Below are 57545 nucleotides of genomic sequence, written 5' to 3' on the forward strand. Positions count from 1 at the left end.
GGTGCAGCTTTTTAAAATTTAAGACTGAAGTTGGGCCATGGATACTCCCATGACCTCTCCCTGCTGCTCCAGTAATGCTCAAATACAAAGCAGTGGTCAGACTTTACTGTTTCCTCATGAATAGTGGTGGACTTGAGCAAAACTGATCAGGTGAGCCAGTAACTGACTGCTTTCCTACAGTATCCACCACAATCGGTTTATCCAGTTGCTTAGAACAATCGTCAGTTCCTCTTTCAGATGCCGTGCTGTTGTAACGCTAACACGAGACCCCAAAGGCCAGGTTACTACACAAACAAGAAGCAACCAAGGGTGATGGGGATAAAGTTTCTTTCTTCCTCAGAAGTCAGGAACAGCAGTACTGCAGAGCTGGCAAACAACTGAACTCTGACAGAGTTCACTGGAGCTCTGGCATTTGCTCCTTTCTCCAGCTCACATCAAGAACAGATGTCATCTCCCCCAGCTCTCGGGATGCCAAGTCGCTGCCTGGAACTAGCAACACAGAGGTGCTCCACAACCACTGCAGAGCACAGCAGGCCACAGCACCTCATGGTTGAGAAAACAGCTCCAAGCGAGCAGCAGAGAGCCAAGTACAGTCTTTTTCCGAAGGCTGCTCTGCAGAGTATGGAGTCAAGTGAAGAATCTGGCTTCCCCCAAGTACAGAGTGGAAAACACGAAATCAAAAACAGGCAGAGAAACTGCTTTGGAGTGTTGAAACTACGACCCCATGCAGGTCTCGGGGCACTTCCCCACCATCTGCTCACCGTGTCGAGATACTGGGGAAGTGCTAGGAACTCTGCTGGCCACCCTGTTAAGTTGCCTTTCCAACAACGTCACGTGAACCTCCAGATCTTGACCCAAAAATGTAACAAGCCATGTCCTTAGCCTGAACACAGCCTCTAGCACCCACTGATTTGCACGTACATAGGAACAGAGCAAACAGTAGATGGAAGTTGGGAGCTGCCACCCACACCTCTGGAGGTTACACCCTGCAAGCTAATGTTTCCAAACTGAACCACAGGGATTGCCCCCGCCACCGGGTCTGGTCCATGGGAACCTCCTTTCCTGCCCAGGAGGTGTCAGTGTTTGCTGGAGTACAATGTTTCTTCCTCAGTGTCCGTTTCATCCTGGAATTCATTGCTCAGGAGGGACTTCTTTGAGCTGGTGGACATCATGCGGATTTCATCCTCGTAATCATCGTGGTGCTGCCGGAGGCGATGGAAGCCATCTTTGTGTCTGTTGGACTTAATGGAGCAGACACACCAGATGATACAGGCGGTGAGGACCAGAGCAGACATACTTGCACCTGCCAGAGAGAAGACATTAAAGTTAATGCCATGTTCCCCCACTTCAGAGGCTCCAAGGCTTGCCACCATCTCTCTTCCCTTATACAGTCACAACCACTTTCCTCACTTCACTGTGACCCTGCTCCTTCCTCCTGGGCCACAGAAGACTTGCCATGCAAGAGGGCAGCTCCCAGAGCAGGACTGCATCAGCTACACTTTCTGTGCTTGTAATCTAGGATAGCACCTCTGAGCTCCTCTGCAGACCACTGGGTATAAACTCCAGCCTCCCCAAGAGCTGCTACCTTGACAAAAAAAAAAACCCCAGCAAAAAATACCTCTTAATGCTTACCCGGTGCCACATCACTCAAAGAAACTCCAGGGAAGAAGCAAGATCTCCCAGCTCTCAGGTCTATGCACAAACAGTCTCTCCCCATTCCAGGCACCTCAAAGTCCATTCTGGACCCTTCAGACCCCTGCAACGCTCTCCACTCCCTCCCTCCCTCCCATCCGCCAGCCTAGGATCACCAGACCCAAGGGCTGTTGGACCAGTTTGCAAGTACAAGCACGTGTATGAAAGGGAAAGCAGGAGATGGCTTAAGCCTGCAGGCTGCTTTTCCAGTTCAGTGAAGAGAAGGGTCATTGTCAGCATGAACTGGTACAGAAAGCAAAGCTCAAAGCTTTAATTAGAAGTATCACTTTACCTGCAACAGTTACGACCAGCTCCCGCGGCAGCCCAAATATCCTGTTTTCCGTGTCAAATACGATTAACACGGAGCTGGGTGCATCATGACGTACGAAGACCTGCAGAAAGACAAGAGAGCTCAGACTGTCTCAAAGCTTATGCCTCTCCTAAGTGTCCAAACCAAAGAGGTACTTGCTCACCAGGGCAGGACCAGCTGGATGCCACAGACAAGTGCAATGGAAAGAAAAGCTACTGCTCAAAACAACCCTGCTCTGCCGGGAAATTCTTTTCCATCCATTATACCAAGGCAGAAAACAGCCACGCTGGGCACATCAGCGGCAGCTAAACACAGCCAACGAGGCAGAGCCCAAAAAGGGGACGCTTTTATGTAACAGGGAGTGGGGGGAAGATCTCCAATACAGACATTCACATACCTTGACGTGTTTCTGCTGGTACCCGTCGGCTATTGCATTGATGTTATGCAAACCTGGAGCCAACAGCACGTGGAAATAACCACCTTCTTTAGTATAGACCCTCAAACCCTCGTTAAGAACAATGGTAGCTTTAGAAATTGCCTTGCCACTCTTGTCTTGGACAAATCCATGGACTCCCTTATGAACCTGCAATAAAGCATTTCAAACACTTCACGTTCAGATCCAAGCACATGGCACATTTTAACTAAAACAGGATCTGATTTCCCCCTCAAAACACAGCCTATTCTCCACCCCTGACCCCCATAATAAATAAAAAGTGTACAATACTGCAAGGACTGCTCAGCCCACCACGAGGCCAAAGAGCACAGATGTTTAACTCTCATGTCAACACATTTCCTGGTCACTCACTGCCTCTGGTCAATCCATTCCTCATGCAATCTTAATTATGACTGTCTGTAATTGCACAGCACCAATAAAAACACAAAGACTCTTCATACTGCTCTCTGTCTCCCCCTCCCCAGCCAGCACACTACCTTCACTCCTTGCCAGGATTTCCTCCCACAGACTGCGGCTCACCTCCACAAGCATGCTAAGGAGAGATTTCCTGTGGTCTGCCCACAGGCCAGGAAGCTGTCCTGCGCTCGGGAAGTAGCAGCAGCTGGTATAAACAGTGATCTCGGGACAATGACCAAACATAACGCTGAAATCCTGCAAAAACCCAAACCACAGTTAGAACAAAAGAGGTGGTATTTAAAAAGCTTTGCAAAGTGCAGCTGGAGGTGGGGAAGTTTTGCCGAGACATGGGAACAAATATGCTTTTTAATGCTTGTTTAGCAGAGACAGAAAGCCTTGTGTCGTGATGAGGTACCTTCATACTTCCCAAGTGACTGTGCCATTCAGAGCCACGGATCACACCACCAGGAATATTCTCATCTGTGAGAGCGAGAACACAGTTGTCAGACAGACCTGCTCCTAGCAGAGTCTAGCGCGAGCTGACACGGGAGTTGAAGGATTCAAGCAAACATACCTGACTTATTTGGACAGCCTGGCTGGCCCAAATGCATCAGCGGATGGTTGTTTGCATACAGAGATGCCAAGTGCTTTAGTGTTTCTTTGTTCTCCACTACAAAGAGAAAAGCGAGACTTTGAGAGTGCAACTCCAATTCAGTGGAGGGGCAGAGTCCCATTCTAACATCATGATCCTGTATTAAAGTGACACACGTTGTTTCAGGAGCGTTCCAGATTTCCTCTAACACTGAGGGGTGGTATCAAAAGCAGCCTTTATTCTTGGGCAGAGGTCAGAATTCAGAGGTCGGGAATGGAAATGGCAGATGTTCTGATCCCCAGCTGAATCCTGCGAGGCTTTACAGCTTTACTTAACAGAATGTCAACTCCAGATACAAAGTGCTGGACACACAAAAGGAGGCTACAGAACACCACCAGTGCAAAAAGCTCTTACACCCTGCGGTCGCATGAACTTCCGCAGAGGCAGCCCGAGGGTAACCGTGCGTGCAGGGCCCTGGAGGAGTCAGTCATACCTGTCTGCACTGGCTTATCGTACGGGTAGGTGACAAGCAGAGATCCTCCATCCAGCGCAACAGAGAGGCTGAAATCCTGCTTCAATATCAAGTTCTCCATGATGGCTTTGGTCTCAGGCTCTCGTGTCCCTGAGTACCGGGAGTAATTGCCTGTAAATCAGAACAACAAGTAGAAAAGGGAACTGGCAACAGTTTCCTCTGCTATTTGAGAGGCCAGCAGAAGTACATTCTTTGTTTATGTCTGAAATTAAATCTGCTGCCTGTATTAAAAGGTATTTGTCAGATCTCCACAGATGCACCTGACAGATCAAGCAAAGCACCTAGTCCACACTACCCATGAGGGGAATTAATCTGCAAAGCTAAACAAATGTGACACACCGCTATTTCCCCAAGCTATTTACTTTTCTGATACAGAGGGTATTTCACGTGTATTTGCTGTCCTCAATGTCACTGAACTGACATTTTCTTAAGAAAGCATTTGGGATGATCTCAGCCAAACAGAAAACTTTGTCCCCAGGAACGGTGGGCATAGCACTTACACAGTGCTGCAAATACAGCAGGCAGCTACATGGAAACCAGAAAAGGATGAAAAAAGGAGACCATTTCCAGGGTATTTTTCAGAAATGAGGAGTTGAAAAAAATCAACTAACAGCAAAGATACATTAGGTGTTGTCTGACCCCCGGCCTATTCCTAAAGAACCCTGCTTTGTCTTATCCTTGCAAATAAGGGACTGCAAAGTACCATCTGTAAGGGGGATCCAAGTTTGGAAGCTGCCAGCAGCTGCGCTGCCTGGGCTCCAGGGCAGGAGTGCTGCTCTCTTTACAGGTACACCCTGCAACCAACCAACTACACCCAACCCCAGAGCAGCTAGCAGGAGACTGCTACAGCAGCCCGCATTTCTACAGGGACACTACACATCGCTTGGCTTTAGTTTGCTTTACTTGTGAAGTCTGTGTCCAGATCTCTGCCATGAGCATTAGTCTGGCCTATCTTCGACGTGCAGCCTCTCTCCTGCGCTATCTCACGTCCGTCTGGATTCAGGGAAGGCACAATCACAATCCGCGTTCGGTCAATCAGCTGAACAAAAGGAGAAAGAGTACAGAAAGTGCAATTAGTGGAGTTCATTCTCCATACGTCTCATTTGCCTGGATCTCATCCTAGGAACTGCTGCTTATAATGGTACCAGCAGTCAGAGGTTCCCCCCGGCCCCGTGGATTTCACAGCGCCTCCCCATTATGTGTCAGATTACTGCAACCCACAGGCCACTGTTAACAAGACAAGTCTTTCCCAGCGAGCCCTGTCTTCTCAGGATATAACTGGCGGGCTCCAAGATGCTCCGTCGCATTGGCTTCTCACCTTTGTAACAGCAGCGTTCTTCTTGTAGTTCATGCAAAGAAATTCTGCCAGCGCCAGGAGCAGCTCTGTGCCAACGGGAGCGTTTCCGTGAATACCAGCAACAAAGCGGATCTTTGGCTCCTCAGGCTCAGACTGGTTGGGCTTGTTGGAGATTTCGAGGGACCAGATCTGACGGAACTCGACGCTCTGACCCAAACTGTCAAGAGATGAGAAACCAGAGCGTCAGCTCAGAAACAGAGCCGCACCCCTAGCCGGGCCTTGCGGAGAAATCCCAGTGTGGAAAGGAACTACTGCAAGGAGGAGGCTGCGAAGACCAATGACGCACAAAACACAGCCACATCGTGAGAGATTCGCAGCAGCACTGAACCAAACTCACTCTGAATATCAGTTTGAACACAAACATCTGTGTGAGAACATATCCAGGTCCAGGCGTACAGGACACCCAGTGTTCCATCTCTCTCTCTATGGCCTGTAACATCACCATAGATGACGGTGATCAATGCCTCTCTGCTTCCAGCGTTGCTTTGTTTTTTTTTTTTGAGGGGGGTGGGGGAGGTGGGCGGTTCAGGCTTTGGTTCTGGTTGGTTTTTTTTTTCCTTCAGAGCAGGATACATCTGGACATCAAACTCATTTATAAAGCACCGGGCGCAGAGGACAAAGACAGGCCTATTTCCAGTAACGCAGAAGTTGTTGCTACAGTCATGCCATTAAGTTAGCAGAGCGAATGCAAGCAAAGCAGGGAACACAATCGGGGCTGATGCAATGGGACGGACAATAGAGGCTACAGATCAGAAAAGCAGCCTTGGCACCAGCGGGGACAGCACATGAGCACGTTGTGCCTGGTAACAACAAGCAACCGAGGTCCTGGGACAAAGAGATTTGTGCTTTCTAAAGCTGACAGAGGGTAAGCGCTACAGGTCACAAAGGAAAGCAGAGGACTGCAGACAGCTGGTCTCCTGCAGGAGGGCAGAGGCCTTGGCTCAGGGCAGGCTAACTCAAACGTGTCTTGCACTATTGAATCGACATCTGAAGGCAGACAATGAAAAAAGGACATTTGAGATTTCCAAGTCAAATTTGATCACTTCTGCCGGGGACTTTTAACAGAGTGGATGTCAGAAAGGATTTGGGAAACAGAGCATGGAACAGACATTTGCAGAAGCCTGCGATATCAATGCTGGGAATATTGCAGCCCCAGGAACCCCTGGGGAACTGACAGCACCCCAGGTTTAAGGCAGTAAAACGATGTCTCAGGAAAAAGCACACAGATGCACCTGCGAGTCCCTGCAGCCAGCGCCCTTACACGTGGGGCTCCCGTGAACCACAGGGAAGGGGAGGGCACGAGCTCCCCATCTCTGCACGGCTCGTCATTTCACTGCTGCCCCACCACAGGCTGCTGCTCAGGGAGGAGCTGAGCACTGCTGCTTTGAGTTTTCACCTGGTGAGATTTGTGATGCGTGGGTAGTTCAGATAGAGGCCTCGGAGGAACTCGGAGAGGTCTTTGTAAGGGCGGTATCGGTAAGGAGAGACATCCCCCGAGGAGGTAAGCAGGAGGCGCTCCAGGCCATTCTCAGCAGAGAGGTCTTTGATTAGGGTCTCAAACTCCTTCTCGTTGGGGTCACTGGTGTCTGGGGTGTTCAAGACCGGCATCCTCCCCTCCTCCACTTTGATGTCTGTCCGTGAAAGAGTGAAGTTGACTTGCACCCCACCTTTGCTGCCAACTTCCACTGTCTTAGTGACTGGATCGTACCTACCCAGGGAAGAGAAGGCAAAAGGAAACGTCAGGGGTTCAAGGCCTCACACAAGTCACCCCACTTCCTGACTAAGACACTCACGTGGGACTGCTACTGCTCCCCAGCCAAAAGGGAGAAGCATAAAAACAAAAGAGCAAGAACATTTCAAAGGGACATGGGAATGGCAGGAGGACAGGGAGCAGCTCAGGGCCCAACACAGCGCTGAGCCACTTTTGGCTCAGGTGTTGCAGGGTGACGTGGCAGACTGGCAGGACAACAAGTCAGGCTGCTTTAACACAAAGGTTTTGGCAGTGGTTAAAGTGATGAAGTAATTTCTGCGGGCAGCTGCCTGCAAGAGAATTTCCCCTAAAGACACCAAGTTATCAACTCCTGCCCCAAAAAAAGAGAAGATTTGGATTGTACACCGGCACCAGATGAGTAGTCTTTGACATCAGGGTAGCATCACGTTGCTAACTTGGCACAGGCCAGAGGACAGAAGAAACACCCATGCCTACATCTGCTGTAGGCCAAGGCGATGAGACTACTCCTGACTGGGAGGTCAGTCATGCAGCTGTTTGCTCCCTGTGCCACGGCTCGCTCACCCTCGGGCAGATGCTGTGATTTTGTACGTCCCCTGGACCAAGAGGCGCCAGTAGTCTCCATCCCTGTAGGTGGTCACCGGGTGGTTGATGTTGGCAACGCTGATGGTGGCGTTGAGAATGCCCCTTCCGTCCGTAGCATCCAGCACAAATCCCCAGACGCCACGGTGAACCTGAGCACAGACCCGGAGCCCTGCTGAGTGCCAGCCCTCGCTCCGCCTCCCACCATCACTGACACCCAGAGCCCACCAGCTCCCAGCCCAAGAGGTTCAGCGTTCCCAGAGGAGCAATGTGTTCCAAAAGGGTTCATGTTAGACTCGCCAGCAGCTGGCATGGACAGAGATCACCTAATGAGTACAGTGAGCAATTGTTTGGCTCAGTGTGCCACCACAGCACTCTCTGCTCCACACCTTTGTTTGCACACCCCAGGTGCGCAGCACTACCACCAGCCCCGACTCAGACTGGAATGGCACATAAGGGCCACTCCAGGGAAAACCAAGGCAGTAGTAAATAAAAAGCCCACACCTGCGTCGCCTGGCTGCTGCTTCCATACAGATTTCTGGTATGTTGAGAAGGAGGGGAAAGGGGAAGTCAAGACATGTTCTGCTGGGGACAACTTCTGTGGAGCAAGTACCCAGTCTGGCCAGGAAGCAGCACTTGCGTCAGCCCAAAGATTAGCCTGGCACATCCAATGCAAAACCCAGAGGCAGCTCACACAAGTGTCTCACCTGTTTCATGAACTGGAGGAGAGAGCGGCGGTTCTGCTCCCAGTATTTTGGCAGCTCCTCAGCTTTTGGGTATTTCACACAGCCCAACTCAATGGTCACTTCAAAGCAGTTTGTATGTAAGTAATTCCAGTCTTGCATCCCACCTACAACAGGAATGTTAAAAAGTTTTGACAAGGTAATTGTACCACAGCTCAAAAAAAAAAACAAAAAACAAAAAACCAAAAACAACAAACAAACAGATAGTAGAGACAGATGAAGTACAAACTACAGCGTGCATTTTACAGCTGAAGAGAGAAGGCTTTTACACAGGGCAAGATTCAAGCTTCAAAGGGACGCCAAAATAACAGACAAACAACCACCCTTCTTGCAAATACCTTTCATGCTAATATACTGCTGTAAAATTTTATGAAACCATTTTGCTAATAGCCAGAAAAACTACACTATAAATTCCTTTCCTCAGGAACACCTTTATCTGGGTACATTATTTAAGATGTTGTAAAAGAAACCTGAGCCCCAGTGACCTGGGCTGGCCAAGGCAGAATTTGTGAGTGATCAGACTAAGTTCTTCGCGCTGCACATGCATCAACTTGAAGGTAGACAGTGCAAGAGACTTAGGGTCTGCTTTACCTGGAACGTTGTACCACTGAGCCCCGTTAGTGATGCCATGCGGGAAGTATTCCGTGGGGTACATATCCTTACAAGGGCTTCCCTGATACATCTTTGTATTTTCCTAAAAAACAAGATGCAACACGTGAAGCTGAGTCTCCGCACTCTACAGCCACTGGCACTTTTTCTAACATTAGTCACACGCTTGGAGTTACCAAACAGAGGTTCACGTAGGCAAGCATTTGTACGGCTACAGCGCAAACAGACTGCAGCACCCACACCCAATCCCAACCCACAGACATCTTGATCTTCTCCCGATTCAAGTTTTCAGCATATTCTTCCACCCTTCAGCGCACATGGCCCCTGTGCCCGCACCGAGCGCTCCTCCTACAGCGCCTGCAGACAGAACGTGCTGGGCATCCACCTGTGAAATGACAGCCTCCCACAAGACCCTTCTGCTGTGCCTGCAACACCAGATGCCCACAGTACCCATGCTCTCCTCTACCAGCCGCTCAGGACGCTCCCGACAGCATCAGCGGCTCACCCCGCAGGATGTGCCTGTTTTCCTGTTAGAGCTTTACCTTGGAGTAGGAAAGCGCCAGTTGTTGAAACACAGCATCGTCTGGGGATTTACTGTATATGGCTATTCCTTGTTCGTCATCGTCAAAGGGGTAATTAACCACCAGAGAACCTGCAGGGGAAACAAGCTTTGACTTGTACGTGCATGCTTTCCAAGCGACCCCTCAGCCTAATACGGGGAGTTTTTCTTTTTCTCCAAAGGGTGACAAGTCTTCCGTTTCTCAAGACCTGGCATTAAACAAAGCATTAAGCCCAGCGGCTAGAAGAGGCAACAAAAGCACAGGAACACACACAACCACACCCAGCTGGGAAGGTGAACCCAAGCCACCACACATCAAAGGTCTGGCTCTTACACGCAGGAGGGATGAGCACAACAATAATTGCTTTCACAGAGAACAAAAATCAAGGGGAAGAACTTCCTAGAATGTGCCTGGTGCCCTCGGCCCAACTGCTAGAGTTGTTCAGCTCTCTGGAGCTCTCCCTAAGCACGTTGCACTAACAGCACCACGCAACCCCAGGCACCGCTGCTGCTGGAGACCTGCCAGCTCCCTCGTACCCACACGCAGTACTGCTGCACTACGAAACTAAACGTGCTAGCACAAAGCAACCACCGGCAAGCTACCACAGCTACAAGCCAGCAGACAAACTGTCTAGGGAATAAGCTGTAATATAGAGACTTAATTTAGATCTCTCCAAAAAGATAATTAAATTACAGTAAATTTCATAGCTCCGCCACGCAATTCAAGGCGGGGAACTATCAGGATTGCATCTCGTTCCCTTCATTTTATAAATACTACGTAGCCTCCAACAGCCACAGCACTGTATCACATTCCCAGATCCAGCTGCTGAAGAGTCCATTCCCATCTCCCAACGGACAACGAGCTAGCTACCTCCCAACGCATGTGCTCCCTTCAGAGAAGTGGTTCTGATCCTCCCACCAGCCTCTTCAACTCCCTACAAATGTGCTTGGGGACAAGGTTTTCACCCTCTGTCTCCAGCTTCTGATCTATCTTCCAGCAGCAGGACCAACAGGTTTGGTTTACTCTGTGTAGGCCCTTTGGAAATGGCCTTTTCACAGCAATGCCGAGGGCAGAGAGCTCTCTGCGACAGCTCCTCGGTTCACGCCCAGAACACCATGGACACAGCCCTGCAAACTCTCATCCCTTGAACCTCAGGGCAAAGGAAGGAGCTCGGTTTGGCTGCAGTACCTCCATGCAGGTTCGCTGAGAGCACAAACGGGTAAGACTTTAACCAGGTCATGACAGCGAGAGTTTCTGGCTGCAGAGGGTCTGCCACGTGGAAGAACTGATCTGGGAAGTTCCGGTTCAGGTCGTAGTTGTTGCTGTTGTTTCTGCCAACAGTACCTCCTCTGTCTCCTGAAAATTAAAACACAAGTTCAAGCTTGTGCCCTACGCAAGTTCCCACTCCAGTGCAGAGGCTCCATCCTGTTACTACTAACAATTAATGGAAAAGAGCAAAGAGCACAACATTGCTGGCTTCCCACACCCCGGAGAGAGGGGACCCGCACACTCTCCTTCAGCGACAGGCCTGCTCTGCGCACAGAAGTGTCCCAGGGCCCTTGCAGCAGCTGTTTGCACAGGGTGCCAGTCAGACCACAGCCAGCAGAAAGGCAGTGAACCATGAACAATCCCAGCAGCCGGATGTCACGACCGCAAAAACCTCAGAGCTCACCTTCTCAAACCAGCTGGACAAGTTCTTTGTTAAACACAAGCAGAGCTCTGCTTCCAGAAAATCATTCTGGATTGGACATTCATTGGACAGACTTTGTTCTGCCAATCGCAAGAGCTCCGCAGTTTTAAGGACTTCCCTGAGGGATGTTTTTGCCAATTTCAACATCACGATAAAAGTTTCTATTATCCTTGGACAAGTGCTCTGCAGACAGACTGGCTCCTACGTCACATGTTACTTAGAGCATGGACTGAAGCACAGCAAGAGTGAGCTGCGCCAAAGGAATGTCTTTTTTTTTAAATAATCCTTGAGATGGCCACAAACCATGAGGGGACCCAAACAGGGGCAGCATATAGCACTGCTGAAGCATAAGAGCTCTCCCCAACAGCTTCAAACATCAGTCGACCGCCCACATTCTGCAGCGCGGGGTCCACCCACCCATCCCACAGCACGTACCACGTCCCTCCCTGTGCAGAGAGCACTTCTGCTCCAGCAAGGCCTCCAAATTTCCCAGAGAGGTACCACAAACCCAAAGGCTTGTTCTCAGAGCTAGAAACCCCACTACTGTTTCAGCGCAGACAGCAATACCTTCCTGGGACTTCTCATAGCCGTCGGGGTTCATGGACGGCATGATGTGGATCCGTGTGCTCTGGACCAAGTCAGTCACTTCAGGATCAGTGCCAAAGTTCTTGCAGAGGTACTCAATGAGGTTCAGGAGAAGCTCTCGCCCCACAACTTCATTCCCATGCATGTTACCGATGTACTTGAACTCCGGCTCACCTGCAGACACGCGGTCATGCCGAAGAGACATTTGCAACCAGCACATTAAAGCTTGGAGACCTCTCACCACCCCAAGCATTGCTCTTTCAGGCCTTTCTGCAGGTCTGGAGAGCTTTTACCTAAAATTTACCCTTCTGCTCCTACAACATGAAAAAGGATGAACATTGTTGCAGGGAAGCCCCTTGGTTCTTCTGTCCCCAGAGCCCCAAACCAGTGCAGATGTCCCCAGCAGTGCTCTAACTCACACTAGTGCCACACGCTTCACCTGGTCTTTTTAGAAAGGGTACTGCAAGCAGCAGCACAGTCTCTCTTCAGACAGGTGCCAGCTCTACGCTCCTTTTTGCTCTGCCCACAGAGTCTCCCAACACAAAGGGTCTGTCACTTGCATTCCTGTTTCACTAAAAAGGATTTCCCATGTTACCTGCTTCATGGATGCCAGGGTTGTCCGAGATCTCCATTACATAGAGCTCCCGCAGCTCCACCGACTTGCCCGCGGAGTAGAGCCGGGTGATGTTGGGGTACTCGTTGGCGTACCGCCGCAGAAAGATCTCCATGTCTGAGAAGTGATGGTGGCGGAAGTCCACGGGTTGGATGGGTTGATGGCCAGAGGTTGGGCTTGGGGCCTCTTCCTGCGCAGGGGTGGGGGTAACGGTAGAGACAGGAGCAGGCGTTGCTGTGAACTGCGTGACATTAGGAGCTGGTGGCATTACAGTGGGCTGCAAGGAAAAATCCACTTCCGTTGCAGCTCCCTCCTTCACCTCAATGTTCTCTGTGGTCACTGGTGCATAACTGTGAAAAAAAAAAAAACAGCTGGCTTCAGCAAGGAGGCTCTGCAGAACAGAGGCCAAACCCCCCTGCAGCCTTCTCCACCGCTCCCGTCTGCTCCTCCCAGCCTGAGCACACTGGGATGTTAACGGCTGCGTGAGAGATTCACTAGCGAACAGGACCCATCCCACTGCCACCAGACCCAGCCACGCTGCTGTCCTTGCTGCGTCACAGGGGCACGAATTCCTGTTTAGAGACTCACCGGAGAAGCAGCCACTTCACAGGGCAGCCTAGGGGCGAGCTACGCATTTACATCCAGACTTGGGACAATACAAACTCTTACTGGGGTGGCCTTACTCCACTTTCTCCCTTTGCCCGGAAAGTAAGATGCAGGTTGACACAAACAATCAAACAAAGGTGACAGAAATGCTGTGCACTCAACAGCACCCCGCTGTAGCGGGGCATGGAGTGAACAAACACAGCTGGAGCTCTAAGCTGACGTCCTTTACTCCTGCAGCTTCCAGCCAAGCCCCTTAAATACACAACAAGCTTTGGAGGAAGAAATCAAGTGAAGGAACATGAGCAGCTGGCAACGTGGATACAGGCTGCCACAGAGACATTACCCCATTACAACTGCAGTCACGTTGTAGGTCCCAGGCACAAGCAGCCGGTGGTAATCGCCAAATTTGCCTGCTGTGATGTTATGAGCAATACCAGCAACAGCAATGGTCGCGTTCTCCAGGCCAGCTCCAGTGACTCCATCCCTGACAAAGCCCTTCACACCAATGTGGACCTGAGGAAAACAAGGCAAGAGCCTGGCTGAAGACAGGCAACATCAGGGGAACCACGTCCTCACCCAGCCCTGCACTTCCCCAAACGCAGGCAAAGACACCCAAGGGCCCATGATCCAGACAGTGCTTGGCCAGATGGCAAGGACAGGAACTCCAGCATGCACTGGGAAGGCAGTAAGATCTCAGAACTGGCCCTCCCTAAAAAAAATCCTCTATTTCATCGACATGGGCACACAACAGTATGTACAGAGCAGGGTTACAGGCCATACTGGGGGACAAAATGCAGCTGCCTCCGTTTCCAGCCTCAACTCATACATGGAGACAGCCTGGCAGAGGAGTCTACAAGTCAAGGTCCCAGTGCTTTTGAATATCACTGGAGGCTCATGACACTGAGGCCAAACAGGTACTCTGCTTTACTTAGAGAGATCTGCACTGATCCCTCTGATGCTGCTCCTCACAAGGCCCCTCTCAGCGGAGCTCTGCGATCACGGAGGATGTGGGAATTGCGGCGGAACCACAGAGAAACACAGCAGATTTGTAGCCACCAACCTCTGCACAGCAACTGCAGCAGTTGTGTTACCACATGCAGCAAAGAAAGCCACAAGAGCAACGGAACACGGTGCTTTCAGCCCACTACAGCCACGTGGGTTTCACAGCTGCTGCCCTCGCGCCCCAGCCCAGCCCACTCTACCTTCTCAATGAAAGCAAGGAGGGACTCCCGGTTGTTCTCCCACTCCTGCTGAAGCTCGGAGGTCGGTGGGTATTTGCAGCAGGATAGCTCCAACGTGATCTCAAAGCAGTTGGCCCACACGTAGTTGTAATCCTGCATCCCACCTGAGAAAATGAGACAGAGACATGTCCTTGAAAGCAACGCACAGACATCTCTCCACAGGATGTAGAGTTTTTCCTGTCCTTCAGCTCCCCACGGCGTCTCACCACAATGCCACCCTAGCTCTGGAGTGAACACCCTAAGGAGAAAAGTCAGGTCGGATCATCGTGAGAGTCTGTGCTGGGGGAGACTGTGTTCTGTTTCTCCCAGTAACCAGCACACGAGGCCACCCAAATCAGCCACAGGCAGTTCAAAGATGCCAGTCCCTTCAGTTTCACTGCTCTGTCAGCCGAACTCAGCAGTGCAGCGCTTGGAAAATCACACAGGTTCGTTTCACTGTGAAGACATCTTCCAGACACTACCAATCCTGGGTGTCAGGGCAGGCACACCGGAGTTTGAACGCTACTGCTGCCGGGTCCTTTGCTAAGCGCTCCAAGCCACCTTCAGATTTGTGAGGTTTTCCTGCAAGAGCCATTACTCTACCCGAAATGAGTTTCAGGCCTCTGATACAAAAGAACACACCAGATTGTCAATGTGGGAAGCGGCAGCTCGAATCTGCAAGTTGAAAGTTTCAAAGATCACACAATTCTCCCCCAAAAAAGTTAGCAAAACTTGAGACAGGAGTGATGCTTCCCCTTCTCTACTTCCTCAGGCTGCTCTTCCCCTCCAGCTCCTCATCTGAAGGTCTCCATTTACTTCATATTTAGAGCAGCCCTAGCAGAAAGCCTGGCAGGGTCTGAACGGTGACAGCACGCAGTGAGCTGCAGCAAGTCACCTTCAGGAAACTCTCCTCTTGATCTGGGAGGGCAGTGATGCCTCCCTCTCTTCTGAGGACTCTTGTGACCCCACAACAGCCAAGTCCTGCAAGAGGAGAACAGGATGCAGACTTGTCCACCTGGAAAACTCCAACTGGGAAATTTGGTCTCATCCCTGAGATCTGCAGCCAAATCACCAGCCTCCTCCCACATTTCCTCTTTAAGGCAGCAGCCTCAACTAATTTAAGGATATTGCAGCACCTGGGGACAGCTTGCTCCTTTAGTGTTAAACCAGCCAAACCTCCATGAGCACCAGAAAACAGAAGTGCACAGAGCTTTTTCCCAGTGTTAAGCTCATGTTACTACTTTTGCCCTTCAGAGAAACCACAGGCACTGCAACGAATGAAAAAGGTCACCTTGTTCCAGCAAGTGTCCTGACTCCATTCGCTGGAGTTTACGTTCAACCTTCAGCAAGCAAACCTGTTTCTCAAACAGGAATGAATCACGTACCAGCAGGACTCGACGTCGACAGGTATCAACACTCACAATCTGGAGCTCAGAGTTCAGCCCACTGCTGAAGACTGCAAATGTTCAGCCCTCTAAGCACTCCTGGGAGTCTTCAGCAGCAAAAAGGACATTCCAAAACCACAACTCTGTGAAACAGGTTTCAGAGTCACCCTGACAAATCCCACCACATGACTGTAGCCAGACGTCTTGGCCACATGAGAGGATCGTTCCCACCACCACCAAATCAGGCAGTTGTGCCAGTATGGAAAACACACCACAGCAAGTTTTACATGTGCAGAAGACAGCCAGTGGCACGTGTCGTGGCAGCAGCCTGCAGCACCCCAGCAGGCAAGTCTGTAAGAAACCCATACTTCATGCTCCCATCCTTTGCTTTGCCCAAAGCGCTACGTTAGCGCTACGCTAACAAACCTCACTCGCTTTGTCTGAGCAGTTTCCTAAGCATTATTCACAAGCGAGGGACCCTCGGGATCCTGGCCAATTAACCAGCCAGAATGGATCAATACCACCATGCAAATGCACTACCTGGAATTTGCACAGCCTGTGTTAATGCACGGCCAGGAAAAGCCACCAGCAGCGCTTTATCAAGCAGAGGAGCCTTAGGAGAAATGTGACAGCTGTGAGCATTTACTGTCCCAAAAGGTCAGGGACTGCCGCTCTGAATTCTGTAGCCCCACTGCACTCGGGTAACGTAGAGATGGACCAACAGCATAAAGCAGGATTTAGAAGAGCAGGCCCCTGGGAAGATGTGTGAGACGGTACCAGACCAAAGATGTCCCAGTTCCTCTCAATTCTTCCGCGAGCCTGCTGCTAAGAGAACACAAAGTTTTTACGGTAACAGATCTAGTGTCATTCGCCACCAGGAAGAGAGCACCGCAGCTTGTGAGATCAAAACAGGAAAGAGACTTTTCTGTCCAGCACAAGGGGCCAAAAACTGTTTGAGGACTTTAAAACACTCAAACTCAGTTCAAGGGGTTAGAGGAACAAGGCCAGAAAATCTGATACGTCCTCAGTTTTATCCGGCTCCCGTTACCGGGCGCAGAAAAGTAACCCACAGCGGGCTGCTCTCTCGCCAGTAAACACCACGCAGAGCGAAACAATTTGCCAGCCTATAACCATCTGCTCATAGCAGGACGCTAATGCATTTGAAAACATCCATACGTAAACCAGAGCCATTACGAAGCATATTTAGTGCTTCATCTGCCATTCAAACAAATTTAGGACAGATGCTCACCCAGAAGAGAGCAGCGACAGACTAAATTAGAGCTTGCTGCATCAATTTCAGTAAAACTGTCTCTTTGAGAAAGTAGTCCATTGTATGCTTGAAAATTTGGATTGTGCCTGCTGCACATATTTGGCCTTCACGCGCCCCCGTGGTAGAGCAGGACAGTTATTTTTACAGCATATGGAATTACGTATTTTTCCACATACCATCTGCACAGCCTTTCCCGGCTACGCAGAAGAGCTGAGGGTGCAAAGAAAGACACAGCCTATGTCTCAGGGAGCAGAGCAGGAAAAGTACACCCAAGGCAGCGGACTGTCAGACTACTCTGCTGCTTCTACTCTGCCTGTTTGGGTAATATCTAGGGTAACTTGCTGGATTTATTCCAGCATTTTTCATCACAGAGTGTCATTTAGCCCACACCGCGCAAAGCTTCAGCCTCCCAGTGAAGCGTCATACCTATTTCACCAGCGACAAAAGCAAAAGCGAGCAGCTTACAGCCACAGCACGTCAGTCCCTGGCTGGCATCAGGCCACAAAAATGCTCAGGACAAACGTCTCCCCTGCTCTGTCCCGCTCCTCGAGCGCCAGGACTGCACTTCAGGAGGGGATCCCAGGCCTCCTGCAGCACAAGCGCTGCGGAGTTCACGCTGACAAGCGTGCCTTTGCTCCCTGCCAAGCTCCGCACCAGGCAGGCACGCGGGAGAATGCAGCTCTCTAGAGTCCAGCCCGGGGACCCAGATTCCAGAAATACACCACGTGCCAGGAGAAGCCTTCCAGGCCAGCCAGGAAGGACTCAGCTTTCAAACTGCACTGTGCAGAAACCTCTCTAATTCCAGCTCTCGCTGGAGCAGACATGAGGAGATGAGAGACCTGCAGCTAAGGCAAAGCAGAGAAATGGCCCTGTCTGCCCTGCAGAGAGAGCAGACGGCACAAAGCAAGCCAGAGATGTGATTAAATACGTGGCACAAGTTGCTCGCTCAGTGGACAGAACCAACTGTCTCATAGCAGGAGACCAGGCGAGGACCAACAGCACTGAACAGGCAGAGGAACGTTTTGGTCCGTTAATCTGAAATCATTAAACCTCAGAGGAGGTGAGGTCCCAGCCTCCGACTCCAGCAGCCGCACCACGCAGCCCAGGGCAGCACAGCCCTGCCGCCTTCCCGGCGCTCTCCCGAAGAGGAGGGCAGCTCCTGGGAGCAGCTCTGCCCCACCACAGCACAGCCCAGCAGTTCACCTCGGATGTGAAAAGAGGCATCGGACCCTCGGACCATCAAGCCAATGCTTTTGTCAAGAAAAAAGAAAAATCTGAGTAAGAATTTTATGAAAACACAAACACATCAGGGCAGCTAATTGTGCGCATCCCAGAAAGACGTGGCTGGAAACTTCTACCAGAGCTCACGCTGTGCAACGCTTTCCGCCGTGCCCAGGAAAGAGGCCACCACAGTGATGCCATGAGCACCCACTGTTCTCAGTACTCATTTTCACTGCTCTGAGCTTGATGCCAGTAAAAGCTGCTCGGAAGCTCGGTGCGGCTAGTAACCACAGTGAAAACAGCCCAGTCAGCACGCGCTAAATCCACTTTCAACCCAAGAGGCATCTTCCGATAGAGACCAGGAACGCCTCAAACACTTGGACACCAGAAAGTCAAACTAGCAAGCAAAATAACTTCCAGGAAGAGATTGCAAATAACAAGATCTTTGAAGGTTGCCCACAAAATATCCTGTTGAACTGAATTCAGTTTCTGAATTGGGCTCTTCATGAAAATAAAAACAAGCAGGTCCTTCCCACAGATAAGACTTAAACGGTTTCCTAACCGCTTTCCAAGCATCACCTGGACCACACACCAGCCCAGACTTGCCTGTATTTTCTTGATCTGAATCATCCACTTGGTTTTTAACCACCAGAGGTTAAAAAGGAAGGAAGGGTAAGAGCATGTAGAACAGAGATAGCCTCCAAAAAACGTCCCCGTCACAGACACGCTTATCTACAGCGGCTGGAATGCAGAAGCCAAATTCAGCCGTCTGGCGGAGAGCCATCTTCCTCTGCACACACTTGACCTTAACAATTACTGCAACGGTTTCTGCTCACCACCTCAGTTTGACACACATAAGAGGTTGTTTGCAAACTCAAATGAAAGTTAATGGGGTCTGGCACCAGCATAAACCTGAACTGGTAACTCTGGGACAATGAATCCCATAGCAGTTGACTTTCCGGCATGTTTGATTTCACATGATAAAATGTAGCAGGAGAATTTCCACCTGTTGAGACATTATGTTCTCATTTCTTTGTTTTTCCTGGCCTTAGCTCACCTGGAGCCTGCAGTCTCTCCTGGCACAACCTGATCCGCCGGCCACAAGCATGTGCCCCGCACCATTCACAGAACCATGTGCTCTGGTTCTCTCTAGAGCTCAGCCCAGCGAGCTCCCGCAGGGTACTGGGATTTCCCCAGCCTCGTTGTACCGCACATTTCAATTCTGCCGTCACTGGGAAAGGGCTCCCAGTCCGAGTACGAGCCTCAGCAGTCCTTGGCACAGAGCTGAGCGAGTCAGATGACTCAATACAGCCGCTGTGGTGGTTTTGCTGCTTCTGTCACGCACAGTGCACAATTGGCACCGCTTTACCTGCTCTTCAGCCACCACTAGAAATAAATGTTAACACCTAAAATCCCAAAGGGACACATTAACTTCACACAACATCAAAATACATGTGTACTGGCCTTTGTGGTATCTGTTAGCTCACCCATGCTCTTCCCTGGATCGCAGCTCCTGTGGGTTACACTTTAGGTGAACTCCTCAGCCTGGGAGGTGCTCCAAGAGCTGCCATCACCCTCGTGTACACCTTCAACAGCGACAAGAGACAAATCACCGCCTCAGGGAGAAACGGCACAGGTCTGCCAGCCTCAGCAATGCTCCACTCTGGGAGCCAGTGTCAGTGCACCCTCCCTGTAATCTCTGCCCATGAATCGCCTACGGGCACCAGTGCTGAACCCGAGACTGTGGCTTGTCACAGCAAGAGGGTTTGTTTCCGCAGAGGCTGGATGCTGGAGGATATAAACCACAGCGATGGCAGCACAGAGCGCGCAGGTCCTCAGTTCACACCTTGCCACTTCCTGTGAAATGAAAGTAGGTGAAACCTCTGCTCGCTGACACGGCAAAGGCAGCCCCAAAGGCTTGCGCACCAGTGCCACGGCCACCAGCCGGGTGTCTCACATCCTAACAGGAGGATGAAGAAGTTAACGCTGCAGCAAAAAAATGCTGCTCGCTGAGGGAACCCAAGCCCAAAGCTCTGGAACCACCCTCCCTTCAGAGCACATCCATCCCGCTTCACTGCAAGGGCAGAAAGCCTTAGAGCTGCAGCTACCAAACCTCCCGACCGAGATGTTTGCCGATACCGACTGCCACCAGAACAAGGCAGCACAGATCATCCAGGATATCCTGTTCCCTCGTAAGCAAATTCACCAGATTACACAAACCTTCCTCCCGCTGGACTTTTCACAGCAGTAGAGTGAACCTTGAGCCAGCAAACACCAGGGCTGGTGTGCTCAGCAGGGTGGAGGGAAGGAGACAGCTGCTAAAGAGGTAAAACCGCAGCTTTAACACGACACTTTATCTGACCAGTGAAATCCTGGGGAATGATTCAGCCACTGCTGAAATCAAGACTTCCTCTTCCAGCACAGAGGTGATGTCTTCAGGCCCATACTGGATCCCTCTCCCTCTTTCCCAAGCAAGGTGGATGCAGGGTTAAGACAGGACTCAGCTTGGAAGCCCATGTTTTGGAAAGACTGTTTTATCAGAATCTGTTAAGCTGTAAGCTCTGAAGGATAAACAATTCCCGATTCCACTGCTTGCTCAGCACTCCTGCCATCATCCCTCAGCCTCAGCGTGAGGGAAAGCAGAGCAGTCCAGGCGCAGCAAAGTAACGGAACTTCTTCAGAGGCAAGGTTTTGGTGTGTCCTCACCACAGAAGTTTCCACACTGTCTGGTGAGGTCATGGTTGTACAACATCCGCTGAGAGAGCACGGCAATCGCGCACCTTCTTCTAGTGACACAGCTAAGATTTCTCTTCCCGCCAGCCCACAGAGCCTTTTCCACGAGAGCAACTCATCACAGCAACTATCATTTAAATCTTATTTTCAGCAAAACTGACGCACGCAGAGCAGCCTACTGCGTGGCTGAGCCAGGCCAGCCACCTCCACACAAGCAGAGTGGCGGCATCGGGAGGCAATTTGCTCATATTCAGGTCACCTCCAAAGCAGCTGCCTGATGGAGAGAACAGGAGCAATCCTAGAAGCTCTACCAGACCAAATTTCGGATCCCTTCTAGATCCTGCTGCTCTGCCGGAGGAGAACAGGCCGTGCTGGTTGTCACCCTCTGCATAAGTCTAATAGCAGAGCAGCTCACAGAAGAGCTCCCTACCCCACTTCCAGCGGGAGCAGCTAGGCTAGCTCAGCTCAGACCATGCATTTTACATAGTCTTACAGCAGGCTATTCCATAATAATTTACAAAATTAAAATTTGGAGGTTTAAAAAACCTCATAGAACATTAGCATTGGTTTAATACCTTTAACAATAGCTTCCTCTTTCCTGTATCAATATTTAGTAACGGTCTGGACACCTAATGACAGTTCCTTTGGCAAATAGAATCACAGAATGGTTTGGGTTGGAAGGGACCTTCAAAGGTCATCCAGTCCATCCCCCCTGCAAGGAGCAGGGACATCCCCAACCAGATCAGGTTGCTCAGAGCCTCATCCAGCCTGGCCTGGAATGTTTCCAGGGATGGAGCTTCCACCACCTCTCTGGGCAACCTGTTCCAGTGTTCTACAAGTCGCATTGTAAAAAATTTTTTCCTAATATCCAATCTAAATCTACCTAAATGAAGCCTCCTGCATGCAGCATAACTCTCCAGCATCTAACAGGGTCAGGACGAACCCTCCAGTTTGCTGCGATTTCTTCCCTACAAACATCTCCCAAGCTGTGATTCATCAAGCACCTACTGGTGTGCCTGTGATGCCACTTCCCTGCATTTCAAGCTGCCAGAACACATTCAAAGTTAAAAATATTACTTCACCCATCATCCTCTCCTCTGGGATAACCACCACCGGTGTGGATGTCAGTTCTCAACGGCAGCAAGGAATTATTTCTGCAAGACTGCTCACTCTGTTAGGTGAGCTAGCAGAGTCAGACCCATTCACCAGCACAGCTTACCTTCTATGTCATACCACTGGGCGCCGTTTGTGATACCATCTTGGAAGGTCTCCTCCTCCTCGCCAGGGCAATTGGGTTTGCCAGTTCTCATTATGGGGTGATGTGACGCGTAAGCTTTTGCCAAATATTTGAACACTTCATCATCAGCCGATTTACTGTAGACTCCGGTGAGCTTATGCATGGGAGAGTCATCGTAGGGATAGCTTGCGACCACTGAGCCACCGTGGAGATTGCCAGAGAGCAGAAACCTGGGGTTGGGAAGGAGAAGAAAAAGAAGGAGTCATACTGGAACAATTTAAACAGGAAGCCAGCTACAGCCACCCAACCAGTTATTCTACTACCTTCCCACCAAAACTGTGTCCTCAGGAGCCTCCAAACTCTATTTGGGATCAATGAGGCAAATCACGCCCACGGCACGAGCTGCCCAGCAGTAACGCTACTTTGCAAGAGGAAGTGGTCAGACCATGCTCCACCAGCCCTGTGCATGGAGAACGCCTGTGGAGCTGCAGCTACACACCAAGGCTACGCTAACGGGTACGCACTTGTCTGACACTGAGTAGGCTACCGCTGGACAAAAAGATACGCTGTCCCAAGAGACTTATCCCCTCGGATCAAGGGCAGCCTCCAACACAGCAAACAGGATTGTCCGTGGGTCTGAACAGCGTCCAAGTGGGAGCACGGTGGGGAAGTCAGCCGATATTTGCGACAAACCAACTCTCAGGTCTGGTCTGTTCACTCCCCAGACTGACAACTGGCATTACTGGAGATGAAACAAGTTTCTTGCTTCAGCCCAAGACAGAGTCCTCAAACTCAGCAGTGCCCTGCGCATAAAGCGATGTACACAGCTCCTTGTCAAGCTTTGAACAACGCTTGGTACGTACAACAGAACTGACTGGCAGAAATAAAACCTGGATTTGTGACAGAGCTGCTAAAACCCCAAGTCACAAAACATAGCACGGCATGCCCTATATCACACTTTAATTTGGTCACAGGCAGCGTAAGCTTTTCAATGGATCCCAAAGGTAATTGTCTCTTTTCTTCCTCTTCCCACTAAATAGAGCACTGAGGAGAAAAGAGCTCTCCTCCTCGTTCTGTCCAACTGGAATTAGTTCCTGAGCAGAGGTAACATGACCAATACCTTTGCCTTGCTTAAAATAGCGCACATGAATTGCATTACACCCACTCTCTCTTTTTTTTTTTTAAATCAAACAGTTCTGTTTACCCATTCATTTTTCTATCAGCGGTTATGTTAGTCCAGCAATTGTACCAGCATTAACCAGTGCTGCCAGGCAGAGGGATGCACAAAGCACCGTGTTCTTCCTGTTTCACCCTGGCTTACATGCAAATCCCACCTCTAACACTCGCAAAAAATGAAAACAAAAAGCACAAGGTATTTTCAAAATGGTATTAAGAACAAGCATGAGTTTCCCTAGTAACTAATTTTGAGTTGCACGAAGCATGGAGGGATTTTTGGTGCAAACTGCGGCGCCAGACTGTCCTAAAGAATCCTTAGGACAAGCAACTACTGGTGCAGCTCACGAAATTCCTCTAGAGCACTAATCCCTACGGCCACCACCACCCACTAAGTCTTAATAATTAAGATATTTTGTCCAAGAAAATTCTGTTCCCTGAAACCAAGCAAAGATTATATGATGCTGAACGTTGTGTGCGTTGGTTGGATCCAACCGACAGCTCTACGGCACGCCATTGCCATCAGCCATCCCCTCTCCGTTTCTCTCTCTGTCCCCACTTTCAAAGAGAACCACATTTTGTTTCAGTCCATTGCTTGTATCTGGTCAGACTTTGCATTCTGGCTTTCTCCGCACAACTTCAAACGGCTGGTTACGCTGATCTTAGTGGTTTGGACCTTATACAGTTCTCTAAAGAAGAACACACTGCAAATGAAGAAATAGTGTCCAGCCTTGCCACTGCGCTTTCCAGGGCTGCCCCAGGCCCCAAACCAGAGCTTCACAGGCACCGTCTCCCCTCCCGGGCTGCCCCACTCCGGGCACAGCAGCTTCCCAGCATTCACCCCCTCGGAAGGTGAGCGCCTAACAGGACAGCGTGGGCGCTTAAGGATCAGTCCTGCATGCTTTGATGGGACGACAGATGGGGAAGAGGGCCACAGAAGCAGGGGCTGTATTTGGAAATGCTGCTGCCCAGAGCATTATTGCTAAATCCAGGGAATTTTCCATGAAATACAAAGATGGGGAAAGCCCTGGTCAATGCAACTCACTGTTAACGTGTTTGTACACAGACTAGTCATACACTTAACCCCAAATATTTTAAGTATCCAACAGCTCATGGTGAAAGCATTACCAGCCCCAAGAGCAAGACCCACAGGCAGGCTCTACACGAAGCGGACAAGAAGTTTCCAGCTGCGGGCTCGCAGAGAAGGGAGACACACGGAGGGTCACGGAGGCCAGGAGGGCCCAGGTGCACGCAAGGGGGCTCTTTGGCAAGTGCACGCCAAACTGCGGCCACCAAACCGCTCTCCCACACAAGGGTTAGCCCGGTCCTCAGGCTGCCAAAAAGGAAACAGCTGGGGAAATGTTTTTTTTTTTTCCCCCCTGAAGCCCTGCTAGGAAGCACTGGGAAAGGCTGAAAGCAAGCTGAATCCCCAGGGAGCAGAGCCTTTCCCGGGAGCACGGCGCCAGGAGCACGAGGCCGGCCACGCCAGCCAACGGTGAACGGGGCCGCACTCACTTGTTGCGCCGCATCCAAGCGATGAGGGCTCGCACCTCGGGCACGGGCTCCAGGTCGGGTTCGGTGGTCCCGAACTGGTCGGGGAAGCTGCGGTTGAGGTCGCGGCCCCGGCTGTTCTCCCGGCCGCCCTCCGCGCTCCCGCCGCAGTCGCCCTCGCGGGCCCGCTCGAAGCCGTCGGGGTTGAGGCTGGGCAGCAGGTAGAGGTCGGTGGTGTTGAGCAGCCGGACGATACGGGCCTCGCCGCCCTCCCAGCCCCGCACCAGCTCCTGGGCCAGGCGGAGCAGCAGCGGCCGCGCCAGCGGCTCGTCCCCGTGCATGTTCCCCACCAGCTTCACCTGCGGCCGGCCGGGCAGGGCCGAACCGCCGGGCTCCTCGCCTGCCCGCTCCGGTCCCAGCCCCGCCGTCAGGCGCAGCACCCACAGCGGCCGCCCTTCCACCGATTCGCCGATGCTGAAGAGCCGCGCCAGGCCCGGGGGGGCCGCGGCCGCCAGCGCCCGCAACGCCTCGCCCAGCTCGGCCGAGTGCAGGTACCGGAGCGCCTCGCCGGGCGCCGCCGCCTCCGCTTTCTTGATGTGGGCGGCTCGGGCCGGACCCGGCGGCAGCAGCGCGCAGAGCAGCGGGAGCAGCAGCGGCAACGACCCCCGCACCGCGCTCGCCATGGCCCCGCCACACGCCCGGCCCCGCCGCTCCGCCGGGCAACGGGAGGAGGCGGCGGCGACGGCGCTGGCCCCGCCCACGGGCGGGCGCTCCTGCAGCCGCCCGCCAATGAGAGGCGACCGGGGAGGGAGGAGTCGCTAGGGCGAGGCGGCGAGGGACCAATGAGAGGCGGTAGGGAGCTCTGCGTCACTGCGGGGTAGAGAGCCGGGGAGCACTGCGGCGCCCCCTGCAGGCCGCGCCGCTGCTGTGGGCCGCGCTGTCGCCGGCCGGTGCCCCGGCCCCCGCGGGAAGGGGCGGGCAGGGCGCGGGGGCTGCGCGGGGAGCGGGAGGCGAGAGCCGATGAACTGTTTTTATCTGTTTTTATCCTCCTCCCTGGGGAGAAAGCGGCCTGTGGCTTTCCGCGCGGTTTCCGGCGCACGGCGCTGACCGGTGCAGCAGATATCAATGATAATCCAAGACCGAGTTGTTGCGTCCGGGGGGACGAGCACCAGCGCACGGCGATGCTCCCCGTACCTCGGCGCGGTGTCACGACACGCTGTTGCAACAGAATCCCCTCCAACGGCTAAAGCCTAAACACAAACCACAAAGGTGGCTGGAGGTGGAAGGCGCGGGGCGGCCTCCTGCCTTGGCACGGGGACAAATGCGGCTCACAGGGGCCAAAGTGCCATTCCTGGTGCCTGGATTCCTGGAGGGAAGCATGCACGTGGCCTGCCCTGACTGCTGCCGGCTCAGACAGGACCTCCGGGGGATTAAAGACGTTTTAACACCGGTGGATGTTTTGTATTGCACGTTGCCGTATTGCGAGCTACTGCAGAACTGCGTGCCTGAGAAGATACATAAACAATACTTCGGGGTTTCCTCCTTTTAGATCTTTGCTAATTCCCTTTTTGAGGCAGGCGAGATGAAAGGAATAACAAGCAGAACAGCTTACTCTGCAAAAAGTGCGTTGCGGCCCATAAAATGTTGAAAGCGGCCATCTCCGACAGCAGGTCTTGTCAATTCCTGTTTCATTTTCAGCGGTATCTCACGTACACATCTGCTTTCCAGCTCTGGCATTTCCTGTTGGAGACACGAGCTCCGAGCCCAGCACATGAAACTGATCTTCACTTTTATGGGGTCCTTTGCATGAGAGATCAGATGATGCAAACTTTTGTGTGAGCTGAGCATGGTACAGCATCAAAAGGGCCCTGAGAAAAGGGAGAGTAAATTGGCTTCTCTTTCCTGGGGCTCATGTGTGCTGTGCAGCCGTTAGGAGAGGGACGAGCAGGGAACAGGGATTATCTATCAAAAAGATGCCCCAGATCTAATTAAACTGGAAAAGCCAAAAGATCTTGGCCATCAGGATGTTCTTAAACCAAAAGGGAGAAGGAACATCAAGAGGGAATTTGGCTGTCTCAAATATGATTACCGTTGCATAGGTTTAAGTCCTCAGTCTACAAATAAATTGCTCTGGATTTACACGGAGTAACTGAGCTCATTTCCCTTTTTAGCTGATAAAAGCCCAGTTGTCTGGAATTTCAACAAACCAATTGTAAAAGCAGCATGTGGCAGAAGACTGATGAGTCACCCACTTGTTTTCTCAGCAGCCAGTAACAACAAAACCTTCTCATTTCCTTGGGCCAACCTAAGAGAGTTCTGCCTTCCGGATCCCTGCCTGAGCAAGTCCACAGATGAGGGACCAACCTGCAAGAAATCTCCATCTTCTCCTCTTCCTCCCCCTCTTCCTCAGCTCTGCCCTGTGCTTGCTGAGAGCTTCAGCCCTGGCACTCCAGAAGGTGATTACTGAGGGGCTGTGGCTTTTGCCTTACGAAACTCTCTGCAGTGGTTCTAGCCGCAGAGAAGGAATGAGGTTTCCTCCTGAAGATTGTCAGCAAATGGTTCCCCATGAACTGGAAAGATGGAGCAGCTCAGTCTTTGCAGATTCCTCGCAGAGGGAGTGAGGGATGACTGCCCAGCAGGGAAGTTTAAACTGCTAATATTGTTTGGCAGCATTTCACAAGACCAAATCAGCACTTGGTTTTCCAGCAGAGCACTTCCAAGAAATCCCACTGGTGATGAAAGTTCCTAGGTAGACAAAAGTATCTGAGGTCCAGGCTGTAGAGCAGCCACAGCAGAATCCAGTTTTGAAAGAGAAGCAGATGTGGGAATACTGCTAGGAAATGTCCCGTACTGGCCATCAGAGAGCATCTGAACAAGGCAAGGGACAGGCAGCCAGCTTAGCATCCTCAGTCATTTTCATTTCCCAGAGGAAACAAAACCGCCTCGAAGTCCAACCCATTGGTGGCAGAGGCATGTTTTCTGTCCAGAAAAAAAAAAGAACAAAGTCATAGGAACCTGGCAGACAGTCTCTGCTGCGATACAGCCTTACCCTGGGCTGAGGCAGGAGATCGCCTTGCAAATTGGTTTGATCAGGTAGAAAATGGAGTGTCATGAGTGGATGATGCGAAGCAAAGAGTAATAGTAGTGATTTCCCTGAGCGCTGTTAGGTGTGAAAGCTGCAAGCTGCTAAACAGGACTCCCTAGATGGGAAACTAGACGGGCCAAGATTTAAGTGGAATTTAACACAGATAAGTCACTTTTATCTCCTGCAGGGGACCTATATTGCTAATTTAATGCCAAGCTCTTTTCACATTTCCTTTTCTTTGGGACCATATTTCTCAGCATAGGACAGCAATGGCCACACTAGTGTGCTATTTTTAGTCTTCTGAGTCAAGATTGGTGACTGTAGGCACTCACCAGTGCTGAATAACCCAGAGCAGCTAGGAAAGGGGGGTCCCGCGCTGACCGCTGGTAACAGACAGCCGTGCCTACTGCACTGCAGCAATTTGGTGAGGCTTTCATGCACAGCCCTAAGAGTTTCTGCAGTCCCTGGCTGCTTGCTTCCCCGCACAGGAAACATTGGCGAGTGCCTCGATGCCCTTGACTAAAGGTTAAACTTGCCCTCCTGGAACGTGGTTCCATTTCTTGCACTCACTTCAAAGAGGCAGAGTTTTCAAGATCCAGAAGCAATCATTTAAAGTGATGACTGAGGTTCTCTAAGCCCAATTTACTCACACTTCTGAAAGAGAAATATGAGTACAGCAATACCAGTAAAAGCCCAGGATATGGTTCCTTCTTGCATCACTAGGAACGCAGGTGCCACAGGGGACTTCCCACAGCGCAGGTGAAAAAGCACGAGGGGAATTACCATCTCAGAAACGCATCCTGCTCCCGCTCTGAGCCCAAAGGTTTCGCAGACCTGTCCACGAGTGTGATGCTGCTTTACTCTCCCGCAGGATGTACTGTCTCTGAGCTCCTACCGTGGTGATCACAGGGATCTCATCCCGTTTCCAGGGCTCCCAGAAGGTGACCTTCCTTCCTCCCGGACACTCGCCTGCAGGGCTAGCAGCTCCCGTACCCAGTAGATGGCATCCACGTCCAACACTTGGGCTGGAGCTTCACCTTCCTGAAGGCTTCTCTTGTGCTTTGTCTGTCTCAGGCTCTGTTTCTTCATTAATGCCTATTTTTCATTTGAATGTTCAACACCCTCTAAGCAATTTATTTTAAAATTTTGAAATATTAACTAGTTTAGTGCTCTTTTCACTATTCTTATTCCTTCCCAAGAATAAAAATCACTTATCATTCCTCTGCGTTCAATGGCATAGTGGGAGACCTTTTAGAGAAGGACCATCAGAAAACAGAATTATTAACAAAATTATGAAAAAAACCCTTCAGATCTGTCCATCTCAACAGTGGAAAAATTGTGTGGTATGGGCTTCATGGGCATCTGAGAAATCAGGGCACATCGCATCTCCATAATCTTTATGCTTGGGGAAAAACAGGTTTTGTGGGAGGGAACAGGAGTGCTGAGTAAGTTCAAACAGCATCCCCTGACCGCCTCCCTTACCAGCCCAGATATCTGGCAAGCGGAGGCAGCGGGTTTGGGTGTTACAGTCATTCTCCAACAATGGAAGTGTTGCAAAATATGTAGCACCGCATATTAAGAAGGGATTAGGAGTGGAGAACCACAATGAGTAGGAAGACAGGAGCAGCCTTTGAGCAGAGCCTCAGGCACTGTTGCAGAAACATGTTTTCTGGAGCGGGATTACAGTCATGGTACAGGCATTGTTTGCCTGACAAACCAACCTATAGCTATGATCCTCAGCTTCCACACAGCTGTGCAGATCCTGCTATGCCCCGGACTCCGAGAGCAACCGTCAGCCTCCACAACACTGCTGGATATAAATGGAGTTCTCGTCTGTCAGTGAAAACACAGGGGATGTGTGGTGCCCCCTGCCCCTGCAGGCACTGAGGACAACCAAGAGGAACCCAAACCACTGTGAAGCTTGGAGTCAGAGGTTGAGACCCAGTGGAAAACTTCTGCCCAATCTCTATCATGTTCTAAATCTTCTCTTCTCAGGTTTCTAAGGCTTGGATTACACCCAGGAATAGACTGGTGTTTATTAATTAATTCCCTTTGGGGCTGTTCAGAGTCATATTTAACAACAGTCTTATTCTGGGTTTGTTGGTCCACTGTTGCCATAAGGATGACAAGCAGGAACCGGTGTGGTGGGCTGCTCTGGCTCTAGCGCGTGGTCTGTCTAATCCAGCCTTTACGCTGCCTGATCCAAATACCTCTATGAGAGGGCTGGATCCTTTGCCGTGGAGAGTTACGGAGCATCTGCCTCACTGAAGAGGTTCGTCCCAGTCTGAGTCATTAGTGGCTGCTTTACATTCTGGAACTTGAGGTTTATATCCTGCCTAAACGTAATGGAAAGGTGGATAACACAACCCCCAAAACCTCAGTAATTAGACACCCACATAATAATTACGCCCTATATGAAAATAAAACTGTAGAAAGTCATTGCGAAAGTAACACTTATCAGTTTTAAAATGCTGCCTTTCAGTGCCTCTGGCCAAGAAACACCTTGCTGTTCCAGTCTCTCTTCCTTCAGCAGGTCTCAAAGCCCATTGCAAAACAGGACGCTGCTGTTGCCTTCATTTAAAAAACGTAAACCAGAGGAACCTGAGCTCACCTTGCTGTGGATCACACAGATCTGCTGCAAACCTGGGACAGAATTTTTCCCAGGTCCCACTTGATGCTGTGCTTTGCACCATGACAACCCCCCCACAGAACAGCTGCTGTCCGACAATCTTTTCCCTTACTCTCATTCCTAGACTAAAAAAAAAATACCACAGAACTCCATACTTTCATTCTTTTCATCCTCACTTACTCTAAACACCTTCTTCTTCTCCTGGAGTATCATTGCTCCCCAGAGGGAGCGCGGACATCCCGGCACTCTCCTGCCTTTGTCCTGGCAGGAGCGCACGAGCCATTTCCAGGCCCGTTCCTTTGCCTCCCTCTCTGTTTCAACTCAGCTTAACACCAAATGACAAAGAACACTTTTCAAAAGAGCTTTTTGATTGAAGTTTGTATTGGACTGTAAGCCAACATTTAGTCAAATGCTGCAAGGACAGGACATAGGACTTCCTAAAAACGGTGGAAGAAGCTAAATTTATTTCTTAAAATTTCTTAAATTGAGTTTGAAGGTAAAAAGTGAGTTAAAGGCTGGACACTAATTTCTAAACCAGCAGTTTTCTAGAAGGCAGGATGAGTACTGTCTCTTTAAGGGACTTTGTACACGTATTTTTTTTTAACGGAAAATTACTCCCTGTTAGCTTTAAGGGTAAACCAATGAACACAGAAAAAGTTATATTAAGAAACACTCAGAGGTGACCCATGTTTGCACCAGCCTCACAAATAAATAGTGCTGTATGCTCGTGTGCTCTCTGCCCATCTCGGCACTGCTGAGCTGGGCCACCGCGTCTACAGGCGAAGAAAACGCTGTGGACGTGTCCCAGGCTCCTCCTGCTCATGAAATGCACTTTATGGCTCTGCTGAGCCAGTTCCTGCTGAGTGACGTGCCCTGTGCCTGCGCGGACACTGACAGCGGTGAGAACACGTTCTGGAGGCTGCGAGGACCTCATCGTTTGCCACCACATCACCGTCATCCGGCTGAAGCACAAGCAGGCGGTTGCAGACAGCGTTTTCCCCATAGCCAAGTGCTTCACTTGTGCCCTCCGCAGACACGCGGCCCGTGCACGCAGCTGTCCTGGCAGTGGGGGTACCCTCATTCTATGCCAGGGGGTGCCCAGGGGCTGAGCTAACCACAGGAGCACCCTGTGGGTCCTCACCGGTGAGCAGGAGAGTGTCTCTGCTCTCTCCTCTGCCAACAAGCAGTTCAAAGTCTGAATTGGTGCATTTTCTCATTTTCCACTCAAAGGAGGACATGGTGAGAGAGCTTTGGGCAGGAAGGGGAAAATTGGAGTCTAGTCCTGCTCTGGCATAATCTAGGATAAACTTTTACAGCTTGAAACGGTGTCATGAACACCCAGAACACTGAGAGGGAAAAGGTATTCTTTTTGGCTGAAGGTCTTTATAGCTGATGCAGGAACTCTCTCATTAGTTACTCATTGCTCAGCAAGTCTCATAAAACAGCCAGCAGAGCCCAGCAAGTACTGTCCTTCAGTGTTCTGGGAGCTCAGAAATCCAGGAATTGAACAAGGCCTTCAACCCCGTTTTATAGGCTCACTCCTTACTGAGCTACCATAAAATATTAAAATTCAGACCTTATAAATAAGGAGGGGAAAGAGTTGTGCATTTCTTAGCAGAAGCGGCCTCTCCAGAGACGCTTCCCAAGGTAAGTCCGGTGCTACATGTCCCAGAGACGTGCTCCCCTGATAGGTGACTGGTGACAACGAACTCACACAACAGAGATCAGCGACGTAAACCTCCTGGACTCGGCTCTGCACTGGAAAAGGTCCTGCAACAAATCGACTCAGTTTACTCCCTGGTGACCCTGTCTGCGAGGGCTCTCCCCAGGGTCTCTGATGGCAGCAAGCAGCTAAACCCCTGCGAGCCCCGAGCAGAGGCAGCAATGCTGTGACCCTCTCTCCAACAGACACCAGCTGGGCTCCTCCGAGATGGCACAGAGAAGTGGCCTCCCAGTCCTCTACGAGGTGCCTGTCCTTGCTGTTTGCTTTTTGGCATGCGTAGTCACAGGTAAGCAATGGAAAAAATCCATCACGGCTCTGTCCAAGCCCATCATGCCGACGTTGTGAAACTGTCCGGGGTTGGGCAGTGCCCGGGGTGTTGTGCCACACCAACCTCCCAGCCTTCAGATGTTCTGGAGGTCATCTCCAGAGGACTGTCTGAAAACTGGCCTCTGGTTTTGAGAGTAGCAGAGAAGGGAATGGGGGAGTTTCAGCGTTTTCCAACGTTATTGCAGCAGCTGCACAGGGATGACGAGGCCACCGTTTTCAAACCTGCTCCAAGAATTGACAAGTGTGGTAGAGTTGGGCACCTGGGAACAGCAGGGAGGAGGCAGGGAGCTTCAGTTTTTTATATTCAAAGGACTAGAGTGCCTTTATATTCGGAGCTGTATTTTAAGTTCATTAATCTATGACACAGGCCACAACAGTGAGTTCCAGCCCATTACAAAAATTTATTTCCCATACTGGTTCTTCATCTAGCATGTCCTGATGTTTCTGTTAGACAAACTGCAACTCTCCAACAGACTGGCCAGGGTACAGCTGAAGAGCTGATTAACTAAATTATATTCTCAAATGCATTTAGTTCTAACAAAAAAAAACCAGAGTATGAAACCCTGGGCACAAAACTGGAGGGCACAGGTATGTTGCACGGTGATTAGCAGCAAGAGGGTGAGCAAGACTGGCAGGATGAGGATGGTCTTTTGCTGCGTGTGCTACACGGTCACTGCTGGTTTTCACACCTTTACCTGTTACAGGTCAGGCTTTGGCATTCTTGCAGTCAGTTGCAAAAGCCTGACTTTGATTTTAAATAACTGTGAAGGCCGCTTTGTGGTGAAGACAACTTCTTGTCTCCAAAACAGAAGTCCCACCTGAAAACATCTGTGAGACTGAAGCCTGAAACTCAGTCGCTCCTCCAGGGTCGAGGCCTGGAGAAGCAAGCAGGGCAGCTTTTGTGGGAAGGGTACAGTTTAGGATGCTTAGTGCCCTCGTTCTCCTTCTTTTGCAGGGTTGCAACTGTCTGTAAATAACCACGGTGCTGACTTCTCCCTGTCTACATTGCCTGGCCCTTCTGTCTCCCTCTCCTGCCAAGTTCAGAACATCAGCCAGGCTGAGGAGCTGCTCTGGTACAGAGGAGATGGGAAAGTGGATCTGAAAGATGGGAATAAAGTGAACGTCAGTAACATCTGTGTGTCCCCAGTCACCGAGTCTGACAACGGAGTCACCTTCACGTGCAGGCTGGCACGGGACCAGTCTGTCCAGGTGTCTGTGGTCCTGGATGTCCAGTGTGAGTTGCAGCGGTGGTTATCTGCGCAGAGGGGCTGGGGTGGGACGAAATTATGGGCTGAGCACCTCGGCGTCTGGGTGCTAGCTGAAGGCGGGGTGTTTTGCACCCTTGTACGCTGTCTTCACCAAGAAAAAATGCATTTAGGAGGAGATAAATCACATGATAAGACACTCCCTTTCCGCAGTGGTGCTGATGGCCTGATTTAATGCCTATTTTATAGGGAGTGGGTGGGCCCTTAAGTAAGATGTTCTGGGTATGTCCCTGCCCCCACCTAGGAGACAAGTCAGGGCAGAGGAGTCACGGGAGTGACCGTCTCTGCCACTGATTGCCCTGCTGATTCCCGGGAACTGTGAAAGGCTGCACAACTGTGATGTGTTACGCCACTGAACAAGGTGCACAGGGGATGCGTAGAGGGAACTTATTCTGTCTTAAATGGTGAGCAGCATCGTTAATGGCCTGTTGAACTGCATCACTGTGAACAGTTCCTCCCCAGCTGACTGGAGAAGAGTCCCTCCAAGTTGAAGAAGACAAAGATGTCACCATGTCCTGCAATGCCAAATCCAACCCTCAAGCCCAAACAGCTTGGTACAAGAACAACACTATCCTGACCCTACAGCAAAACCGTTACCGGCTGTACCAGACTAGCGAGGTCTTTCAGCTCTCTATCAGAAAAGTGCAGAAGTCTGACAACGGGACCTACACCTGCATGGTGAAATCTTCTTTGGGAGAGGGGAGAAAGGATTTCCACCTGATAGTTGAAGGTAACAAGGCTGCTGCTAAACAATAAGCTTTACAAATAACTCTCCATTCTCTTTTATAATGTCAGCAATCCATTTATATGAAGAAGTGTAAGTGGAATGTGGTAAATTCCCCGTGTTAACTTCCGAGGGCAGAGCAAGGAGCTCTCCTTGTTCCTGTTCCTGGGACCGCAGCACCAGGAAGGGCCTTTCCTGCTCTACTTGTTATTCAAAGGCATTTGGCAAGCATGACCTGAGGCGGGCTCATCCCACTGCCTCACTTCCCACGCTGACAGGCCACATCCAAGCGCGGTTTAAAGCACCTTAGGTCTTGCTTGAAGCTTCTTACTCCGACCCTAGTATCCTGTCACGCCGGAAGAGCTGCTTAAGGCAAGAGAGAGCAGCTGTCCTCCAGAAGTGACCATAGCCCTGTGGACAACAGGGAGGGGGAGGCCTTGCTGGGGCTGGATGCTCAGGTCTCACACAGGTGAGGTGGCCCACCAGACCCACCAAACATCCATTTCCCACCCACTGTCTGGGCCCCTTTCATTTCTGCACTCTCGGAACAGGGGGGAAAGCAGCATTAGCTGTGTCAGTGATACAGCTGGGCACCCTTATTTCCATGTGTAAGAATGCCTTGGGGATCTTCTCCAGAGACCAACGTTTCAATTCTTCCTTCAGTTCACTAAAATATGGGCTTGGTTCCCTGCTTTCCAGGGGATTAATCCACACGGTCAGTCCGCAGACAGCAGAGAAAGCAGCAGTTCAAATAAGCAGTGACAGCCATGGGAAAAGAAATCTGTATTTCTGCAGTTCTGTGAAACGTTCTGCTCTATGTGACTGTACCAATCTATCACATACTCAACCTCCTCTTCCTCTTGACAGATAAGAAACCTGTTTTTCCCAAGGAGGCTGTTATTGCTGCTGTCGTGGTGGTTACACTCACCGTACTTTTTGGAATTGTGGCTCGAAAAGATAAAATTTTTAAGGTATGGAAAGCTTTAGTTTCTTAGGAAAAAAAAATAGTGTTGTTTTGCTGCAATCTCCTGGGGTTTTTTTAGCCTTTTCTACGCTACTTTGTAGTGTTGCTTTCCCCTGTTAGAGAGCTGCTATGCACCACCTCCTGCTTTAGAATTACCAGTAGATAAATCAAATAGTAGATATTTTAAGGTGGAAGTCATTACACACTTAGAAGATATTAATAGATATTAATATCCCTATGGCCAGGAAATACAAAAGATAACAAGACTGTTTCTTTATTTTCAGTGCTTCAAAAAATCAAGCGAAACAGCACTGTAAGTATTTGACTGCTTATTCACGCAGCTTCCAAACGAACCCCCACCTTTACACCTTAGCAGAACCTGGACACAAAAGAGCACTCAGCACCCTAAACCCAGCCAGGCTGAGTTAGCGAGCTCTTGTTCTGGCTGGCTAACATAAGCATGCACCTTCTCTCCCAGCGGAGAGGGGACCACGGGAACACGGCAGGACACACGCAGATCCCAACCCAGGCAGGGCACGGCTCTTGCTCTTGTCCTGGCCATCCCAGGGTCCTGGCTACTCCTGTATGGAAGCAGTGGGGAACAAACATAACGGCATATCCCCAGCCTGCTGAAAGCTTTCTGCAGCTGAATGCAGCCCGGGTGAATGCAACTCACTTTTTTTTTTTTCCGTAACAGGTGATTTTGTGTTTCTTCTTTTCATTTTACTGCAGGTGAAGACCAAAAGATTCCCATGCATATCCAGAAAATATCATTTCTGGTGATGGAACATAAGACCTTGTGGGAGATGATGAGATAAAGCACTGAAACAAGTTTTTTTTTGGGTCACGTTTATATGGTTGTTTCAAAATATATGTGGTTCTTTCCATCTGTTTATTCTAACCTGCTGCTTAGAGCACTGCCATGGGGGTGGGCTGCCCGAGCTGTTGCCAGATCTTGCCCTCTACATTTATTCCTAAAAGGTGTGCACGTGCAGTCAGGCATCGATCGGACCACAGAGAAATCCGCACCGGGTTGCCACAGATCACAATGTCGCTGTACAAATAAAACGAGCTGGTGTTGAGCTGGCGGCTGCTTTCTTGGCCCTGTCCTACAGCGCCATTCCACAGGGTGCTAGGGGTGGCGGCCACCCAACCCGCTGTCCCTTCACGGTAATCCTGCGGGCATCTCGGCTTCCCTGAAAGCTGCTGGGCGCTTAGCGCTGCCCTTGCACCTCCCGTCTGCTGGGCTGAGAGCTGACCTCGCGGCTCGGGGCAGCCCCAGGCGCTGCGGAAATTTCAGTGTGAGCACTCCAGCACCACGATGGCACCATCTCAATGCCTCCCCACAACAAATCCGCCACTCAAGCATTTTTCTCAAGGTCCTGGCAAGCTTTCAAGGCCTCATCGTGTGCCCGTCAGGCGCAGAGCAGGGGGTGGCGGGATGGGGATGCTCCAAGGGTGCCTCCCGTGACCCAGGGACGCACCGGCCCCGAGGGAACGCGGCTGCCGGGAGCCGCAGGGCCGGGCCTGGCCCACACGCAGCCGCCGGTACTGCAGCTCCTCGGGGTGGGGAGGCCGCGGTCCCCGGGATCGCGGGGCGCTGCCTCAGGCGGTGCCGCCGAACGTTCTGGAACCGAGGGGCGAAGCGGGGGGGCGAACGGAGACCCCCGGCGCCCCCGCGTGGCCGGAGCGGCGCGCGCAACAGCGGCAAGCTTGTCCCTCGCGGCGCGCCGTCCGTCCGCCCCCCGCCCCGGACCAAGCCCCCTGCCCCAGCCGGTGCGGGGGGGGGGAGGGGGGGGCTCTTCCTGCTTCCGGTGCCGGGGCTATAAGAGCCGCTTCCGCCTCAGCGCGCGCCCGGCCGTTGAGCGGTGCTTTCTGTTCCGGCAGCTTGCGCCGCCTGTGCCATGAACGCCCGCGGTGAGAGGCGGGGCCCGGCCGTTACCGGGGCAACGGGCTGGGGGGGGGGGGGGGGTCCGGGGCGGGGGTGTAGGGGGGGTATCACTGCAACGACCCCGGGGAGGTGGGGGGCGGTGGCGGGAGACACGCCGTTACCGGAGGGGACGCTACCGGCGTAACGGCTGCCCTGGGGAGGGGGTTACCGGACGGGGGGGTGCCGGTGGAGGGGCCTGCGGGCCCGGCGGTGACCGTTATCCCTTGGCCCCCAGGGCTGAGCACGGAGAAGGCCGCCGCCTTCACCCGGCGGTTGCGGGCCGAGCCCCGGTTCCTGCTGGCCCAGAACGTGGCGACGTGTAACGACCCGCTGGAGGTGTGCTTGCAGCGGCAGGTGGTGCAGGACACGGTGCAGGTGTTCCAGCACGCCGTCCCCGCCGAGGGCAAGCCCGTCACCAACCAGAAGAACTCGGGTAAGGGGCTCGGGGTTCGGGGGGGCTCCCTCGGCGGCTCTGTGCAGGATGTGATGCTGACAATGCGCCCGGGAGCCGTGGCTGCCTCTGGAGTCCGTTTGTCGGGCGCTGAGCAAGACTGGGTCCCTGCAGCATCCTCTTGAGTGAATAACAGTCTTCAGACTTGCCGCGTTTGCCTATTTCCCTGTCTGTGTGGTGTAAGATAAAATCAGGTGAGACACCGCCATTTGCAGTAAAAGACTTCTGAACTTCTCTTTTTTGATATTTTACAGTCTCAGACAGAGCAGTGGCCAAAGGTTTCAGGCGGAATGGTGTCATCCATCCTATACTTTAGAAAAAAAAAAATCTTACACAGTTCTTAAACGTTCCAGTTTAATTCTTGTTCCTTTGATCTCCCAGGGAGATGTTGGATCTTTTCCTGTCTCAATGCAATGCGTCTTCCTTTCATGAAGAAATACAACATCGAAGAGTTTGAATTCAGCCAGTCATACCTCTTTTTCTGGGATAAGGTACAGTAGCGCAGGTCGCGGGTTGTGCTAGGGCGCCTTATGCAATCAGTAGTAGTGTTGGGACAGAATTTCTTTTAGGCTGGACTGTCTTAACAATCCCAGTGGAAAATATATATGAGAAGAAACTTCAAAAGTTCTTGAAATATGTATTTTAAATGTGAGTTGAGCAAAGTGGGACTTTCAGCTTGAGGATGAAAGTTGTCGGGATGTTCACGTTCTGGAATAGTGAAAGTCTTCTTTCAGGTGTTGTATTTCAAAAGGTCCTTGTCGAAGGCTCGGGAGAAACATGAGTGTACCTTTCTGTTGAGCTTTCAGTCGTGCTTGTGACCTACTGATCTGCAAGCTGTGTTCCTGCTTTTTTCCCCTAAGGGAAATGGAGACAATCTAGTACTCCTTTGGACCAGGCTTCATTGCGTAACTTCTGTTTTGCATTTCCTGTTCCCCTGCCCTCAAGCTCTGTGCTAACTCACTCCCAAATATTTGGTCTGTGACAGAAAGAAGTTTATAGGATAAACCCTGGAATGCTAGAGGGAAAATAAGAATGTCAGTAGACGAGCAGAAGGTGGCTTCATCTAGTTAGGACTTCCAAAGAACTTGAGACTCGGGAATGGGTTAATGCATAATATGTCACACTTAAAATATCCATATTTCCTGCCTGTCCATTCCAGGTGGAACGTTGTTACTACTTTTTAAATGCCTTTGTGGAAACAGCTCAGAAAAACGAGCCTGTGGAAGGAAGACTGATACAGTTCCTGCTCTCCAACCCCACGAATGATGGTGGACAGTGGGATATGTTGGTTAATATTATTGGTAAGAGAACTGGTCCCTAGGAGCCCTTCCTGAAATTGCACTCTGGTTTGAGAGATGGGGAATGAAATAGAAGAAGAAATTGAGTTTGCGGAACATGATGCCATTAGCCACTACTGCTTCTTAATCAAAGACCCTTTTCACACCAGCTTATAACTATTAGACTTAATTCTTCTCTGGGATCTTCACTCTTGCATATTGCTGCTCATGACAGGAGCTCAGAAGATCAACAGAAATAATCAGAAATCTCAGACTTCCCATTTAGTAAAAACGTTCAATCCCCTTTTACTTCAGTCATCAACCTGACATCTTTTGTTTATATACGTGTTTACAATTTTTAGGGCACATGGTAAGGGAAAAACATTGCCAGACCAGGGTGTGTCTACAAGGCAGAAGCAAAACTACTTAGGGAGTTGCAGCCTGAAGAAAAGTGGCATGGAGAGTAGTGAGGGAAATGATGTGGAATGTGGCAGTGCTGGTCTTACAAAGATGCTGTTTAATTGAGATCCTCCTTACACTGATTAAGGAGACTACTTCTGAGTTACACTATCATTTGCTTTTTGTATTGTGAAACAGTGTAAGAGATTTGTAAATCAACAGGCCAATAATGTAAGCTTAGAATCACAAAAGAAATTTGTTTCTTTGAGACCTGGAGGTTACTTTTTTCCTCATCCAATTGTTATAAATATTTAATCAGGGAGGAGAAGACTTTGGATGCTGCTGTTACATCCAGAGCCTTGCATGGTGTGATCTTTGATTGGTACCATAATGTAGGAAGGGATTGAGCTGTTGTTGGTGTTTTATAAATGTTGAGGAGGAAAGGAGCCAGGGAATGTAGTCACTTAACTTTAGATAACATACATGTAGCAGTTTGTAAGAGGCCCAGTTCTTTACAAGATATTTCAGGAGCTTAATTTTCAAGTAATCAGAGTCTTTTTCTGGTGAAAATAGCTGCTTAAAAAGCACTAATTAGTTTAGAACTTTTAAGTGTTGAACTAAATGACTGAGCAGTTCAGGGATTCCACCTTCTGGGACCTTGGAATGCAGATCAGAGGTCAAGATTCAGTCGCAAATTAAAATGTAAACTTTGAATACTTGTAACCTTTAAATAAGGGACTTTCCCTTATAATATCTGCACAAAACCTGACTATATTTAGCTTTTACGTGGATATAAGTGGAAGTGCTAGCATCTGCTGTGTGGAAAAGGCCATTGTTAACGCATAGCTTTGTTACTTTCTTCTAGAAAAGTATGGTGTTGTCCCCAAGAAACACTTCCCGGAGTCTCATACCACAGAGGCTACTAGAAGGATGAATGAGATCTTGAATCATAAGGTAAAATTGATTTAGATGATAGAATTAAGGAGAGGGGATGGGAATGAACCTGCTCCCAGTGTTTCTAGCCACCTTAGTTTCTCTTTATTGACCAAAGTGCATTCCAGCAACTATTCAAAAAGCAGCCTGAAGTCTCAGCAAAGTCTGATGTTAATCTTGAAACACAGAGCAGGAAGGTGTGTTTATGGAAGACGGGCGCTTCCAGGCTTCAGGAGCTTGAAAGTACCCCACCTGTTTTTAGCAGCAATTGTTCCTAATTCTCAGATTTCCGAAAAGGTAATTCCTGATGTGTGGCTGATTGTCTATTTCTGCAAAACTAGCACTGGTGGCTAGGTGACTTTTTTCCACCTCCTCAATGTCATCTGCCAGTATGCCAAGGTTTCTAGAGATTACTGCCAAATTTGATGAAGAAGATTAAGAAGTATTTTCAAAACACTGAATCTTAAAAATCAGCTTTCAGTGTAGAAGTGTGCAGCTTTGTCTGAAGGAATGTGTAGGCTTGCTCCCTGAACTCCAGAAACGAATTAATTTGGGAAGATGCCAGTGTAGGTAGCTAGGTAAAAAGCAAAAAAAGCTTTTTTACAGTGAGCTTCGATGTGAGCTTCGATTCCTCTCCCCCTGCCCCCCCGTTCATATGCTACATGCTCAGGGAAAATTGCCTCTGAAATCCACAGAAAAATGTAAAATCTGTGCTGAAATGTGCTTAGACATAATGAACAGTGTTAATGTTATTCCAGTCTTGAACACTGCAAACCAGCTGGTCTTGTGGGAGCCCCAGTCACTGTTCCTGGCCTTATGGATGGTGACAGTAATGGGAAGCATGTGCTCTTCTTGCTGCAATTCTGCATGCAGTGGGGAAATACTCCTTTCGTTTTATCAACCAAGAGATCAATTATGCATTAGAATTGCAAAATAAATTTTACAGTATGAAGCCAGTCTGTCTTCTGTGAGTCACAGAGGTGGTAATGTGTGTGGATGTTGCAGCACCAGTTAAGGAACCAAGAGAAATCAAGCCTTAAGAAAAGCTGATGGCTGTAAGCTTCAGATCAGTGGCTGGAAAATAGTAATTGAGTTGCAACTACTTGTTAATTTCTGATCAGTTTTTTGTGACCTTTTAAATCATTCGATTTATATTTATTAAAGAATCAATATCTAACAAAGCCTCCTGAAAGGGATTTTCTTTTCATTTTGAAAATGTTATGAAGAGTAAAATAGGTGCCTGAAACAACCAGATAGAAAGTCCTAAAACCTGATTAGGTAGCATGTTTCATACCATTTTAATAAAATTACTTTCTCTTTAAACAGATGAGAGAATATTGTTTGCGGCTAAGAAATATGGTGGAAAGTGGAACAATGAAGGGAGAACTTTGTGCTTCAATGGACACTATGATAGAAGAGGTAAACATACTTGTGTGACATGAATCTTCTTGGAACACAAGGCTAGAATGGAAGAGATCTCTTGCTTACTCTTCTTCTATAGCTCTCAGGATCAGGCAAAACAAGTGCTTTTGCCTAATTAGGAATGTTTCGTATGGCAGTGCACTTGGAGGTGTTCAAGTGATTTTTTTGAAGTGGCTTATTGCTTATCTCACTTCGAATTTTTCTAATACTTCCAGACAAATATCTTGAATTTATAGATTTCAGAATGATGACATTTTAGAGACACCTGCCCCTTTCTGTAGGAAAGCAGCATTTTGTATCTTAAAAGAGATCAAAATAGTGGCCTATCAAGATTTTATAAACAGTAGGAAAGAGGCAGGTTGAAAATTGTGTTCTGATGGCTTTGAATGCAAGATCCTACAGCACAAGTGTTGTTGTTGCAGAAATTCCCCACAAGAGAGCAGGAAAGAACAACAAAAGGGAATCCTGCATTATGGAAAATATGTGAGCTGAACACAAGGCTGAATCCAGCTGTGGTCTGATACTGGGGGCAGCAGAGGAAGGAATCACAGCATCTGTTTCTGGCTGTGTGAATTAACTCAAAATCAAATCAATCGGCAAGTCTGTAGCATGCAGGGTGTGTGTAGTGGCTGCACCTCTATCTGGTCACACTGAATATGACGGTGGCACTTGCCATTTTTCTTACTCAGTAGTCCTCATACTTGATACTTAAATTGCCAAAAGTAATTTTAAAAGTTCAGGCTGTTTTAGTTTGACCAAGTGCCTGCATTTTAAAAAGTATATATTTAATTTGTTTCTCAAACATACAGTACAAAGTGACTGAATGGTTTTAATGTCTGTCACTAGATGACTCAAGAAATCAAATGTTTTGGTTGTGTGTGTGTTTCTCTGCAATCCAGTAAACAGCAGTGTGAGGCAGAACCTACCTTAGGCTATTTCAGTAAAGCTTCAGGCAGTTGTACTAATATGCAAGTATTGATCAGTGTGTTGGTTTGGTTTTTGTAGATTCATCTTTGCACTTCATGTAAACCTGTAGCTTCTTTTTTATCTAATTTCAAGGTTAGATTAAAAAGAACACTGATTTGTATTCTTTGTTGTATAATTGAAACTAAAACTTTACTGAAATGTATGCCTTAAGATCAAGAGTAATGCTGGGCTTTGAGCTTACCCTGGTATGTTGCCAATCAGCACTTAGTTCAAAAAGTGAGTTAATGTAACTTGCATCCAGTGTGTGTCCAAAAGCCCTGGGAGGATTTTAGAGCAGACATCAAAAGCTTCCTAGAGATATTCATTTTTAGGGCAGTGACATACAGTTCACAGCACAATGTCTTTTCATTTGTTTAGAGCCTCTTGACCTCTGACAAGGGATCCTGGAACCAGCATTAAAGGCTCATTAATTGATTGCAATTAATCTGTTCTGTAAAAAGGCTGTGCTTAATTCTCTGAAGTTAACACAGTATCTCCTCTTGCAGTGGTGAATGAGATTTGCAATTTAAGTGGATTTACTTTCAATGAACATTGTAGTTGAAATGTGCAATTGCACCTATCTTGTATATTTAAAACTACTTAAAGATATGAGACCGCTCTTTTATTTCATGTGTTTATATGTATATAAGTGGCATTGCATCTGGTTTTGTAGTTGGCAAAGCAGAACTTGGTTTTGTTCTGTGAAGTTCTATTTGCATAGCAAATCTTGGTTTGCTCATGCTGGGAGGTGGTGCTCTAGCTAAAATGGGGCAGTTGTACTGGAACACAAGATTAAATATTCACTCCAGAACTGGATAAACATTCTTCTTATCAAACCAGTGCACAGCAGGTCAGAAATTGAAATCAGTGTGGTGCATGTGATTGAATTTTTCTTCCTTTACTGTTCTCCTTTGTAGACTCTTCCTTATCAGGAGTGTCCTTCTTTTCTCCTCCTCACTCATTTTGTTTTTTAGCACAAGCCACTATATCTTTGCCTTATCTTGGTTCTAGTTGTTGCTAGGAGTGATAGAAGTCACCTTTTAGTTCAAATATGCTGGCTTATTTATTGAGAGAGGAAGCTTGTGAGATACTAAGAGATGGCCTGTGATGGGTGTGGTGGCAAAACAATTGAGGGAGGCTATTCGCAGGCTCCACTGCCTCTGTTAACTTGAGACTTCTGTTTCCTTCATTTTCCTTCCTCTGGCTGGAGCCCACTTGCTCGTTGCTCTCCTTTTAGGCATTTTTCTTGCTCATTTTGTTCCCATAGCCTCCTCTCTCACCGCTTGGGGTTATCTGAGGCAATGTGGGTGTATCCACAGCAAATGCTACCTTTTGTTCTGTCTGCAAAAATAAATATTTATAGTAGTTTAGGGATTTGCATTTGCTCTTTAACATATTTATTGAGAAATAAATGTGTGAGTTCCTCTGGTGAAAACATGAAGCCCACACCCTTGTTTCAACCCATAATTAGTCTCTCAATTTGTTTTCTTAAATTGCTTGGAGCAAGAACACCTTCATTTGTATCTTGTACACAGCCAAATTGTGTTACTTAGCATGAGTATTGCACTCCTCTTGCCATCAGCACAAAGTGCACGCTCGCAGAAAGCTAGTTCTTACGGAGCCATGGGATGCATATAAATCAGCTCAACTGGCTCCAGAAAGATAATTCAGCTTTGGGAAAGGTATTCTGTCTCCTCTCCTGTGAAAAGCTGGTGAGAGGAAAGTGAGAAGACTGACAGCCTAGGAAAGCTGGCACAAAGCACAGGCATTGGATCCTAGTGCAGAAGGTGCCATTGAGATTTGATTCCCCTTTCTCTTTTTTAAAATAAACTGTTGGCTCCTTGCAAGGAAAAGACTTGTGCTCAAGACATGGACAGAGCTGAAGCAGACCAGTGTCAGCTGAAGTAAAAGATTCAAACCTATTTAAATAAGATTGACTTCTCTGTCCCCATAGTACCTATGGCAGGTCCTGCTAAATATCCCTGACGACAGTAATCTGGTTACGCTGCCTGCAAGTTAGCACGTTTTACATAAGCCCTGTGAGAAAGTACAGTAGTGATTCTTAAGCGCAGTTTCATATTCTGATTTATAGGGAGGGTGATGACTTGAAATCTGGTCAACTTTTTGTGCTAAAAATCAATAGAAAGCTGCCAGCTGTGAAGGATGTCGCAGCAGACAGGGATCTTGAATTAAATTACATAACCTGCCAGCTCAACCCTAAACGGAGGCATTGTTAAATCTGTTAAAACAGACGAAGACTATGGTGGGATTTTGAAAAGAAGCAAAGGCCCATCTTTGAAATCCAAATGAACGTTACAGGAAAAAAAGGATTAGTATTGGGGAAACACTGCGATAAAATGTTTTGCCGTATGCATGTCAGTCAATTCTTTTTCTCTGTGTGGGGCAAACCACCTGGTGGAACAGGTGATGCTGAATGCTTAAGCTTTTTTATCAGTTTGATAAAGTTTCTCTTGTACTGGGGAAGTATCTTGTCGGAGGAGCTTCAGAATTACTTACAAAATGTTGGAATGAGACTGGGCATGTATTGGCTTTTGCTTTTGGCTGCTGCATCCCTAGGATAACCTGGAATCGTATGTTCAGCCTTAAGCTTCTGTTTTGCCTAATGGTTTCCCTGCGAAGGTAGAGTGTGAGAATGGGGAGAGATTCTGTTGATTCTCCTGTAGTCTGTCAGATTGGTTTTGAACTGTTGAAACACCTAGATTTCCAGAGTAATGTAAATACTTAGTGTGTATGCTTATTCATGTTCTTCAAAGGTGATCATTAAGATCCCATTTCTTCAGTTGGCTCTCACATGGAGAAATCCATTCATCAATGGCATTGCTTTGGTAGGAGAGGCAGACCTGCATGTTTCAGCAAGTTCACAGCTGTTTGCTTCTCTGGGCAGGTATTCAGAATAGTGAGTACTTGCTTGGGCAGCCCTCCGGAGACCTTCTGCTGGGAGTTCCGGGATAAGGAGAAGAACTACCACAAATATGGCCCCATGACACCGGTGCAGTTCTACAATGAGCATGTGAAGCCTTACTTCAACATGGAGGACAAGGTTGGGGATGCTGAAAGGCAGATGTTTCCCGAGACCTTTTTTTGCTGCTAAGCCACTTATTTTTCACTGTTGCAAGTGTACTGTCTGCTACTGTAACAGCACCATATGGGCTGGGTACTGCTCCCACAAATCAAAGATCGGTCCTGTGTTTATTCTCCACATCCTCCTGTTTGTGTTCTACCCCTCCATTAGCTGTAATCTCACGCTGCACTTCCATGATGTTTTTGTAATGATAAAATATGATCTAATCAGTCATTAAATGCCATAAGACAGCGATAATGTGTAAAACTGCTATGCCACAGTTAGGAGGTGAACTTATAAAATAAAAACCAACCAAACAAAACCTTAAAAAACCTGATATTTCAGCAAAGTGACTTGCTTACTAATGGGACAGACAGCTAGGTGGAAGGAAAGCAATTCCCTGAAATCCATTTAGGTTCACTTCTTAAAGATTTCAGTTACGTTGCACCTTAATTTATGACATTGTGGTTTTTGGCAGATTTGTCTAGTGAATGATCCTCGACCTCAGAATCCATACAACAGGCTGTATACAGTGGAGTACCTGGGCAACATGGTAGGAGGGAAGAAGACGCTCTATAACAACCAACCCATTGATGTCTTGAAAAAATTAGCTGCAGCCTCTATTAAGGATGGCGAGGTTTGTTTAATTTTTCTCTTCACGGATGGCATGGTGCAACTCTTGTAATGTAAAACTCGCTGAGATATGGCCTAGATGTGACTTTCACATCTCTTTGTAGGCTGTGTGGTTTGGCTGCGATGTTGCAAAGCACTTCTATGGCAAGCTGGGAATCAATGACATGAATATGTAAGTAGAAAATGAAAACAGAATACCATTTGGGATACTTGGCTAGCACATAAAGTTCTTTAGCTGTTTAAGAAACGGATTTGTACATACTTTGGATTATATACCACAAAAGAGTGTATTTAAGTAATTCAGCAGCAAGAGAAATTTTTTCACTTTTTAGCTGAAATCTGAATCTTTTAAAGATACGATACAAGTGGTTGTTAAATATTCTTACTGATTTCAATTTGCTAGTATCTGGTGAGAGAAACTCCTAAAGAGATTGGTTTTTCCATATATTCTGAGACTAAAAATAGGTGAACTTGTATGCCTGTGCACTGGTTCCTGGGACAGTGCAGCCTACTGATTCCCTGATTTACTAGGGAGAATTCTCCCTGCATCCTTTTTGATTCCGCTTATGTGGCTTTCTAATAGATATAACCACGAGCTGGTGTTCGGTGTCTCCATCAAGAACATGAACAAAGCAGAACGGTTAGTCTTTGGAGAATCAATGATGACCCATGCCATGGTCCTGACAGCTGTCACCGAGAAGGTACGGTTTCCCTCCTGAAGTTCCGATACTTGCACAGATGTATTTGAATGTTCTGGCCGTGTATTTGTTCTGGGCTCATCCACAGTGTATAAGCTGTTCAGCATGTGTGCCACAACACGTTGGTGCACAAGGCCTAGGTTGTCTGTTCTCCTGGGTTTACGTCTGAGTGTTCAGAACTATAAATATTTAACAGGGAGGGAAGAATTTTAGACAAGTTGAGGGCTTCTTTCCTTCTGCCCGTGGACTTCTAATGGTGAAAGGGAAAAGAAAGTCAGCTTCTATTTTTAAGATACTAGAAAACCTATATTAACTGACTTTTAAACACAGATTCTGATGTAGCTTGCTGAGCAAGAAGTCTGGTATGATGGCAAGTATTTCCCGCTGCGTGGGTTAGGCCAGTCTGTTTTACAGCATGAAGGTCCTTCTGTTAAAATGCCAGTTAGGAGGCACTTAACCTCCTGCAGCTCACTGGCATGTGACCTCTCTGACCTACTCATAATTAGGGAAGAAAATGGTGTCCAAAATATCTCTGTGGCAGACAGGAGGCTGAGATGAATCCACAGCTAAATCTACTCCTGGCAGTATAACAAAGCACATATGAAGTAGAAAGAACCATGTGAAAATTTACAACTCGGGGCTATCTGCAATGTTGATGTTTTCCATTTATTTCCAGAAGTTGTCATTATTAAAGTTTCTTTGAAGTGATCTCTTCCTGTCCAACATGACCTTGGCTTGAGAAATAACAGCTTTCATGTAACTGAAGAAGTTTGAGCTCTGGCAGGACTTGAGATGGGAGTGCTGAGTCATAAGAATTTTTGAGTTACTTTTTACAACTCAGTATAATTTTTCCTGTTGTATTCTGAGCTCTTAACACTTCTATTTTGTGTATCAGGTTGCATGAACACATCTTTAAAAAAATGTTCATTGTTTTCCAGTTAGATACTAAAAATGATACTTTTCTAGTGTTCAAAACCTTTTTCTCTTCACAGCTGGAGTATATATGTGTGTACTTACTGTACCGAGTTACTGGCTGTGCTTCATTGGCAGCTATAGTCTATGCTCTGTATTTTTACATTCAGACATCCAGAAGTATGAATTTATAGTTGCATAAAATGTGATCAAATGTGACCTGATTTCTTTAAGAAAAGGATGTGTATAAGATCAGTATATGATAGATGGTATCTCTAAAATCAAAAGATAGTTTAAAATAAATTATCCTAGAACAAGTTCAGCATTTTTAGGCTTTTCCACATTCAAAATGGACTAAGTTTTTCTAGCTTTTGTGTGAACATGTTGTCTTATATTAAACCTTAACTTAATCTAAAGGAGCTTTGATAAACTGAGTTGTAAAATGTAATACCTTGGATTTACGTACTTTAAAGGGCTTTGAAGATTTAAAAAATCCTATTACAATTTTACAACATAAAAAATTGTGGATTAAATGCACCTTTTGGTTAAAATTTAGTGTACATAAATGTGTTTATCCCAGTTTCTATCCCATAGCATCAAGAGTTTACTCTCTGGTGTCTCACTTTAAGGACTGTCCTATCTTTTTTTTTCAAGTGAGAATAGAAGCAATACAGAAATACTCCTTTGAATATTAAAATTTGGTTTGTGGGGTGTTTTCCAGGTTAGTTTTTTGTATTAAAAGAAATATTTCAGTAGTGAAAGAGAAGCTGTGCTTTGGTTCCTCAAGGGACCTGCTGTTTCCTCATAGGAGGCTGCACGAAGGAAGCAACAGTTCACTTTGTGGCACCATAAGCCTATGAAGTTTTTGGTGTTTTTATCTACTTGGTAGATTTGTACTTGGTTCAGATGTACACAATGCAGGCTAGGATACTGCATGCTTCTGAACATGATGTCAGATGTACTTCATGCTCGTTAGGAGCTTTGCATATCTCAAAGCAGTAGACTTGGAGCTGTATCCTTCAGCTAGATTCAAGTGTTTGCACTTGCTCTTACTAATACTGTTCTAAATAATTGCAGTTGTTTCATTGTCCTTGTTCCTTTCCTCTGATTCCTAGTTCCAGCAAGTTGTGCACTCTGTGTTTCAGAAGGTCCCCATGCCCTGACAGGTCATAGGGAGGGCTGCTTAAATTCTGTCAGTCAGTTAAGTCCAAACTTGAATTTAGTTCAATTTAAATTTTCTGGTTAAAATAAATATTTATTGCAGGCTCCCTTCTTGACCACGTTTCCTCATATTTTATGTAAGTGGATAGACAATATTTTAGAAAATTACGTTTCTCCAACCATTAGCAAGAAGCCATTGTCTGAAACTTGCCAATACCTGTAGGCTTTTGGGAGTGGAGCTCTGTGGTTTGCTGGTGCTGGATTTAGACTTGGAAGGGTTGGCTGCTATAAACTCACGTGGTTCTTCACTGCTGAATAGCCACCGACTTGTTTTGTCACAGGATGGGCAAGAAGAGGCATTTGAAAAATGGAGAGTGGAAAACTCCTGGGGTGAAGACCGTGGTAATAAAGGTAAAGTAATTTGTAGTCATGGGAACAGAAAGCTGAATGTAATGTTTGGAAATAAGGAGGTGGAAGGGGGAAAGTGATGTATTGCATGTCCTTCGCCAGGACATGCATGAAACAAGCCTGCAAACAGCATGTAGATCACTTGAGTTATGGCACTGTATTCCTGGAAGATAAACATTCTGCACTTAAATGTGATTTACATCTAAGTAATCCAAATGTAAACATTGAATAGAGAAGCAGGAAATGTCAGTGGATAAACTTGACACCGGCTGTAAGTTCAACTGTAGAGGCAATTGTGTTTTTTGGGAGATGGCCATAAGTGATTGCTGACACTTCTTGACAGACAGGGCATGTGGATCCCAAGGGTAGGAGGACAAAGTTGACAGAAGCCCCTACAGAGGCTGGAACTGGAACTCTGAGTACAGCTCAATGATATGGGGCTTATCTTTTCTTTTCACTGCAGCTTTTCACAATCTAGTAACCGCACCGTTTATTTAGTGTATGGAATGTAGCAAGAAGATGCTGGGAGACTTCCATCATCAGATCGAATGGATTCAAACTGTCTAGCTTTCAAGTAATCTGGCTAATAATGGTTACCTTCTCACTTTCTCTGCAAGAGCTTGAGTGACACCCTGTCAGGTGACATGAATATCAGTATTTGTAGAGGGTACCATGAAGAGTGCAGGGCCGTTGGGAGTGGTAGGGCTTACTAAAGGATTTCTAAAAAAAAAGTATCTAAAGTTCCCATAATTAAGTATTTTAAATAAACTTTGATAAAAACCTTTAAGGTTGATTAGTTTATTGTTGTAAAGCTGCTTGTTTTCCTAAGCACTGTATACCAGTTTGCTGTTGATCACAAATTGCCAGCTCTTATCCCTGTCAAAAAACCAGCAGCTGTAGGAGTTTGACAAGTGTGGTAGGGGGAGAGCAGAACCTTTGCTATTTTGTGGCTCATAATCCTTTAGTGCAGAACACAAGTCTGAAAAATCTGGTAGTATTAGTCTGAAAATATGGTAGTGCTGCTCTTCTGAAATAGCAGGAATTCCAACAGGCACGTAAGCCAATCTTTTAATAAAGGGACAACAGATGAGAAACACTTTGCAGTATCAGAGAAGATGGGATCACTTCCAAGAAATGCACTATATAAAAATGCTTTCTCCTTCTAGTATGAAAGCAGAAATAAAGACTTCACTGCAGTACTTTTAAGTGTACTGAAGTTGTTGGTAGCAGATCTAAGCTTGAATCTATACATTAGAGCTGTTTCATCTTTAGGAGCTTATGCTGGCTGTGCAGCTGTGGCTGATATTGCTTAAATAATCTTCCTGAGTCATGTGTGAAACCTAAGTGGTTTATTTTCTTTTAAAGCACTGTTTATCAATCACTGCAAGCTTTTACTTTAGAGATTTTGGAAATGAGGAAATGAGGGTATGGCTGGTTCCAGCTTATGCTGTGAAAGCTGCAATGTAAACTGTTTCTAGCTCCAACACCTGTCTGTAACAAAAACCAAAACTAACATAATTGTGGTTGCCTTCCTAAAGCTGTGCTGGAAACATGACCTGCAGCATCCTTGCAGTGTTCGTCTCTGGTATGACAAGCACTAACAACAACAAAATCCACAGTTAACGTGCAGTTCTGCTCATGCCAAGTTTTCTGTGTGAACTTGCTTTCCTGTTGATGACTGTCTCAGCCTGCACTATTTTTTTAAAAAGGATTTGTAAGCCCTGTAGTGGGGTGGATGCACCAGCCTGGCATGGCACAGGGACAGGCAGTGTAGACAGAATGGTGAGTCACTGCTGAGTGCTGGTTTATGAAATTGCTTCTTGTTGCTTCCTTGCTCAGCCTGGGAATGACTGGAGTGAGTGGGGCTGATGGCGAGAGCATTTCTACTTTGCTCTGCCAAGGCCTGCAGTCAGTCAGCTTTTCCTAAATGGAGTGGAGGGAAACTCCATTATTTTTGTCATCTCCTATCTGAGACAGGCCGGATGTGGATTCGGGCATGGCACGATAAGCTGGCTCACTGCTCAGCGTGCCAAGCCAGACTTCACTGTGTCCCAGGGCATAATGCAATAGTCATTGCTGACCACAGTTTGGTTGCACATCAATCCCAAATTACTAACAACATTTGATATGGCTGAAGTTTCCCAAGATGTCTGTTTTCTTCTGGGAATAGACTATTTCCAGAAAACTCTGGTTTAGGATGTGGTCTTATTCAGAAGCTTTTGATGTCTTACACATGAACAGCTAAGTAAAATATAGAATATTCTTGGAACAGTTTCTTAATTTATATTCTGGCACCTTGGTCTTAGCTGTATACATTCACAACAAAATATTCCAATAAAAATCTTTAGTCTTGACAAAACAATGAAACTATGTTGATGTTTGGCCTTCAAGGCTCATCAGTGTGACAGCAGTAAGATGTACTTTGGAATGTTGGATTCAGTAAAGAAACCAAATCAATACTAAAAAGTAAAATCAAAACTTTTCTTATCTCCAAATACAAACTATTTTAAGCACTTTTATAATAGAGAATATAAAATATAACAATGCCTGGGAAGATGTGCTCTTACTGTCAAACACTTTGTTTTGAGACACTCCAGATCGTTGGTTTGTGATGTTAGATGGTACTAGTGTTAGAGGAACACTTCCAGGAAGGAAGGGCCTTACTCAGCTTGCTTTACAACTCTTCGGCGCGGACACTGGTTAGTACTCCAAACATTCTGAAGTTAATAGGTGTCTGTCAGCAACTTTGTGCTAGCCATACATGCTCTTTGGCAAAGGTTCAGAGTTCTTTATTGGAACAGGGACTGAGAGACTAGGCTCAATTTGAGGATGTTGGCTATTACTCCCAAACCACAGTGCAGTAAGACAAGCCTGACACTACTAGTAAAAGTTGTACCTGTTGAGCTGTTACTCAACAGTAGGAGCTCTGTGCTGCAGCAGAGCAGTGAATGCTCTGACAGAGCTGCGGAGGCTGTTGTCGATGTGTGTGGAGAGCTGCCTGCATTTTTGGCTTTCGTCACTGTGAACATATAATCTAAAATAAAAACTACAGCTAGTAGAAATGAAAGAAGTGTAGTGCCTCAGACTTTAAGTTAGAAATAACACTAAATTAACCCAGTTATCTAGTTGGCTTTGAGTATTACTTTGAACTTGTTTGCCCGCTTTGTAAGTTTAATTTGCTACTTGGTTTGCAGTAACAGTTTACCCTCCTTAAACATTCTCTTTTCCAAGTACAGATTTACTTTTCAATCTGTCAGTAAGTTCTAGAGCCATTTAAGAGAAGCTAGTTGTTCCTTTGAAATATAATAGCACCCCAGAGTGACTTGACTAAACCCTGCATGTACCTTGTATGCATGTATTGTATGCGTGCCATCCATGTGAATTTTCCTGGGTGAGTCACTCATTTATCTGTTTTGTACTGGTAGAGACCACAGTCTCTGGAAAGTCTTGCTCACTGTCTATATTTTGTTTTGGTTAGGGAGTTGCCTGGAAAAGTGCCTTGACAGAAAATCCCGTCAGAACTATGAAGCTTGACTTTTATTTCAGATTACTTTTTTTCAGGGAGGTGAATCTCTGAACGATTTTCTTACATCTGACCAAATGACCTGCTGTTGAGCAAAAGGCAATGGGACATGCTCTTCAGAGCTTGTTCTCAAGCATTAGAAGAGAGAACTTGACAGTTTCCTCCTCTTCTCTTCCTCACGCCCTGCCTTTCTACTCTCCAGTGTCCAGGAGGGTGAGGATTTGTAGTCTGTCCTAGCTCTCTTGCTATGCCACTGAGTGAATCTGGCAGTGATTTTTTTCCTCTTATCTGCCTTGTTAAGGAATTGGGATGCTGTGCTTGGATAAGTTCAGTGCAGAGAACCAGAATCCACATCAGTAAAGGGGCAGCCAAGAATGATGTTAAACTTGGCACATCTCAGTTGAGGCCCAGTTGGGTGTGGGGGATACAAGCAAGCCCCAACTCCATTATTTGTTGGACAGGGTGATAAAGGGTATGGCACGCAACAAAACATCAGAGACTAGACCTTGAGTCATTAAAAAACAAGCAAACAAATGACTTGTCCTTGGTAGGAAATGGAAGTGTTTTTTTCACGTGGGTCCTTCTTTGCCCTGAGCACAGTCTAAGGTGCCAGGTAACACCTGTTTCCTCAGACTTGCATGGTGCAGGACTGGAAAGGCTGTGACTGCTGGTGTCATGGGATGAAGTTATTTATATGCTCACACTCTGGAGTGGGCAGAACTGAATTCTTGGGCAGCACTTGTCCTGGAGAAAGGGAAGCCCTGGGAACAGCCTAGCATTGCCTCTCCTAAATATTTAGTAATTACATCCATATCTGTTGTAAAAGTGTTTCTTGGAATCCTGTCTGTTTTTCCTCAAGGAATGAACACAGCTGCTGACAAACACTGCTTGTTTTTTGAGGTAAAAAAGTCACTTCCCAGTCAAATATTTCCTTTCTGTGTTTTACTGGCATTTTGTCAGCCATACAGGCAAGTTTAATTATTCTGCTTACTCTTTGTTCTGGAGACACAGTACATTATTACCTAACTTTGAACCCAGCTTATCCCATTGGATATCTTTTTTCTTTTTTTTTTTTAAAGTAAGAAAGAGGGGAACACTAAATCACACTATCACATCCATTTGGTAGGGGTCCATCTGCTTGTTTTGGCATGAAAAGAACTTTCTTGTGATACATCTCCAGTTAAAAGTCAGCTTCCTTTTGACTTTTTAATCTCTGTACTTATTGTTGCATACATAATCTTCTGCATAAAGACATTTTAAGGATTTAACTGTAGACATTTAGTGTCTGTACTTGTATATGTGTATGTATGTCATCCCATAACTACACTACGGCAAAAAGGCTGTTAGTTTGTTTTCCCTGTGGAGGAGTTACAGCACGAGCACAAAGTGGCTTGTACTAGCTCCTTTGGGAACTTTCAAGGGCTTTATTTTCAGGTGCCCAAATCCTAGGTTACACAATAACTCACTGGCCATTCATCCTCAGCTGACCTCTCCCTGGCCAGCAGCTTGTCAGTTTTGAAATGTTGCGTCTTTCCTTTGGGTAAGTTAGAGATGTGGACCAGCCTCATACTGAGTACACTTTCACAGTCAGATGCTGTGCTTGTTACAAGATGATGATGCTGTTCTTCTTTTCTGCATTCTGGCATTAACATACAAACAGTCTGAGTAGAAGCAATAGATTAATTACCTGAGGTAACACTCCATTGTGTACCCTGCTCAGAAATGCAAGAAACTTTTCTGGTTTTTTGCTTCTGCCTGTTACCTGGATGGAACGCAGAGCTCAGGGTTGCCTTAGGCAGGCTCTGAGGTATATGTATTGCTGCGTATAAAGTACGTCTCCTTTTAATGAAGAAACTGATAATGGCTTTCATTGTGACACCGGGCACAGGCCTTCTCAAAGAGTGACCTTCCTTATTTGCATGTTCTGAAGTTCTGCTTGACGTTTCCTTCTTGTTCAGACACTGTGATCCTAATCAGCACTGTCAAGCTTTGAGATACAGGATGTCAGAAGCAGAGTTCATTATCCTCGCAGGGTGCAATTACTTGTTGGCTCTTGGGAGTGAGAGGTTTTTGTGTGTCCCAAGAACTCATATCCTGAAGAGAGAATAATCAAGGCAGCTCCCTTTGGCAGTGTTTCCAAAATGGTTTCTAGCTCGGATTACAATTGATAGGGTTTTTAATTTATGGGAATTATCTGATCTCTTGCTTTAGAAACAAGATGGTGTAGATAGATGCATTTATTGTCCATATTCTTTGGACATTTTCTTGTTTCATTTGATTGTGTGATGATACTGTATAAGGACACGAGGAACTTTATTACATAAAACCTTCTCATCTGTCTTCTAAATGCTTTCTTTCTCCCAGCCACTCTTATTTTCAGTTCACCTTGAACAGTTTGTTTCCAATGGTAGCTTTCTGCTAAAACCTGTGATATTCTAAATGTGCCTCTTTTTTTCCCTCCAGTTCGAAGGCTGTTGACTGAAAATCTCAGTAAGAATTATATTAAGGGAGATAATTAAGATTTAGTTCAGCTGAAGTGTGATTTAGATAGCTTTTTTTTTTTGAAGAAAGCAGGTGGCCCCTTCTTACTGCAAGAACTGAATCAGCAAAACTTTCTTAAGCCAAAGATGGTTTGGATATACACCTGGAAAATTTCCCTTTTCTTAACAATTCTGAAAACTTCTAAAGCCAGAGACTGATAATTTTACATTCTGCTTTAAATGCCTTTTTTTTAAGGCATTGTAATTCACTTGAGTATTCTCAATGCCTGTTTTAACAGAGGAAGCATGCATGATGAATATTCCAGGTCTTGTTTTTCCTAGCAGGCTTCTTGGTTGGTCTTTCAGTGCACATGAAGTACATCTGGTTAGCCTGTATGTTAATTTCTTTGATTTTTTTTTTTTTTGCCTTGAGAGTATGACTAGGTCCTGTTTGAAATGCATCATTCATAGGTGAAACTTCTCTATGTGACTTCACTGTATTGGTAATAGTTCTCTGTTGTAATGAACTGTTTCCATCTCCAGGTTACCTGATCATGACTGATGACTGGTTTTCTGAGTACGTGTACGAAGTTGTGGTGGATAAGAAGCATGTACCAGAAGACATCTTGGCAGTGATGGAGCAGGAACCAATTGTTTTGCCAGCCTGGGACCCTATGGGGGCTTTAGCCAAGTGAACTACAGAATATTTGCCTCTCAATGGTCAACCAGAAGTAGATGCAATAGAGAATTCCAGTGGTTGGAAGCCATAGCCAAATGATAATGTGACCAAACACTCAGCATGGTCCATATTCTTGAAATATAAGTTAAGGATTTTTGAGAAATAGCGCTTTACTGACTTGGCTGAATAAAGCTCTCAGGCTACTCTGCAAAACTAAAAAGGGAAAAGGAAAAAAACTCGTAATGAAAATGTATTAAAGTGCTGTCAATGGCAGTTTGATTTTACCTTAAATTTTTAATAAAAATCAGCATAGTAACTTAGAATTATTTTGACCGATGTTTTCCCTAGAAGAGATGGCCATAAAAGACCCTTTAGAATTAATAGCTAGATGATTGTTAGAAGAAATAAATCAAGATACTTATAAATTAACCATCCATGGTCTGACTTGTACCATAAAAGAATGCCCAAAATATTTTATATTTACATTTTTAGCTTTGCTGAAGTTTTGGAGGAGACACAAGAATAGAAACTGCTAAAAATTACCTGTAGAAAACTTAATCTTCCAGCAGAATTAGGGGGGAAAAAAGTTTCCTTGACGTTTCCAGTTTCATTTGTTTTTATTCTTCCATTATTGAGCTAGAACTGGATATCCCATATCAAGGCCCAGTGCTGTGTCTGTGTGCACAGGAGCGCTATTTTTCAGTTATTTGCAAGAACAACTGTAAGTATATTCACAGGTGGAGTTAGTGTCATGCTCAACAGAAAAAAGTTTTAATTGCTGCATTTTATTTGGATGTTTTAAAAAACAAGATGGTGCTATGAAGCTTTTGAATAAACACTTTCTAAAGTGACTGGTACAGTTCTGTTTCCTTTTTTAAGTAAGCCTCATGTAACTAATGAAATGGAAAGATATTGGTGACCTACAAACAAATGTGAGTCAGAATGTGAACGTATCAGGAAAACATGCTGCTTTTCTCTGTAGTCAAAGATGCTCCTCTCACTGAACAAAGAAACATGAACACAGTATCTCACAGGCACTCAAATAATTTGATGAGCACAGTATTAATCCTTTGATTTAAATTGTGCCAAAACGA

General features: G+C 47.4%; 3 protein-coding genes and 1 long non-coding RNA gene across 5 annotated transcripts; 2 read left to right on the forward strand and 2 right to left on the reverse strand.

Moving 5' to 3' along the window:
- Positions 1-310: 310 nt before the first annotated feature.
- CPD (carboxypeptidase D) lies at positions 311-25490 on the reverse strand. Its single transcript, XM_086762803.1, has 21 exons — positions 24805-25490; positions 22099-22346; positions 14253-14395; positions 13394-13563; positions 12427-12794; positions 11814-12005; positions 10745-10912; positions 9539-9648; positions 8979-9081; positions 8352-8494; positions 7627-7796; positions 6730-7041; positions 5295-5490; positions 4880-5015; positions 3938-4087; positions 3427-3522; positions 3268-3332; positions 2976-3107; positions 2400-2585; positions 1985-2084; positions 311-1303 (listed from the first exon to the last, which is right to left on the reverse strand). The coding sequence occupies exons 1-21, from the start codon at positions 25461-25463 to the stop codon at positions 1077-1079; spliced, it is 4074 nt and encodes a 1357-aa protein (XP_086618929.1). The 5' UTR covers positions 25464-25490; the 3' UTR covers positions 311-1076.
- A 5378-nt stretch (positions 25491-30868) lies between these two features.
- On the forward strand, positions 30869-36384 carry TMIGD1 (transmembrane and immunoglobulin domain containing 1). Of its 2 annotated transcripts, none has more exons than XM_086763152.1 (6): positions 30869-32503; positions 33500-33778; positions 34261-34539; positions 35401-35504; positions 35782-35810; positions 36230-36384. In XM_086763152.1, exons 1-6 carry the CDS (start codon positions 32425-32427, stop codon positions 36231-36233), a joined length of 774 nt encoding a protein of 257 aa, XP_086619278.1. In that variant the 5' UTR covers positions 30869-32424; the 3' UTR covers positions 36234-36384. The 2 variants fall into 2 exon arrangements, with proteins under 2 accessions (XP_086619278.1, XP_086619277.1); XM_086763151.1 differs by having other exon boundaries at positions 30869-32261; positions 32403-32503; positions 35782-36384.
- LOC147598323 (uncharacterized) lies at positions 30937-33603 on the reverse strand. The gene is made up of 2 exons (XR_015260658.1): positions 33333-33603; positions 30937-33033 (listed from the first exon to the last, which is right to left on the reverse strand). It is a non-coding gene; the product is annotated as an uncharacterized LOC147598323 (long non-coding RNA).
- Positions 36385-36530: 146 nt separating the features above from the next.
- On the forward strand, positions 36531-57302 carry BLMH (bleomycin hydrolase). Its single transcript, XM_086763149.1, has 12 exons — positions 36531-37414; positions 37663-37860; positions 38260-38369; positions 39038-39179; positions 40420-40508; positions 41814-41906; positions 45781-45936; positions 46436-46594; positions 46695-46762; positions 47174-47291; positions 49703-49772; positions 56316-57302. The coding sequence occupies exons 1-12, from the start codon at positions 37402-37404 to the stop codon at positions 56465-56467; spliced, it is 1368 nt and encodes a 455-aa protein (XP_086619275.1). The 5' UTR covers positions 36531-37401; the 3' UTR covers positions 56468-57302.
- The last annotated feature ends 243 nt before the right edge of the window (positions 57303-57545 follow it).

This window comes from Chlamydotis macqueenii, chromosome 19, assembly GCF_036417535.1.
Source record: "Chlamydotis macqueenii isolate bChlMac1 chromosome 19, bChlMac1.mat, whole genome shotgun sequence".
In the NCBI taxonomy this organism is placed as follows: Eukaryota; Metazoa; Chordata; class Aves; order Otidiformes; family Otididae; genus Chlamydotis; species Chlamydotis macqueenii.

Coding starts and splice junctions, on each gene's coding strand:
- BLMH (XM_086763149.1), top strand. Junction 46,595..46,694: donor CCTCTATTAAGGATGGCGAG/GTTTGTTTAATT, acceptor ATCTCTTTGTAG/GCTGTGTGGTTTGGCTGCGA. Junction 49,773..56,315: donor TGAAGACCGTGGTAATAAAG/GTAAAGTAATTT, acceptor TTCCATCTCCAG/GTTACCTGATCATGACTGAT.
- CPD (XM_086762803.1), bottom strand. CDS start 25,463: ATGGCGAGCGCGGTGCGGGGGTCGTTGCCGCTGCTGCTCCCGCTGCTC. Junction 13,564..14,252: donor TCCTTGCTTTCATTGAGAAG/GTAGAGTGGGCT, acceptor TGTTTTCCTCAG/GTCCACATTGGTGTGAAGGG. Junction 9,649..10,744: donor CTCAGCGAACCTGCATGGAG/GTACTGCAGCCA, acceptor TTTCCCCTGCAG/GTTCTCTGGTGGTTAATTAC.
- TMIGD1 (XM_086763152.1), top strand. CDS start 32,425: ATGGCACAGAGAAGTGGCCTCCCAGTCCTCTACGAGGTGCCTGTCCTT. Junction 32,504..33,499: donor TTTGGCATGCGTAGTCACAG/GTAAGCAATGGA, acceptor CTTCTTTTGCAG/GGTTGCAACTGTCTGTAAAT. Junction 33,779..34,260: donor TGTGGTCCTGGATGTCCAGT/GTGAGTTGCAGC, acceptor CACTGTGAACAG/TTCCTCCCCAGCTGACTGGA.